A 72089-nucleotide genomic window follows, 5' to 3' on the forward strand; every position below is an offset into this window, starting at 1 on the left:
TAGTACCAATCCATACCTTATTAGGAACAGTTTTTGTAAAATCAATTTCAACTAAAACATTTGCATAATACCCATCCTCACATCTTGCAGTAGCTTCATCTAGTTTGATTGGTGTACCAATTTCCTTGCAAATCTTAAACAATATCTTCTCACTCCAAAACTCAAGTCCTAAACCAGGTAATCTAACCCATACCGTAGCTTTTGAAGTTCTTTGACTTTCAGGGCGAAAATTAGAGATCCAATTTCGTACTTGTAATACTTGATTCAGATCCTCTCATTTCCCTTTCTTAATGTATTGACGATCAAGTTCATTATCCAACTTTATTGTGAAAAACCTCTTCCTAATGGTATTATCTTGCAATCCCCTGTTAATTTCCATTATCGACGAAGAAGAATAGCAGAATCAAAAAATTTAATTTGTTGTAAAATTTAATCTTCCAATTAACGAAAACCTCCAAGGATCTAAACTTTCTTCAAATAAATCATCAGGTAATTCAATCGAAGGAATTACCTGAGAATGTTTTTCTTTATTAAAACCTAGCATATCTGATTTAAAACCATTAAACAAAGTGGATTTAGGACAAGAATCCATAAAACCGCCTGACTTAATGATTAATCATCACCAGATTCAACTTATTCAAGAAAATTTTTAAGTAGAATTTATTAGAGCATTGCTCGGTCGAACTCGCATGCGTTGCTACCTCAAGCATGTTTGTCAATTTTAGTGATCAAAACTATAAGTCTTGATTTCTTGTCTATTATAGCTAAGTCTCAGACTAGGATAGAAAGTGTAGTTGAGCTCAAGGACTTCATGGAGATTCATCATACAAGTAGAAGAACTACTCAAGAAACCAGTGGAACTTCTCAACAAAAAAGTATGTGAAGACTTGAATTTATCTATCACTCAAAAGTCTATCTACTCTATCTCCTACTCTTTGAGACAAGAAGTCGTATGCTATATATATATAGACTTGGATTATACACATTTGGTATTTCGAGCCGAGTATACATCGCCTATCTATATCTCGAAATATGTGTTGGTAACCTTTTCGCTTCGATCAAGTTTATATTTACCATGTGACGAAAGTCATGATATGTTTTGACGAGAAACGGTGTAGCAACTATATAACGTCCTCTAAGAATGTTTCAATCATTCAAATGAGAGTTTAGATTACATAACCAATGGTGGACATAAGCATTGTTGTGGAAACACATTTATGTATAAGTCCTATTCCTTGAACCAAAGTTTGCGAACTTTGTTGATCAAGCGAATCGGAAGAATGGCGTGAGCCAAGTCCGTGAAATCAGTCCGCGAACTGCTAAAGTTCTCAAACCCTAGAATTTCTGCTGGAGTTGACAAACTACTTGCATGAATCTAAATCCGCGAACTCAGTCCGCAAACCCAACCTGAGAACTTCTGCTGGAGTTTGTAAACTCTTCCCGGTAACTTAAGTCCGCGAACCTAGTCTGCGAACTTGAGAAGGTTATATATATGAAGATGATTTCTGAACTTAAACTTAAAAAGACTAAGGAATGCAGTTTCAAAACCGCGGCTATAAAAGTTCATGAACCTATTCAAGTGAATCAAATCATCTTTGTTTCAATTGTTTCTTGTGTAGCACATAAGATTTCCTTGCAATTGAAAAACTCTCTAACTAGTTCATTTGAAGTCATTTGAACTAGTTATGGTGAAGAAGAACATGGTTGATATGAAATACTCATATGGCTAACCTTTTAGTTAACTATTGTTGAACCAACAAGTGTATACGTTTGGGTACGGTTAACAAACCTAGAAGCATGCATTGTCAAGTGTGTGTAACAAGCTAAGTTTTCGATCTAACGGTTGAGAAATATTAGCTTGAATTTAAATCAGGTTTTCATCTAACAATGAATATTGAATGCTTTTTTACTAAGATAACATCGATTGCAAACCCTAATTTGAAAGACTATATAAAGGAGACATCTAGTATTGTGCAAAACTAATCCCCACACCTTACGTGTGATACTAGTTTGCGTGCTAGAGTCGATTCTCCTTTAACCTTTGGTTTTCTTCTTCTAAAACCAGATTAACGACTTAAAGACTTCATTGGGATTTTGAAGCCAGACAAATACTACTTTCATCGTAGTTGTGTGATCTGATCTTGCATCTTCTATCGTACGAGTACAATCAGATTGATTTACTTGAGATTGATATCTCTGATAGGAAATATATAAAAAGTAATTACAAATATCTTCATCTCATTGTTTGTGATTCCGCAACATCTTGTTTCGCTACCATACGATTAAGATTGTTGTGAGGTGATTGATAACTCTAGGCTGTTCTTCGGGAATATAAGAACGAATTATCAATTGGTTCCTGTTCACCTTGATTATTATCAAAAGACAAAACAAAACCTTTAAGGTTTATCTGTGGGAGACAGATTGATCATTTGATAGACTTGTTTGTGTGAGACATATTTGTTTATTGTCAAAGCCTGCGATTTTGGGTCATAGCAACTCTTAGTTGTGGGTGAGATCAACTAAGGGAATCAACTGTGCAGTATCCTGCTGGGATCAGAGGCGTACGTAGGAGCATAATTGTACCTTGGATCAGTGGGAGATTGATTGGGGTTCAACTACAGTGTAGTTCGAAGTTATCTTGGAGTAGGCTAGTGTCTGTAGCGGCTTAATACAGTGTGTGCTCAATCTGGACTAGGTCCCAGGGTTTTTCTGCATTTGTGGTTTCATCGTTAACAAAATTTCTGGTGTCTGTGTTATTTCAATTTCCGCATTTTTATTGTTTTCTCTTTATAATTTAAATGATACAGGTTGTGCGTTAGATCATCAATTAGAGTAATCCAACCTTTGGTTGTTGATTGTCATTGGTTGATCCTTGGATATTGGTCTTTGGTACCATCCAACTTATTCCTTGCATTTGATTAGAACTCGCAGTTCCTTATTGAGTAAATCAAATCAAGAGAGAGATATAAACTCGTTGATATACTTTTAATTGATTGAGTCTTGTTGATTCTCTTAAAAGTGTATTCGAGTTTGTCCATACAGATTGCTAAGCGAAATATTGGGTGGTGTTGTTATACCCCCTGCTTTTTCAATTGGTATCAGAGCAGGCAAACACGTTCAAGACCTTACAAGTCTGTGTTTGTAGCGATCTGACTCTATGGACATAAGTGCTATCTCTATTTAATGTACCACCAGTCTTCGATGGCTCTAATTACTTATGGTGGAAAATGTTATGCGATCTTTTCTTCAAGCACGTGATTTTCAATCATGGGTATATATTGTTAATGGCTATGATGCTCCCGTTGTGGCAGTTGGAGATGTAAACGTTCCCAAAAATATTGGTGAATACAGTCCTGCCGAGATACTTGCTGCAAAGAAAAATTCCGACGGTTTGAATGCAATCATACATGCCATTACCCCAAATCTTCAGCACCATGTGTCAAATTGCACTAGGTCTAAAGATGCTTGGGATATCTTAGAAACCGTATTTGAAGGTAACTCCAGTGAAAAGGAAGCTAGACTTCAAAATCTTAATTCCGATTGGGAGAACCTTCGTATGGCAGATGAAGATACATTTGATGAATTCAATCACAGAGTGTCTGAAATTGTTAATGCATCTTTTGCATTGGGTAAGACTATTCCTGAAAAGGACATTGTGATGAAAATTCTCAGATCGCTGCCATCTAGATACGAGTCTAAGAAACATGCCATCGTTGAGGGAAATAACCTTCATAATCTTTCCAGAAATACATTGGTTGGAAAGCTAAAGATCTTTGATCATGATCAAACATCCAAAATCGGAAAGGATGTTTCCTCTAAAGCACAGAAGAACACTAAATACTTGATAAAGGTAAAAATGTTTATGTCTCTGAGGATGATCGGTCTGAGGATGATTTTTCGGATGAAGATATTGAGAAATCTGTCTCCTTGATCACAAGACAGTTTAGGGATCTTCTATTGAAGAGAAGTAAACGGTTTTCAAGAGACGAACCTAAGTCATCAGATAAACCTCACAATCGCGTTCTTCTTAAAAAAAGGGATGCTGACGAGGATATGCCACAATGCATTAAGTGTAAAGGCTTTGGTCATTTTGCAAACGAGTTCCCAAATCGTAGAAAATACACTTGGGAACAAAGGTCTTGCTGTAACACTTGATGAGATGTCTGAGATCTATGATTCTGATGAAGACAGGAAATGAAGTGTCGGTCTTCTATGTGTAAACATTGATTTTCATAATTGTAGCAATATATATATATATATCAACCTTGATGGTTTCGGTGAAGAGGAGAATCCAATCAAGCTGGAAGAATCAATTGACCCATCCTTTGGAAACTCTGGTTTTAATGTTTCAGGATCTACTATGTTTCTAGCTGCGTTCACACCACAGATGCATGAATACTATCCAAGTTTGACGTGCTCGTTTTGTTCTCAGAAGGGTCATGAACTATCAAGATGTTACAAGTACAAACATCAAGTGAGGCACGCCAACAAACTTCAAAAAAGAGCAAATCGATTGGCATGGAAGATTAAACTTGCTCAAAAGACTGCTGAGATGTGTAGGATTTTATCTTCGTCTAAGAAGTTGGTTTCCAAAGACAAAATAAGACCATTGGAGAAGAAGGTATGGTCAAATCTCTTTGATAGACATAAGTCTGAGGATTCCTCTCTAGAGGAAAATGGTGGACAAATTGTTGTTCACCAAAACACAAATTGATTGTGTTTTTTGGTAAATATTGTCTCATGTGCCTGATCAAAAGAGATAAGATTGTGTACCGCTCAGGCTTTAGGAAAAGTTTTGTTTTTGGTCTGTGTTTTCCTGTCTATCAAATAAAGTAAAGAGTTATTATCGGAAATTCTACTCTTTACAGGGTTTAGAGTTGGACGTCCACGAACCTGTTTAAATGTTGTGAACCCTACATTCCTTTTTCCTCTCTGATATTCTTTATATCTTAAGACAGCTTCATGAGATTGTGAATTCCACTCACAAAAACCAGTGTTTATAATTGCTCTCTAAGCATCATGTCTTTGGATGGAAAAGATGTCAATATGATTGTTAAGCCATCAATCAAGGAAAAAGAGAAATCTCCAGTAACTCATTCCTTGAAAAGAAACAGGAGGAATACAAGAAAGCCAAGGGTTGTCCCTTCTAACTCTCACAAGTTTCCGATGTTCTTGATGAGTGAAGGAAGTAAGAAAAGAGATTAGTGAAATAAATTCTTGCGTTTTAAGATCTTTGGAAATTCAGAAGGCCTTGGCTCGACATCATCAGCCAAGACGGTTCGTTGGTATTGACTCCTTCCTCCACGAACCTTATATTCCAATGGCTGTTGACGACAAGGAGTTCGAGAATGATAAAGAATTTCTCAAAGACATTGTTGCCTAGTATGTCCTCTTTTTGGTTTAGTTGGAAGAATAACTAGTGCTTTGGATAGCAATGATTGTGACTACACATAACTATTTTTTTCATCTTCTTGTTCTTATTTTAAGTTTATTGGTTTAAATTTTAAAAACTTTTTGGAGGATGATGTGTTGTAGTATTAATATTTATGATTTATTATATTGCAATTTGTTATCGGACATTGGTGTTTACGTCCGTGAACTATGTTTGTACCATACTTTGTCAAAAGAAAAGTCGTTCGTGATCGGTATTCACGTACTGGTAAAAGAATGAATGGACTTTTGACAAATACAAAAGTTAAGCCTATATTGTCAATCTTTGATGGAATATAGGATAAAATCTTTTGTTTTCAAGGATTATGTCTATTAATTGTCATTATGCAAATAGTGATTGAAGATAGAACGAATCCTTGTGTATTCCGCAGTATTGATCATCCCTGATCCATATTTTATGTATTACTGTGAGGCTCCGCAATGCATATTATGTTGAGCACTATACAACCAAGTTGATTTATTAGCTTAGTTGGTGTTTCGTGAGATATGTTATGTCGAGCATATTGAACTAAATTAATCATCTTGTTTGGTTATTTAGTTATTGCTCCGTAAGTTTTCTTATGTCGAGCAAAACAAATGACAATTAAATTGATTACTTTTGTGATTAGTCTGGTTGTGTATTCCAATTAGATTAATTATGGGTTCTCTTGTAATTAATCTAGTTGAGTTTTTCCGTATCTCCATAAGTTCTCTTATGTTGAGAATAATCAATTGAATTGATCACCTCTTGTGTTTAATTTGATTGTGTATTCCGATTAAATTAATCATGGGTTTACTTGTGATTAATTTGATTGAGTTTTTTGGATATAGAAAATCGTTCTCATGGTTTTTGGTGTCCAATAAAATCCTTCTTTTATTTTGAAATTAAGGTCGCTCTTGTTGTTCTTTCGGGAATGACATTAAATGGGGGAGAGTTCTTTTGAACTTGTGCTTAATGGTCATATCTTGAGGGGTGTGCGGCTGTGGAATTTTAGAGGGGTTATCTTGTATCTTTAAACTCCTTGATGAATGCATTTAGCTACGACTTTATGATTTCATCTAAATTTGTTGGTATGTATTTTTTTCCTTTTGTCATGAAATGTCTCTTGGAAATTTCATTATGATCCCGTTCTTGTACCTTTGCCAATTTTATTGACAAAAAGGGGGAGAATTAATATGTAGTTCATACTACAAATACATATGGTTTTCAGATCATTATGTAAGGGGGAGTGGTTTCCATGTGAGACGGAGTATTGACTAAGGCGGAGTGATACATATCACCATAGTATTATTTTTGAAGTTGTGATACAATTGAACTTTGACGCTGTGTAATAATACTATGACACTGTATAACAATGATCGAGAACTATGTTTTCTCATTGTTATAGCTACGGATCTTCAACAACGGTGATGCTAAACTTACAACCTTTGGGATCATTGGAGTACTTGGAAGTGACGAAGATTTCGAGGAATGTTGAAGATTAGACACGTGGAATAGGAGCTACTAAAGTTTCTTTATTTTTTTTGTATTCCATATGTATTGATAGTTTTGTCACTAAAATTGACAAATGGGAAGATTGTTAGATCATTGCTCGGTGGAACTCGCATGCGTTGCTATCGCAAGCATGTTTGTCAATGTTAGTGATCAAAACTATAAGTCTTGATTTCTAGTCTATTATAGCTAAGTCTCGGACTAGGATAGAAAGTGTATTTGAGCTCAAGGACTTCATGGCGATTCATCATACAAGTAGAAGAACTAATCAAGGAACCGGTGGAACTTCTCGACAAAAAGGTATGTGAAGACTTGAACTTATCTATCACTAAAAAGTATATATACTCTATCTCCTACTCTTTGAGACAAGAAGTCGTATGCTATATATATAGAGTTGGATTATACACATTTGGTATTTAGAGCCGAGTATACCTCGCCTATCTATATCTCGAAATATGTTTTGGTAAGCATTTCGCTTCGATCAAGTTTATCTTTACCATGTGACGAAAGTCATGATATGTTTAAATCATCTTGAAAATTGTTTTGACGAGAAATGGTGTAACAACTATATAACGTCCTCTAAGAATATTTCAATGATTGAAATGAGAGTTTAGATTACATACCAATGGTGGACATAAGCATTATTGTGGAAACACATTTATGTATAAGTCATATTCCTTGAACCAAAGTTTGCGAACTTTGTTGATCAAGAGAACCGGAAGAATAGCGTGATCCAAGTCCGCGAACTCAGTCTGCTAACCGACGAAGTTCTCAAACCCGAGAATTTCTGCTGGAGTTGACAAACTATTTGCGTGAAGCTAAGTCTGGGAACCCAGTCCGCGAACTGGCGAAGTTCTCATACGCGAGAATTTCTGTTGGAGTTTGTAAACTCTGCCCGGTAACTTAAGTTCGCGAACCTAGTCTGCGAACTTCAGAAGGTTATATATCTGAAGATGATTTCTGAACTTAAACTTAAAAAGATTAAGGAATGCAGTTTGCAAACCGTGCCTATAAAAGTTCATGAACCGATTCAAGTGAATCAAATCATCTTTGCTTAAATTGTGTCTTGTGTAGTACATAAGATTTCCTTGCAATTGAACAATTCTCTAACTGGTTCATTTGAAGTCATCTGAACTAGTTATGGTGTAGAAGAACATGGTTGATATGAAATGCTCATATGGCTAACCTTTTGGTTAACTATTGTTGAACCAACAAGCGCATACGTTTGGGTATGGTTAACAAACCTAGAAGCGTGCATTGTCAAGTGTGTGTAACAAGCTAAGTTTTCGATCTAACGGTTGAGAAATATTAGCTTGAATATAAATCAGGTTTTCATCTAACGGTGAATATTGAATGCTTTGTTACTAAGCTAACATTGATTGCAAACCCTGATTTGAAAGACTATATAAAGGAGACATTTAGTATTGTGCAAAACTAATCCCCACACCTTACGTGCGATACTAGTTTGCGTGGTAGAGTCGATTTTCCTTTGACCTTTGGTTTTCTTCTTCTAAAACCAGGTTAACGGCTTAAAGACTTCGTTGGGATTGTGAAGCCAGACCGATACTACTTTTATCGTAGTTGTGTGATCTGATCTTACATCTTCTATCGTACGAGTACAATCAGATTGATTGACTTGAGATTGATATCTCCAATAGGCAAGATATAAAATGTAATCACAAATATCTTCATCTCATTGTTTGTGATTCCGCAACATCTGGTTTCGCTAACATACGATTAAGATTGTTGTGAGGTGATTGATAACTCTAGGCTGTTCTTCGGGATTATAAGACTGAATTATCAATTAGTTCCTGTTCACCTTGATTATTATCAAAAGACAGAACAAAACCTTTAGGATTTATTTGTGGGAGACAGATTGATCCTTTGATAGACTTGTTTGTGTGACACAGATTTTTTTATTGTCAAAGCCTGCGATTTTGGGTCGTAGGAACTCTTAGTTGTGGGTGAGATCATCTAAGGGAATCAAGTGCGCAGTATCCTTCTGGGATCAGTGGGAGATTGATTGGGGTTCAACTACAGTCCAGTCCGAAGTTAGCTTGGAGTAGGCTAGTGTATGTAGCGTCTTAATATAGTGTGTGTTCAATCTGGACTAGGTCGCGGGGTTTTTCTGCATTTGCGATTTCCTCATTAACAAAATTTCTGGTGTCTGTGTTATTTCAAATTCCGCATTATATTGTTTTATCTTTATAATTTAAATAATACAGGTTGTGCGTTAGATCATCAATTAGAGTAACAACCTTTGGTTGTTGATTGTCATTGATTGATCCTTGGATATTGGTCTTTGGTACCATCCAAGTTATTCCTTGCATTTGATTAGAACTCGCAGTTCCTTCTTGAGAAAATAAAATCTAGAGAGAGATATAAACTCGTTGATATACTTTTAATTGATTGAGTCTTGTTGATTCTCTTAAAAGTATATTCGAGTTTGTCCATACAGATTGCTAAGCGAAATATTGGGTGGTGTTGTTAGACCCCCGCTTTTTTCAGAATTCACCTGAATTAATGATTTGAGCACTGAAAACGAAGATTGACGAATTTTTTTTTCACCGAGTCAGTCGCCCGATTTTTTTTTCTTTGCTCGCAAAATAAAGAGTTACTAGATAGATTATGCAATAGATGCAATCAGCTTAAAACCGCAAAGCATACATACTGGAGTATCCTATCTCTAGGCTCATTTGGTTCAGAACTGCTGGAATAAGGATTACCCGTAACACTTGGAATTCTCTAAATGACTGGATTTCTAGTTGGCTTGAAGATGATGATTTAAGTGAGGATATTAAAGTAAACTTAGCATTAACAGCTTGGTTCCTATGGAAAGAAAGGTGTATCATGGTTTTTGAGAAGAAGTTTTCTTCCCCGATAGCATTATCAAGAAAACCCAGTTTTTCCTGCATAATGCTTTTACTTTTGATTGCTCTCTATTTATAGGAACCAGAATAGGAAAAGTCCGAGTAGTGACAATACTTAGGAGCCACCTGACTCTAAGTACTAATAAAGTTGCATTTTTGGTGACAGTTATATTGTCTGATTGGTGGTGACTTTCTTAGGCATGTCTCACATACATAAAACACGTATAGAAACCTCAAATTCAGGGCTCAATTCATGCAATATTTTCCTTTTTGTACACTATAGTACATGATAACACTTTGGAGGAACAAATATATTATCTTAATGGTATTGCCCTCAATACATTCAATGATATTCATGCGCTTATGTTTATTGTATTACAAACATAAATAATATTACATTCAACTACCCAGAAATTCAATCTTCATATTTATAAAAATAATACAGGGGGTTAGTCGTGGGAGAGTTCGAGAGATTTTAATGTATTTAGGTTTTCTCCTGTTAGTCCTGAGGGAGTTTGAGGGAGTCTCTCCAAATCTCCGTTAGTCGTGGGGGAGTTTAGAGGAGTCTCCTAAACTCTCTAGAAAACACCTGTTAGTCGCTGGGGAGTTTAAAAAAAGCTCTTGAACTCTCTGTTAGTCATAAAACCCTACATTACTAGGGAGTTGGTTGCTTTGGGGAGTTCGAAGGAGTTTTTAGTGTATTTTGGTCTCACAACAAATCTCTCAAAAGAGTAGAGATTTGGGAAGGAGTTTGGTGCGTAGAAAACCATAGGAGAAAGAAGAGGAAACATTTTTTTCCAGGTATGTTTTTTTTCTTCTTTGATCTCCATGATTATTTATAATAGTTTGATTTGTGTAGTATTTTGATTGTTTTTCATATCTTTGATCTCCATGATTGTTTATTTTGATTGTGTGTATAGTTTTTTTTTGTGGGTACACTCTCTCTGTCAAAACCCTAATTTGTGGTTCAAAAGATCTTGGTAAGAAATTGCATGATTTGATTATAATGATATCTTTAAATTCAACCGTTGGAATATGATGAAATTTGAGTATGTCGTAGTTTACCTTGTTATAGAAGTACAATAAAATTTTCACGCGGATCAGGTCACGTTTGCTACTGTAAAGCTTGCACAATATATAACTATGGTCTGCTGAGTTTAAATCCCGAATAGGGGACTGATTCCTATTTATCTCATTCTCCGCTTATCGGACAAAGCTGAAATTTTAGTATGATGTTTGTATATATGAAGGTTACCTACTTTAGAAATTTCATGAAGTTCTGATCACTTTAGGTACACCAAAGTGTGAGAAATCCGGAACTGAATTCTGTATGCACGTATTGAAAGTAGTCGGGTTCTGAGTAATGTATATTTTTACGGAACCATTGAAATGCTATGATTTTTGAGTGTATTGTGGAATATTGAGTTGTAAGTGTACCATAAAAATTTAAAGAGGATCAGGTAAGTATTAGTACTGCAAAGATTGGACAATCTGAAACTGTGTTTCAGTGAAACAGAATTCCTTTACAGATATCTTCATAATTTGTTATGTCATCATGCATTAATTGGCTTTCTACTTTGCATGGGTGTCATTGAGAATCACTATCACTTGTTAAGTCATCTTATTTAGACACATACTTCTCTTCTATTCTATATGCCAAAGTTCAATATAGTGGCGTACTTCATTCCGTATTGGCGTGTTTTAGCCAATTCATACGGTACTTATGTTATAATGATATCTTTAAATTCAACCGTTAGAATATGATGAAATTGGGGTATGTCGTATTTTACCTTGTTATAGAAGTACAGTAAAATTTTCACGCGGATCAGGTCACGTTTGATACTGCAAAGCTTGCACAATATATGACTATGGTCTGCTGAGTTTAAATCCCGAATAGGGGACTGATTCCTGTTTATCTCATTCTCCGCTTATCGGACAAAACTGAAATTTTAGTATGATGTTTGTATATATGAAGGTTACCTACTGTAGAAATTTTATGAAGTTCTGATCACTTTAGGTACACCAAAGTGTGAGAACTCCGGAACTGAATTCTGTATGCACGTATTAAAAGTAGTCGGGTTCTGAGTAATGTATCTTTTTACTGAACCGTTGGAATGCTATGATTTTTGAGTGTGTTGTGGAATATTGAGTTGTAAGTGTACCATAAAAATTTAAAGAGGATCAGATAAGTATTAGTACTGCAAAGATTGGACAATCTGAAACTGTGTTTCAGTGAAACAGAATTCCTTTACTCTTCATAATTTGTTATGTCATCATGCATTAATTGGCTTGCTACTTTGCATGGGTTTCATTGAGAATCACTATCAATTGTTAAGTCATCTTATTTAGACACATACTTCTCTTCTATTCTATATGCCAAAGTTCAATATAGTTTCATTCCGTATTGGCGTGTTTTAGCCAATTCATACGGTACTTTTGTTATAATGATATCTTTAAATTCAACCGTTGGAATATGATGAAATTTGAGTATGTCGTAGTTTATCTTTTTATAAAAGTACAGTAAAATTGTCACGCAGATCAGGTCACGTGTGCTACTTCAAAGCTTGCACAATATATGACTATGGTCTGCTGAGTTTAAATCCCGAATAGGGGACTGATTCCTATTTATCTCATTCTCCGCTTATCGGACAAAGCTGAGATTTTAGTATGATGTTTGTATATATGAAGGTTACCTACTGTAGAAATTTTATGAAGTTCTGATCACTTTAGGTACACCAAAGTGTGAGAACTCCGGAACTGAATTCTGTATGCACGTATTAAAAGTAGTCGGGTTCTGAGTAATGTATCTTTTTACTGAACCGTTGGAATGCTATGAGTTTTGAGTGTGTTGTGGAATATTGAGTTGTAAGTGTACCATAAAAATTTAAAGAGGATCAGATAAGTATTAGTACTGCAAAGATTGGACAATCTGAAACTGTGTTTCAGTGAAACAGAATTCCTTTACTCTTCATAATTTGTTATGTCATCATGCATTAATTGGCTTGCTACTTTGCATGGGTTTCATTGAGAATCACTATCAATTGTTAAGTCATCTTATTTAGACACATACTTCTCTTCTATTCTATATGCCAAAGTTCAATATAGTTTCATTCCGTATTGGCGTGTTTTAGCCAATTCATACGGTACTTTTGTTATAATGATATCTTTAAATTCAACCGTTGGAATATGATGAAATTTGAGTATGTCGTAGTTTATCTTTTTATAAAAGTACAGTAAAATTGTCACGCAGATCAGGTCACGTGTGCTACTTCAAAGCTTGCACAATATATGACTATGGTCTGCTGAGTTTAAATCCCGAATAGGGGACTGATTCCTATTTATCTCATTCTCCGCTTATCGGACAAAGCTGAGATTTTAGTATGATGTTTGTATATATGAAGGTTACCTACTGTAGAAATTTCATGAAGTTCTGATCACTTTAGGTACACCAAAGTGTGAGAAATCCGGAACTGAATTCTGTATGCACGTATTGAATGTAGTCGGGTTCTGAGTAATGTATATTTTTAATGAACCGTTGGAATGCTATGATTTTTGAGTGTGTTGTGGAATATTGAGTTTTAAGTGTATCATAAAAATTTCAAGAGGATCAGGTAAGTATTAGTACTGCAAAGATTAGACAATCTGAAACTGTGTTTCGGTGAAACAGAATTCCTTTACAGCTATCTTCATAATTTGTTATGTCATCATGCATTAATTGGAAGAAAGATAACCAACTATGGGATATTTTTTATGGCATGATGAAATTTCTTTGGAAGATAAGCTGAAAGTAATTGAAATGCTGGACAACAATCACAAGAAGAACTTATTCATACGCTTTACTCCTGAAGAGAGAAAGTTGTGGATTGGTTCAAAATTAAAAGCATAAATTTGTCATCTTTGCAAGTTTCTATTAGGTTTAATGGGATTTTAGAGTTACAACATTTGATCGTTTTTCTTCATAACTATTAGTATTTAATTATTCTTTTTTCCTAGTTGAGAACTTATTGTTATGGATTGATTGCTACTAATTTTTATGGGTTGACATCTTTATGGTTATTATGATTGAATTTATGAACTTTATATTCTATATGCTTATTTTCTATATACATATACTTTTATGCTTTTGAAATAATGATGATTTTAATAAAAAAAAAGTATTTTTATCATCTTTTTAGGTGAACATGTCTGATTTGGATTTATCTACTAATAGTGAAGATGAAGCCTTTGATACAGAAGAAGAAAGCAGTGATGATGAAGAGGTAAGCAACAATAATGAATTTAAACTATCCATATTTTTGAATATACTTTCAGCGGTGCATTCATGGTTGATGGATATAATCAATCAATTGCAATACATACAAAGTCAGCGTATTGAAAGACCAATGAGACGCCCAGTTACTTTGTTTGGATATAACTATATAAGGAGAGTTTTGCGTCAAGACCCAGAAGACTTTCGAAAAAGTTATAGGATGTACCCTGATATTTTTCTAAAACTATGTTGTATCATTATAAAAACTACATCATTATGTGATACAAGTTTCTATTGAAGAAATGCTTGGTACATTTTTACTCGTTGTTGGTCAAAGTTCACGATATTGCACAATACGTGACACATTTGGTCGCTCTCGGTGGACAGTTAGTAAAAACTTCAACAGGATGTTGCGAGCTTTAAATTCTATAGCTCCGAGGATGATGGCTAATCCAACAAGTGCAACTCCCTTTAAAATTCGTAAGAGTACACGATTTTATGCTTACTTTAAGGATTGCATTGGAGCTATGGACGGTACACATATCCCAGCAATGGTAGAGAAAAGAAATGCAGCCGTTTATCGGAATCGACATGGAATTACATCTCAAAATGTGTTAGCGGTTTGCAACTTCGACTTGGAGTTCATATACGTGCTCAGTGGATGGGAAGGGTCAGCTCATGATTCGAAAATACTTAACGACGCAATGACAAAAAGAAATGGACTGAAAATACCGCAAGGTAATTTTACTTTTATCTAATGTGAAGTTTTGAGTTTTTTGGTTAAGTTATATTCGGGTTCTACTTGACGAGGTTTTCTTTTTGTGTTTATTCAGGTAAATATTACTTGGGGGATGGTGGGTTTGCAAACCGACGATATTGTTTAACACCATTTCGTGGCCAACGTTATCATTTGAAAGAATTTTCTGGTACTGGTAATCATGCGAAAAAGGCTGAAGAATTATTTAACATGCGTCATGCTTCTTTGAGGAATGTAGTTGAAAGATTGTTCGGTGTTGTGAAGTCTCGTTTCTTGATCTTTAAGTCTCAACCTCCATTTCCGTATCAGGTGCAAGCGGAGATAATGACAGCTTGTGCAGGCCTACACAACTTCTTACGAAAAGAATGCCGTTCAGATGAGTTTCCGGTCGAGGAAGAGGAAGAGGAAGATAGCCATCCATCAACGCTTGTAAATGACGATGAAATTTTGACACAACAAACTCAAGAACAACAACGTCAAGAAGCTAATGCATGGAGAAAGAGTATAGCGGATGATATGTGGGAAAATGTTCGTGAACAAAGGGAGTTAGAATTGTATGGAGAACGTTAAATTGAAGGGAAAAAAAATTATCTCGTTGCACAAAATAACATACTATTGATACAGAGATATGATCATTTTCATTTATTTTTTTCTTTTAATTAAAGATCAATGTTATTTGCAAATAAGGGTTTATTGTTTCTTAAAAGAGAATGATTTAGGAGTGAACTCTCTCAAACTCCCCCAAACTCCCTCTAATAAACTCTCTCAAACTCCCTACACTCCCCCTACACTCCCTGAACTCAAAAACACAAAACTCTCTCAAACTCCCTACACTCTCTCAAACTCTCTCAAAATCCCTGAGATTTAAAATACACTCAACTCCCCCGAAATCACTCGAGGACTAACCCCCTTATAATTTTCGCGGTCAATTCAAGATTTCATAAGATTGAGCCATCATAGTCTTAGCATGTTTTTCATTCATTTATATCATGGGAGGGTTTAGTTGTTTAGCACTTTCAGTAACTGACTTTCAATTGGCTGAATAATGGCACTAGCAACCCATAGCCAATGTGTGTCGAGCAACCATGTGTAGTTAGTCCCAAAAAGACATTATTCTACTATGTGAGTCAACACAGTCTAATTTTTCATCGAATTTCTACTGCAATTTTCGATTAAATCTTTCCTTTTTGCTTCTATTTTTAACTTTTCATGTCTATTTTGAATGGATACTGATTTTAAGTTGGTTTTTGCAGGTTTTTTTTAGTTTTTTTTTATCACTTTTGATTTTAAATTTCAACCATGTATTGCTAATCTTCTCCTTAATGTGTTTACAGTTAGTATTATCCCATATGGTATTTACCATGTTTGAAGTTGTGATTCAAGCATTTGCAGCAGTTGTTATGATGCTTTTTGAAGCTACTGTGATCTCACAGATTATCAAGTTCTATTGTCTGGGTTTCTTTCTCTGCCGATTCTCCTCAGTGACTCAGTGTGTTAACAAATGCCGTGTTTGGAGGATTCTGAAAATTCAAAAAGTCTGTTACAAACAACTTTCTTTATTTTCACTCGTAATTATCGCTTCAATTTACAGCTGTGAATTTAACTCTCAGAAAACAACTTTCCTAAAAAATGAAAACAAAACTTTCATGCGATTATCTTTATCTCATGATTCGCGGTTGAATATCTATCAAAATTCAACTCAATCCCTTAATTCACTAATGTCAATTGAAAAATACATTATATTGTACCAATCAACTTTATCAATCTTTTTATAGGAAGATCAATCTTGTATCCATGGCGGAGGAAGGTGAAAAATCTGTTTCTGATCTGGCTTCAAAATTTATGCAAGCTGCTATTGATCTTGGTGATATAGACGAGGTTGTGTACCATGAAGCTGAAGATATTGAAGATAAAATAGAAAGAGATGAAGAGTTTAGTCTTGTGGGGAAAATAATCATTGAAGGAAAAATGGGGTTGAAAGTTGTGAAGAATCACATTGGTTATGTTTGGGATTTTATTTCAGAAGGGGGTCTTAAAGTTTTTGAACTTGATGATAATATCATTGAGTTTCGTTTTAAGGATCGAGATACCCAAAAGAAGGATTTTGATTCTCGTCCTTGGAGTATTAATGGTTATCTTATCAAATTGAGGTTCTATGATTCTGGTGTTCTTTATCAGGAATTAGACTGGGATAAGCAATGTTTCTGGATTCAGGTGAAGAGAATATTACCAGAGCATATGAATGTGAAGGCCATTACTAAGATTGGAAGATCCATTGTTCAGGTACTAGCAATTCATCCTGAAGATGGTATGCCACTTGAAGGAGAGCCTGTGAAAGTTTGTGTCCAAGTGGATATTAATTATCCACTGAGAAGGGGTACTATAGCTATCACAAATGCATGATCAACTAGATGGATTAAGTTTTTCTATGAAAAACATCCACACAAAATATGTCCCAACTTTCTTATTCTCAATCACACTAAAGATGCCTGCAAAGCTGCTGCAGATTATCTAGCAAAGGTTCATAAGAAACCACATTATTTTGGTGAGACTAAGAAGGGTGAAAGGAAGCAAATTGTGATATCCAAGGTAGGAGATCAAGTACCTAATTTACTCCAGAAAAATATCAGCAAAGGGAAAGCTTTTGTACCTCCAAAGGATGGACTTTTTGTGGGATCTAGTTCAACTGTTGGAGCTTCCCAGGATCATGTGGATAGTGGGGAAAGACTTGGTAAAAGGCAGAGAAATTAAAATCCATAATCACATGTTTTGGAACATGATGCTAATAGTGCTGATAATCCTGTGTCTTCACAAGTAACTCATATGATCACATAAAAGGATAATCAAACTGGGACTAAGGTATTTCTTATTTTTCCGTTTTCTCTTTTTATAAAATTTTTTTTAAGATGAAAATTATTTCTTGGAATGTGCAAGGTATTGCAAATAGTTTTACTAAACAACAATTTCAAAATTTGGTTAGGTCTCAAAATCCTGATTTCATTTTTCTTTATGAAACAAAAGTTGATGAAGCTAGAAAGATTTCTATAGCTCAGTCAGTACATTATCTCAATTACACTTGTAATAATAGAGTAGGTAAAGCTGGGGGGCTAATTCTTATGTGGAAAGATGGTATAGATGTACAAATTATAGGTTTGTGAAAATAATTTAATCCATGTAGTAATACAGTTGGATCCTAGTAAACCTAAGGATCTTATCTCTTTCATGTATGGCTCAACTTACTCTAAACCTAAGAAAACTCAGTGGAACTTCTTTGCTGATTTTAGTAATGATGTTAGACAACCTTGGATTATTTTGGGGGACCTAAATTTTCATTTAGATAAGCATAATAACATTTCTGATAGATGGGTTCAGAATAAAGCTAATGATGCAGATTTATTTGATATTGGTTATGAAGGAAGAGACTACACTTGGACTAGTAACTCTTTCGGTACTGGTAGTAGGAAAGAAAGATTAGATATGGCTTTATGCAATAATAATTGGGCTCTTTCCTTTTCTTATGCTAAATTAATTCATTTGAATTTCATTGCTTCTGATCATTGTCCTGTTCTTCTCATAACTGATCCTATTCCCAAACATCTTTGGAGACCTTTTAAGTTTTTTAGAACTTGGATAAGTCAAAATGGTTTTAAAGATCAACTTGAACACTCTTGGAATGTCGATTTTCAAGGAAGTCCTTCTTTTAAATTGAAACAAAAACAGCATAGTGCTAGAATAACTTTATCTCAATGGAATATGATGGAGTTTGGTGATATTCATAAGAATGTCAAAAATCTTCAAGATGCTCTTGACTCTACTCAAAAAGAAACCTATTCTGACACACAACATGATAGAGTGAAGTATCTTACTAATGAACTTGAAAAATGGTATAAAATTCAATCTGAATTTTACAGGGAGAAGTCTAGAGATAAAACTGGTCTGGATTTGGATAACAATACTAGATATTTTCATACCATGGTTAATAAGAGAATGCATTCTAATACTATTAATGTGCTATGTGATTCAAATGGGAATTGGTTAAAGGAAAGAAATGATATTAGTAATTTTCTTACTGCTCATTTTAGTACTGTCTCTAATACTTATAATCCTATTTACTCTGGTGGTGATTTTGATGTTATTTCTAGTGTCATTACTGAGGCTGATAATGCTGTTTTAAATATGATTCCTACTGATACTGAAATTGAGAATGTTGTTAAAAGCATGCCTTCTTGGAGCTCTCCTGGACCTGATGGTTTTCAGGCAGGTTTTTATCAAACCCAGTGGCAGATTGTTGGTAAGGATGTTATCGAAGTTGTTAAGAGGTTTTTTCAATATGGTCACATGCCTAGGAGTCTTAATAAGACTTATATTTCACTTATCCCTAACAGCGCGTTTGGTTCAAGGAATTGGATTCCTGGTAATCCAATTCCGGGGGAATGTGACCAATTCCTTGAACCAAACGGTCCAAACCAACTCCATGTAATTGAGAATTTTGATTCCTAGGAATCCAATTCCCCCCAAAATAATTGATTTCCATTGCATTGGTCTAGTAGTGCAATGGAATTGGATTCCAACGTAAAAACACAAAAAATTGGATTACCTCAACCAAACGCTAATTTTTTGGAATTGAATCCAATTCCAGGGAATTCAATTACAAGAATTGGATTACCCCATAATTGAATTCCTAGGACTCCAATTCTTCCAACCAAACAAGGTGTAAGTGTAAAAGTCCTAAAATTCCATCTGAATTTAGACCAATAGGTTTGTGCAATGTTTCTTACAAGATTATTTCTAAAATCTTAGCTAATAGAATAAAACCTTTTCTGAAAAACTTGTTTCTCCTTATCAGGCTGCCTTTGTACCAGGAAGGGAAATTCATGACAATATTATTATTGCTCATGAAATGACCCATTATATGAAGCATAAAGAAGGTTATAATGGTACTATGGCTATTAAACTGGATCTGTCCAAGGCTTTTGACAGACTTGAATGGAAATTTCTCAACAATGTTTTGCTAACATTTGACTTTAATACTGATTTCTGTAATCTGATAATGCAATGTGTTACTACTACCAGTATTAGCGTTTTGTTGAATGGGTCACCCTGTGAACAATTTGAGACAACTAGAGGTATTAGACAAGGAGATCCTATATCTCCCTATCTCTTTATACTAGCCAATGAATACCTCTCTGGATCTTTGTTAGTTGCTGAGAATCACAAAATCATAACTGGTGTCAAGGTTTCAAGGAAGGCTCCTCCCATTTCTCAGTTGCTTTTTGTTGATGACATTCTTATTTTTGAACAAGCTAATATGCAGCATGTTAATGATATCCTTAAGATTTTAGAGAATTTTGGTACTTTATCTGGTCAAATGCTTAACTTTAACAAATCTTGTGTCTATTTCAGCCACAATCTCAGTCCTGGCTACTGTGAATTTCTTGCTAGAGCTCTTAATATGTCCACTGTTTCAGATTCTGAGAAATATTTGGGTGCTCCTCTGTTATTAGGACATTCTAAGGTGAAATCTTTTGATCCCATTGTGCAATCCTTTGAAGCTAGACTTAAAAATTTTGTAAGTATCACTGAGAATCAGGCTGGTAGGTCTACTTTAATTAAATCTGTGCTGAATTCTTTACCTACATACCAAATGGGATGTTTTAAGATTCCAACTACTCTGATTGATAAGCTGGATTCTCTTCAACTGAATTTTTGGTGGGGGAATAAGACGGGTAAGGGTATTAAATTTATCTCTTGGGATAGTATTAATAAGTCCAAGGAACAAGGTAGCTTAGGATTTAGAGATCTGGAGAACTTTAATATTGCACTCATTTATAATTTAATCCGGAAAATTGTCACTGAGGAAGATGAATTATGGGTTCAGATCTTAAGTGCTATGTACTTTAAAGATTGTAGTATACTTCATTTGGACAAACTTAATGAAAGTTTCTCTTGGATATGGAGGGGTATTTATAGGTGTATTGGGATCATTAAGGATAACAATTTTTGGTCTATTGGTTGTGGTACTAAAACTAAAATTTGGTTAGACTGTTGGGTGGTTGGTTTAGATCATCCTCCTATCCCTGCTACTGGACTTGTGAATACTTTTTCTTTTGTTTATGTCTCTGATCTGTTTATGGAAAATACTAAGTCTTGGAATGTCCATTTGATTTACTACCTTTTTACTGAGGAATGTGCTAAAACAATTCTTGCTATGAATGTGCCATTTGATGGTAATGATAAACTTATCTGGTTACCAGATAGAAGAGGTCAATTCTCTGTTAAAAGTGTATACAATGTGATTACTAAAAATACAAATTTTTCTGCAGGAACAACTGTTGTCTCAGCTCAGGTTTGGAAATCTATTTGGAATGTTAAACTTCCTCATAAAGTTAAATTGTTCACATGGAAATGCATTAGGGATATAATACCAACTAGGGATAAGCTTTTTAGATATAAGAATGGAATAGATCTCCACTGCAGTTTATGTAATCATGTTGCTGAAACTAGTGATCATCTTTTTATTAACTGTCCTTATGCAAGATCTATCTGGTTAGCAGTAAATATTAATGTGAGCACTGTGATAGCACAACGTGGTACTTTTAGAAACTGGGTTATGTCCTGGTTCTCTGCAGGTGCAAACTTTGTTTTTGGTTCTGGTATTACAAGGGAAGAAATTAACAAAACACTTATGGCCACTGTTTGGACCATATGGAAAGATAGGTGTGCCAAAGTTTTTGATGATAAGAATCCTGATAGGTCTATTTAAGTGGCAAGGATTAATGATTTAACTATTTTGAATTGTTCTTCTTCAAATGGTATTGCAAATCCCCTGCAGGTTCAAAGATGGCTACCTCCTAACGATGGTTATTCGAAAATTAACTTAGATGCATCATTTCAGAAACTGCATTCTCAAGGTGGAATTGGACTAATTATTAGGAATTTTGCAGGTGCCTGCTTTGGAGTCCAAGGGGAATACATTAATGGAGGAATGAAGCAGGGAATTGAAGTGGAGGAGGTTGAGTGCAGAGCAATGTTAGCAGCTGTCACTTTAGCAAGAGAAAAAAATCTTAATAAAATAGTTTTTGAGAGTGATAGTGAGGTAGTTGTGAAGTCAATCAATGAGCAGATCTCTTATGTTCATTGGATGAACCAGCATTTTATTTTTGATATTTCGTTTTACTTGGTAGCATTAGGCACTGGAAGTGTAATTCAGTCAGAAGAGATGCTAATGATGTTGCCGATAAACTAGCTAAAAGAACTAGAGTCACTAAGACTCGGTTTGTTTTGCAGTCGGATTTTCCACCTCACATAAAAGGCTGGATTGATCGGGACAACAATGTAACACATTAATCTCTCAATAAAAGAATTTTTTGCATCAAAAAAAAATCTTGTGTAGTTAGTTAAAAGAAAAAGTAAAAAGTAGATGTTTCAAATCCCATCAAAACACAAAAACAAAAAGATAAAAAACAAAACATATAGATAAACCACATGGAAAACATGGTTTTGACTTGTACTTGCTAGCAAATTCGCCAAGTTCATCTTTTAATATCCTTTATAATTAAGAGTAATTGGTTCATTTTCAATCACTTCTGCCTTCTCGTTAATCACAAAACCATCTCTCTGTAATGGCATTCATAGCCAACGTAAAAATCAGCTTCTTTCTTGTCTTAATCTGTTTTGTAACCTTTTCTTCTTTGCATACAACAACAGAAGCGTGTCATACAACTGATAGAGTAGCTCTGCTTGATTTCAAGAGTAAAATCAGTGAAGATCCTTATGGACTATTACAAACGTGGAATCAATCCACTGATTGTTGTACCAAATGGGAAGGTATCGGTTGTGATTCCAACGGTCGTGTGGTGCGTCTTGTACGCACTGGCGGATATTTCCGATATCAAGGCGACTTTGAGTTCATGATCGGAACTATTTCTCCCTCATTAAGTGAACTCGAGTTTCTCAGCTGGTTAAACCTTGGTGGCCACAAGCATTTAACCGGAACGATCCCCCCGGAGCTTGGGAAGTTATCACACCTTACTACTCTATACCTCTATGACAACAAACTAGAGGGTTCAATTCCGGCATCATTTCAAAATCTTCACAAACTCAAATTTCTGCAACTCAACGATAATCTTCTATCAGGTACAGTTCCCGCAAATTTATTTCAACATATGTCTTCTCTTTCGCAGCTTGATTTATCCAAAAATCAGTTATCTGGCAGAATTCCATCATCAATTGGTAAACTAGTTTCACTGCAGACTCTAGATTTCAAGCAAAACAAGTTCTCAGGCAGTATACCAACTGCAATCGGTTTCCTGAAGAAATTGAGTTATTTAACCTTATCGAACAACCAGATTTCCGGTTGCATTCCAAGTTCAATTTCCGAACTAAAATCTCTTAACGTTGTTTACTTATCAAATAACAAACTTACCGGTATCCCGGCATTTCTGAGTAATACCGCGCCGCTTGAGGTTTTGATGCTTGATAACAACATGTTAACAGGCAATTTACCTGACAGTCTTGGTAATCTTACAAAACTTATTACTTTATCTGTAAAAAACAACCGTCTTACAGGTAAGATTCCTTCAATTTAAGCAATCTAGTCTATCTTCGAACTCTCGACCTCTCTACAAATGGTTTGTCTGGTTCAATTCCTCCAGCAGTAATAAACATTCGGAACCTCATGCAATTTAATGTGTCCTACAACAAGTTGACAGGGAAAATTCCTCCCCACAAGAGAAATATCCTGCTTCTTCTTTCGAGGGCAACTCTGGCTTATGTGACTCTCCACTTCCTTGTAAAACTGCTTTTGCATCTTTCTGATTGTTCCGTTTGTTTAGATAATAACAATAATCAAGAACTTAATATAAATTTGTTTTGCTTTATTACCAGATGTCTTACTAATTAATTATCTCGTGCTTAACAGTCATCATTCTCACCATGTAAATGCATATGACGATAATGATTAAATATATTATCTTCACACATTTAGTTACCCAATGTCTTACAACAAGTATCTGATGATAAAACTTAGCGAGTGTCCTGACATATCCAGCTAGTACGGCAGGAGGCTTATGATTAGGGGTGAGCAAAAAGTCTAGAACCGCGGATTTCATCCGTATCCGTCCGTAAAATTGCGGGTAAAATTCAACCCGCAAGATCTTTGGGCCGGACACAGGTGGGATTCTCAAAATCGCAAATTTTAACGGTTTGGTGGTGGTTGGACTTTGAAATCCGCATATTTAACCGCACCGTAGAAGATTAATAGAAGTATCAAGTTCTGCATCAATAACAATAGAACGGTGGTATTAATACGAATAATGTCAAAACCAACAATACCAAAAAAATTCACCACATTGATTGAAAAATTTAGATTCTAGAAAACTATTCCCCTTTAACGTATCGTGTTTCTCAGTGGGTGAATTCTTCCACAAATTGATACATTTAGTACTAATATTGAATAAACCGAGATACTAAGAAGAAGACATAAGGGATCCACAAGAGTTGTTGATACAGTAGTGTGGATCAACTATGAGAGTTGACAGAATATGGTTGGATCAACTGGTACAGTTGATATGAAGTAAATGGATCAATAAGAGTTGTTGACGCATGGTACAGTATTTAGAAGTTTACTTAGGTTGCAAGTATTACTGGTTTTAGAGTTTGTTTACGTGAGTAATTTCTAGAAGAGTCTTTGTTAGAGTTTGATTATGTAACATGTTAGGAAAGTGTTTATTACTTGCGAGTCAAGTTTGTAAACATATAAATAGGCTGTTAAGCCGTGAGTTTTAATTACATCAATTAACAGAAGTACTTGTTTGAGTTTAGTTTTGTGTTCTTTTAAGTCTTTGATATCAGATTTTCTTTATCAAGGTATTCATGAATCTTTCGTGGATAGAGTTATCTACATTAAAGATGCGAAAAGAGCATGGGATGGATTGATAAGCTATTACACAGGATCTGACAAGGCAAGAAGGTTAGATTACAAACTTTGAAAAGAAAATATGAATTACTGCAGATTGAGATAACTGAAACAATATCAGAGTTTTTCTCAAAGACAATGAATCTTGTCAATGAGATGAAAGCTAATGGTGATACCGTAGAAGATTCAGCCATTGTAAAAAAGATATTAAGAAGCTTGCTTGAGAAGTTTGAATCAAAGGTTACCGCTATAGAAGAATGCAATACGGTTGAAACCATGACTCTTAATGAGTTATTGGGTTCATTACAAGCTTATGAACAAAGATTTTAGAAAAAACAGATGCTACAAAACAAGTTGAAGAGGCACTTCAAAGTCAAGTCAGTTGGAGAAGAAATCAAGGAAAATCTAATGCTGGAGGTTCTCAAGGAGGATATAATAATGGAGGAAGATCAAATAATGGGAGTTATCGAAAGCCATTTCATAGATCAAAGATACAATGTTATAATTGTGGAGATTTTGGACACATTTCTACTGAGTGTTCAAAACCAAGAAAGACAGTTGCTAATAACTATAAAGCAAATTTCAAAGCTAATATTGCTGAAAGTCAAGAAGAAGAAGAAACAGAAGAGCAGAAGACTGAAAACATGTTACTAGCATGTCATACAGCAGAAGAACAACCTCAACTTAAGTGGTACTTGGATACAGGTTACAACAATCATATGGGTGGTAGAAAAGATTTGTTTGAAAGCTTGGATGAGTCTGTAAGATCCACATTGAAGTTTGGAAATAGTTCAACTATTCCAGTTATGGGAAAAGGAAGAATATGAATTGTTCTCAAGAATGGTTCTAAAGCTTATATCATGGATGTATTTTATGTTCCAGGTTTACATCAAAACTTGCTAAGTATGGGTCAATTATCTGAAAGAGGATATTCTATGAATATTTACAATGGTTTATGCTTCATCAAAGATAGAAGAAGAAGATTGATAGCAAGGGTGGAGATGACTAAAAACAGACTATTTCCTTTAAACATTCAACATCAAAAAGAAAGATGTTACAATAGCAATGTTCATAATGATACTTGGTTATGGCACAAGAGAATGGGACATGTGAACTTTAACAGTTTGCAAATTTTAGCAAATAAGGAGATGGTGTCAGGATTACCTTTCATTGAAATTCCAGAATCAAGATGTGAGAATTGTATCTTTGGCAAACAACATAGATATTCATTTCCAGTTAACAAAGCAAGAAGAGCTGAACAAAAGTTGGATGATTTGTGTGGTCCTATAGAAGTTACATCACATGAAGGTAATAACTATTTCATAACTTTCATTCATGACTTTAGTAGGAAAGCATGGGTATATTTGCTTAAACAAAAGAGTGATGTTTTTCATGTTTTTAGAAGTTTCAAAGCATATGCTGAGAAACAGATTGGTAAAAACATCAAGATATTAAGAATTGATAGAGAAACAAAATATATTGTTGTTGATAGTTTCATGGAAGAACATGGTATTCTACATCAACTAACAACAAGATATACACCTCAACAGAATGGTGCAGCTGAAAGAAAGAACATAACCATAATGGAGATGGCAAGAATTATAAGAAGAACAAAATATTTACCAAATTATAGGGTTATGCAGTTGATACAGCGGTATATCTACTTAACAGATTTCCTACAAATAGTTTGAATAACAAGACACCAGAAGAAGTATGGAGAGGAGTAAGACCAAGTGTATGACATCTGAGAATTTTTGGGTGTATTGCATATGCACATTTTCCAAAAGAATTGAGAAAGAATCTATATGATAAGAGTGAAAAATGTATTCTTGTTGGTTACAGTTCAGTGACTAAAGGATACAAGCTATATAACCTAGAAACTAGAAAGATAGTTATAAGTAGAGATGTGATATTTGATGAAGATTCACAATGGAATTGGAATAATGGATCAACAACCAATGTTGATCCTCATAACAATGGATCAACAAGGGATGTTGATCCACATAATATTGGATCAACAAGGAATGTTGATCCATCTACTGCTGTCAGAACAGTTCCAATTGTGGTTGAAGAAGAAGTACAAGCTCAAGACAATGTTGAAGAACAACATGAAGAAGCAAGAACTGAAGCAATAACACAACAAGAAAATACAAGACCAAGAAGAAAATATATCATACCTGCTAGGTTGAATGATTATGGTATATCAAGAGATGATGATGAAGTAGTGACTTTTGCACTATCTGAAGATTGTGATCCTGTAGCTTATGAAGAATCTTCCAAAGAACAAGGTTGGATTCAAGCCATGATTGAATAATTGGAGTCAATTGAGAAGAATAATACTTGGGAACTAACAACACTTCCACCAGGTAAGAAGCCTATTGGTGTTAAGTGGGTTTACAAAACAAAATACAAGTCAAATGGTGAAATGGAAAGACTGAAAGCAAGGTTAGTTGCTAAAGGTTATAGACAGAGACAAGGAGTTGATTATTCAGAAGTATTTGCACCAGTTGCAAGACTTGATACAATAAGAATGATCATTGCTTTAGCTGCACAAAAGCATTGGAAGATATTTCAGATGGATGTGAAGTCAACATTTTTGAATGGAGTATTGGAAGAAGAAGTTTATGTAGAGAAACCAGCTGGCTACATTATGGAGGGGAAGGAGAATCAAGTATACAAGCTAAACAAAGCTTTGCATGGTTTGAAACAAGCAACAAGAGCTTGGTATACAAGCACCAAGAGCTTGGTATACAAGAATAGATTCTTATTTTCTCAAGAAAGGTTTTACAAGATGTTCACATGAGCATACTCTATATTTGAAAGATGATACTCTTGGCAATCATATTATAATATGTTTGTATGTGGATGATCTTATATTTACTGGAAATAGTTCTAAGACGATCAACAAATTCAGGGAGGATATGGTGAAGGAGTTTGAGATGACAGATCTTGGTTTGATGTCATATTTTCTTGGTATTGAAGTACAACAAACTGAAAGAGGAATTTTTATTAATCAACAAAGGTATGATGAATGTATTTTGAAACGTTTCAAGATGGATAATTTTAATCCAATTTTAACACCAGTAGAAGAGATACTGAAGTTGTCAAAAGATGGATCAGGAGAGCTTGTGAACTCAACAGATTTTAAAGGTCTTGTTGGATGTTTAAGATACTTGACTGCTACAAGACCTGATATCATGTATGCAGTTGGGTTGGTTAGTAGGTTTATGGAATCTCCTAGACAATCACATTTACAAGCTGCAAAACGTATTCTGAAGTATGTAAAAGGAACAACAAGCATGGGAATCTTTTGTAGTGTCTCAGAAGATTCAAAGTTGGTTGGTTTCACTGATAGTGATTGGGTTGGAGATACAGAAGGTAGAAAAAGTACATCAGTTTATGGTTTTCAGTTGGGAACTGGTTTTTTCTCTTGGTCATCTAAGAAGAAACAAGTTGTTGCATTATCTACAACAGAAGCCGAGTATATAACTGCTAGCAATTGTGCTACACAGGCTGTATGGTTAAGAATGATGCTGAAATCATTATTCCAAGAACAAACAACACCAAAAAAATAGTTTGTGATAATAAGTCGACAATTTCACTAACTAAGAATCCTGTACTTCATCGGAGAAGTAAACACATTGATATTAAGTATCTTACATTAGAGAGATTGTCAGTAACAAGGAGATAGCTGTGGAGTTTGTTGAAACTGAAGAGCAAGTGGCAGATATTTTCACCAAGTCTTTGAAGTCTAACACTTTCATTTACTTGCGTGGAAAGTTGGGGATGATTAACAAAGAGTATCTTGGTTTAAGGGAGGATGTTGAATAATAAACCAAGATACTATTAAGAATACATAAGGGATCAACAAGAGTTGTTGATACAGTAGTATGGATCAACTATGCGAGTTGACAGAGTATGGTTGGATCAACTGGTACATTTGATATGAAGTAAATGGATCAACAAGAGTTGTTGACGCATGGTACTTTATTTAGAAGTTTACTTAGGTTGCAAGTATTCTGGTTTTAGAGTTTGTTTACGTGAGTATTTTCTAGAAGAGTCTTTGTCAGAGTTTGATTATGTTAGGAAAGTGTTTATGACTTGAGAATCAAGTTTGTAAACATATAAATAGGTTGTTAAGTCGTGAGTTTTAATTACATCAATTAAGAGAAGTACTTGTTTGAGTTTAGTTTTGTGTTCTTTTAAGTCTTTGATATCAGAGTTTCTAAAATGAATGTTTTGAGCTTACTCCTGTTAGTTGTAAATTTTAACTGTGTTGAAGCACCAAATTAAACCAAGTCCCAAGTAAACCAAATATGATACATAAACAAGTTGCATGAAAATACTGACCAGAGTTTGGGCCTTCTTTGTCATCAGTGACAATATATTGATGACCTTTCGGTTCAAACCAATCTCTGATCCCAAAACCATTTTCCACACAACCTAGAAAGTTTGGATTCATGGAAGGACAACAATAACTGTTTTCTTCGGCTATTGCTCCTTCTGAACAAAAAGTAAACAGTAAAGTACCAGTGGTAACTTTGGCTAAATCCGCGATTTATCCGCATTCGGCCCGCACATCCGCCGGTGATTGGGCCGGACACGGTTGGATTTTCTAAAACCGCAGCTTTGACGGTTTGGAGACGAGTGACACCTAATCCGCAACTGTCCCTCCGTTGCACACTCCTTCTTATGACAATATCTTGAATCCTTAGCATTCAAAGTTTTTCACATAATCCTATATTGAGGCTGAGATCGGCTGGGCTTTGGGGTTCATTAGATTCTAAAACCCGTCATGAAATAGTAATCCCTAAAACCCCTTATCCTAATATTTTTTTAATACCTAATGTTTCCTCAATTTGAGTAGTGCTAATTATAGTGATTAACTATTTTAATCACTATTAGTGAATGGATTAGACTAACCAAATGATTAATCTTTTGAAATTCAAAACTTATTTTTCTTTTTTTCCTTGATTTCGAAGAAGGAAAAGAACGAGGACGATTTTGATGAATTTTTTTTGAAATATTTTAAAGAAAAATGATGAAATTCTTGGTAAAAATATCGAGGAAGAACCGTATAATCAACTCTTAATAGCAATTTTATCAATTCAAATCCGTTTGACATTAGGGAATATTTATGAGTTTGTTGACGTTACGGCTGGGATAATTGGTCTATTTGCAGCAGTTTTAGAAACCTCATTTGCGGGACTCAATTCAAGTAATATTTTCCTTTTCGTACACTACAGTACATGCTAACACTCTAGAGCAATAAATATATTATGGGAAAAATATTATCTTAAGGGCACAGCCGGTGTATAGCAACGGTGTGCTGTTGCACATCTTGCCCAACTGGCCCCGAAGCCCAAAATTGTTAATATATTGGGTTTTTAAGCCCATTTTATAGTAATTGCACCCCCTAAATTTTTTTGCATCCCCAGAATTGCAAGAGCGGAGTCAAGAATTATGGGATGGGGTGCAAAATTTGCGATGGAAAGCACAAAATTCTTTTAGGGGATACAAAAAAAACAAAATTAGGCTTACATATATGAATTCTTTTTCTAATTAAACTAAAATAGGCTTTGGAACCAGCTGGGTAGGCAATTCCTTGCAATGGGCCGGCTCCGCCCATGCTTAGTTGGATCTGGAGCTCCGCCCCTCTTGATCGAGCCCTAAATAGTCACATTCAATGAGATGCATGAGCTGGTGTTTGTTGTATTACAGACATCAAGAATATTGCGTTCAACTACCCAGAAATTCAGTCTTCATATATATTTAATTAATAATTTTCGAGATCAATTCAAGATATCATAACATCATGGGAGGGTTTCACTTTTTAACACTTTCAGTAGATGACTTTCAATTGGCTATTAATGGCACTAGCAATGCACAGCCAATGTGTGTCGAACAACCATGTATAGTTAGTTAATAGAAAAAGTAAAAAGTAGATGTTACAATCCCATCAAAACAACAAAAAGAGAAAAAAAAACATATAGATAAACCACATGGAAAACATGGTTTTGACTTATACTTGCTACCAAATTCGCCAAGTGCATTTTTTAATATCCTTTATAATTAAGAGTAATTGGTTGATTTTCAATCACTTCTGCCTCTGTTAATCTCAAAACCATTTCTCTCTAATGGCAATCGTAGCCAACATAAACACAAGCAGTTCCCTTCTTGTCTTGATCTGTTTTTTTACGTTTCCTTATTTGCATACAATAACAACAGAAGCATGTCATACAACTGATAGAGCAGCTCTGCTTGATTTCAAGAGTAAAGAAATTTGGGTAATAAAGGTTTGAATTTCTCGCACAACAGTGACGAGCTTATCTTCATTGAACTATATTTATAGTAGTTACATTACAGGAAGTTACAAAGATCCGTATACATAGCTAGTCAAGCAAATAAGTATGAAGACTTAGTAAATATAGAGTTGTTATGCTATAAAGAAGGAAGACATATTCTAGATATACACGTATTTACAACAGCCAAGACTAGGTGCAGGATGTGATACTATACAACATTTTAATACCCTCCTCAAGTTGGAGAGGGAGAGCATGAACGGACGCCCAACTTGCCAACCAGTCGACCAAATTGTTGTGCTCCTAGTGGCTTGGTGAAAACGTCAGCGAGTTGATCAGAAGATGGGAGATACTTTGGCAAAATCAACCCGTTCAGTAACTTCTCACGAACAAAGTAGCAATCAATTTCTATGTGTTTCGTCCGTTCGTGGAAAACAGGATTTTGAGCAATGTGAATTGCAACTTGATTATCACAGGAGATGGTGATAGGTAAAGGACAAGGAATATAAAAGTCCTTGAAAATATAACGTAACCATTGAAGTTCAGCCGTAAGATTGGCCATGTCACGATATTCATCTTCAGCGGAAGAGCGAGCAATAGTGGGTTGTTTCTTTGATTTCCATGAAATAGGACTAGAACCTATGGAAACAAAATAGCCTGTAGTAGATCGTCTAGTAAGTGGACATCCCGCCCAATCCGAATCAGTGTATCCATATAATGAGAGTACACTGGAAGAAGAGAGAAAAATACCATGTCCAGTTGTACATTTGAGATAATGAAGGACACAGTGAGAAGCATCAAGATGAGTTGTACGTGGATGCTGCATAAATTGGCTTAACTAATTGACCGCGTATGTTATGTCAGGACGAGTGACAGTGAGGTATAAAAGGTGATCAATTAGACGACGAAAAGAGCTTGGATCGGTTAAAACTTTTCCATCTGTAGGAAGCAATTTAATATGCGTGTCCATGAGAAAAGATGAAACACGAGCTCCAGTGAGACCTGAGTCCTTTAGAATATCTAGGACATATTTACGATGGAAGAGAAAAATACCTTTAGGAGATCGAGAGACTTCAATTCCTAAGAAATATTGTAAGCGACCAAGATACTTAATAGAAAAATGAGAGGCAAGACGTGATTTAAGGGAACAAATGAAGGTATCATCTGTGCCAGTGATGATGATATCGTTTACATAGACGAGAACGAAAATAGAGGTAGAACCTCGATGATATGTGAAGAGAGAATTATCACATAGAGATTTTGTAAAGCCTTCAACTAACAAAACCGAAGAAAGTTTGGCAAACCATTTCCTAGAGGGTCATAGAGAGATTTATTAAGGCGAAAAACTTTAGACTCACATTTGCGAGCTAAACCAGGAGGTATTGTCATGTAAATTTATTCATCCAAATCGCCTTGAAGAAATGCATTGTTGACATCTAACTGATGGAGAGACCAACCTTTGATTGCTGCAATGGACAATAAAACAAGAACGGTGACAAGCTTAGCTACAGGTGCAAAACTATCACAATAATCAATACCTTCTTGTTGAGTATAACCCTTTGAAATAAGTCGAGCCTTGTAACGTTCAATGGTTCCATCAGAATTAAACTTAATTTTGAATACCTACTTGCATCCAATTGTCGTCTTACCAGGTGGTAAATCAACCTCAATCCAAGTATTATTTGCTTGCAAAGAAAGAATTTCCTTGGCCATAGCTGCTCGCCACTTAGGACATTTAATGGCTTGAGAAAATGATTTTGGCTCATCTGTGAGAACAACAACATCCAAAAAAGCTTTGTGAGTTGGGTTAAATGTATCAAATGATAGATAATCAGTCATGGGATAGACTGATGTAGAGTTACATGTGGTGGCAGCACAATGATAATCTTTCAAGTATCCAGGAGGATTCCGGGAACGAGATGGCCTAGGAGCCACATTAGTGGCTGGAATCTCAGTTGAATGAGATGGAATTACATCATATGTAGGATGTATTGAGGACGGTACATTGAAAACAGATACTGGCGTTTCAGTAGTAGTTGGTGAAACTTTCGCAGAAGACTCTTCAGAGATGGAGTGACCACGTGGAGAAGCTGGCAAGTCAGATATGCCGGGACCCCGTGGAGCTGGTGACTCAGCAAAAAAATTCTGAGTGGAGGTACCACGTGAAGCAGGAGATACTAAATGTGAGGAAAGTGCTGAGTCAGCGAAATCCTGAGTAGCAGGATTGACATGCTGTGAAATTGATGCCTGGGATTTGTCAGACCGAAACAAAGGTTGGGAAACTGACGCCTGGGAATTGTCAGACGTAAACAAAGATGGAGATGGAGATGAGAAAATAGGATCAAAATCAATGTACTCATACTGTGGAACAGGTACAGAGAAAGACTAACAACATCACGAAAAGGGAAAGTACTTTCATGAAACACAATATCTATGGAATTATAGATGGATTTTGATTCCAGATCATAAATAGAGTATCCCTTTTGACCATAAGGATAACCAATGAAGATGCCAGGCTTGGCATGTTGATCGAATTTGTGAGAAATTCTAGTATTTCTTGCAAAACAAAGGCATCCAAATACACGCAAGGATGAGTAATCTGGATGTTTATGCAATAGCATTTCATGAGTCTTATGAGATAACACGGGAGTTGGTAACTTGTTGATAATATAAGTATCAGCAATTATACATTCACCCCAAAAACGAAGTGGAAGATTAGCCTGAAAACGCAATGCTCTAGCTAAATTGAGCAAATGCCGATGTTTCCTTTGAACAATGCCATTTTGTTGCGGAGTATACACACAACTAGTTTGATGTAAGATTCCATGTTGGTGAAACCATGATTGAAGTTCATTGGATTTGAACTCGGATCCATTATCAGACCGGAAAGTCTGGAGTTGAGGAATGATCAACGAATTAATACCGGATGAGATGGTAGAGATCTTTCGACCAAATTGTTTGATAACAAATTTGAAAAAATAATGAAGATATTTTAAATTTTCTGACTTGGCTTTCATAAAAAAAAACCCAAGTGAAGCACGAATAATCATCTTCAATTGTCAAAAAATATTTAGCACCAGTCATAGAGGGAGTTGAAAAAGGTCCCCATATGTCAGCATGAATCAATTAGAATGGATTTTTAGACAAAGAAATACTTTTATTAAATCTAAGACGAGTCTGTTTAGCCCGAGGGCATACATCACAGTCATGACTACATGAAGAACTAATGAAAGGGAAATTACGAGATAAAAACTTAAAGCAATCCACACTCGGATGCCCTAGACGACAGTGCCATTTATCAAAAGGCTTATTTGCAGCTAAAGATAAAGAAAATGGTTGAAAACAAAAGTGATATAGGCCTGCCACTTGCTTACTCCATCCAATCACTTTGGTGGTTTAACGATCCTGAAACACACAAGATTCGTGTGAGAACTGAATACAACAATTAGATGTGCTGGTTAGTTTGATAACGGAGATTAAGTTGAACTTAAAACTCGGAATATGAAATACATTTAACAATTGAATTTTAGGAGATAAATTCACAGTGCCAATGTGTGTCACAGAGGTATGTGTACCATCTGGTAGCTAGACAGTGAGTGGTTTATTAACCATGAGATGAGATAAAAAAAGAGAAAGTGAAGAACAAATATGATGAGTTGCCCCACTGTCAATAATCCAAATATCATTAGAACAGGATAGAGACATACCAGCAAAATTGGCATATGGTGCCACATCAGTGCCATCGTTATCAGCTTCAAGAAGAGTTAAGAGGCGTGCATATTGAGCAGCGCTTATAGCCGGTGCAGCAGTCGGAGGTTGAGTGATAGCAGCAATCACATGAGGCTCTGAATCTCTTGGCTTGGGCAAGTCTTTTGGGTACCCATTAGGATTCCAACAAGTCTGCTTAGTGTGACCGTGTTTGTTGCAGTGGTCACAAAAAGGCCTCTGGCATTTATTGTTTCCAGGGTTTTGAAAAGATCTCGCCTGACGAGAATTGTAACTGCGAGATATATTCAGGGCAGCAGAATCCACAGCAGGAATGGAAGAAGAATTGAGTCCCTGCTGTTCTTCTTCCTGTCTTACATGATTATAGATTTTCGCAGGTGATGGCATTGGTTCCATAAGAAGAATCTGACTACGCAAGGCTGAAAAAAGATCATGTAAACCCTGCAAAAATTCAATGGAACGATCTTGATTGTGGTGATTCACATAGTTCTTACCTGCTCCGCATATGCAAGGCTCAATTGGTCGGAAAGCATCCAATTGATCCCAGAGTGATTTCAACCGAGTATAATACATGGCAACACTCAGGTTATCTTGTTTCAACAGAGCAATGGATTGTTTTAAAGCGTATAGCTTTGATGCATTGTGATGAGAAAATCTAGATTTGATATCTAACCACTGTTCATGTGCAGACGAGAAGTTCTGAGTGCTTGAACGGATTTCAGGATCCACTGAATTAGATATCCATCTACCTACTAAGTCATCACATCTCGTCCAGTGAGCGAGATCTGTTGCATTAGTAGGCTTTTTCACTGTTCCATCAATATATCCTGTTTTGCCTTTTGCACTTAGTGCCTTCATCATACCTCGACCCCAGGTGCAGTAGTTGTCACTTGTGAGCAAGGGAGAATAGATGAGTGATGTCAGATTATCAGAAGGGTGCACGTAGTAGGGACTGGTAGGGGATAAACCAGTATCCTTCTCTGGAATGACATTTGAAGGTTGAATTGGATCGCCTCCGTTAGTCATGATGATGATGTTGCAGATTTTTTTTTTTTAACCTAGCTCTAGATTACCATAAAGAAATTTGGGTAACAAAGGTTTGAATTTCTCGCACAACAATGACGAGTTTATCTTCATTGAACTATATTTATAGTAGTTACATTACAAGAAGTTACAAAGATCCGTATACATAGCTAGTCAAGCAAATAAGTAGGAAGACTTAGCAAATATAGAGTTGTTAAACTATAAAGAAGGAAGACATATTCTAGATATACACGTATTTACAACAGCCAAGACTAGGTGCAGGATGTGATACTATACAACATCTTAATAAAGAGTAAAATCAGTGAAGATCCTTATGGACTGTTACAAACGTGGAATCAATCAACTGATTGTTCTACCGAATGGGAAGGTGTGAGGTTGTGATTCCAACGGTCGTGTGGTACGTCTTGTACGCACTGGCGGATATTTCCGGTATCAAGGAGACTTCGAGTTCATGATCGGAACTATTTCTCCATCATTAGGTGAACTCGAGTTTCTCAGCTGGTTATACCTTGGTGCCCACAAGCATTTAACAGGCACGATCCCTCTGGAGCTTGGGAAGTTATCACACCTTACTACTCTATACCTCTATGACAACAAACTAGAGGGTTCAATTCCGGCATCATTTCAAAATCTTCACAACTTCAATTTCCTTTACCTCAATGATAATTTTCTATCGCGTACGGTTCCTACAAATGTTTTTCAACATATGTCTTCTCTTTCGCAACTTGTTTTATCCAGAAATCAGCTATTTGGTCGAATTCCATCATCATTTGATAAACTAGTTTCATTGCAGACTCTTGATCTACAGCAAAACTACTTCTCAGGTGGTATACCAAGTACAATTGGATTTCTTAAGAAACTGGCTTTCTTAAGAAACTGACTTTCTTAACCATATCTGACAACCAGATTTCTGTTTCCATTCCAAGCTCAATTTCCGGGCTAAAATCTCTTAAGGTTGTTTATTTATAAAATAACAAACTTACTACCGGCATTGATCGGTAATACTGTGCCGCTCAAGGTTTTGGCACTTGACAACAACATGTTAACAGGAAAGTTACCACAGTCTTGGTAATCTAACAAATATTTGGGCGGACCGACCGGAGAGTCCGAATGGCCCATAGGGAGGGAGTACCTTTTACGATCATTTTCTTTTGTCAAATGAAGCATAATACAAATGTCCAATCTAATAAAAAGATTGGATTTGGTTTTGGTGATAGTCTTTGGGAGATGGAAAACCCAAAATGTCCCCCTTCTAGTTTAATTATTATAACTCCTTATGTATCATATTTTTCAGGGGTATAATTGACAACTAAACTTTAATATAACATATTAAAAAATTTGTGCCTTGGAATTTTACAAATTTTACGTCATTGGAAAGGTTTCAAAAAAATCTACACAACAAGTACAATCAACATTATAAAATTTAGAATTTTTATGAAAAATTCGACAGTGTTTATACTTTTAAAATTTAATGCATAGCCATTATGTATGCATAGAAAAGATGCATAATACATGGGAAAAATTGATGCAAACCACCACAAAGGACGTATAGAAAATGGGATAAATTGATGCAAACCACCACAAAAGATGCATAAAAAATGGGAACATTTATGTAAACTACCATAAATTAGATGCATATCAATTTTAGTTTTATAACACAATTACGCATAACAGTGTTTCGTTTTTCTTCGGTCGGTCCTCCCCACCGTGGCAGCGGTGATCTAGTATTCGTTTATCTACACAAAACAACCGTCTTACGGATAAGATTCCTTCGAGAGCAATAAACTTTGCCAAACCCGTGCGATTTAATGTGTCCAACAACAAGCTGACGGGGAAAATTCCTCCCCATAAGAGAACATATCGTGCTTCTTCTTTCGAGGGCAACTCTGGTTTATGTGACTCTCCACTTGCTCCTTGTAAAACTGCTTTTGCATCTTTCTGATTGTTATGTTTGTTTAGCTGATAATAATAATGAAGAATGTATTATGTTTTGCTTCATTTATTTTCCCTTTCTCTTTTGCAAACTTGAGCCACGCGTCATGACCAGATGTTTTGTGTTTAAAAGTCATATTTTTCATCATGTAAATGTATATGGAGATAGTAAACACTCCCTCCGTACCACATGTATAGGAGGATGTGGCAATTTTTTTGGATTAAGAAAAGTACATTGAATTTATAATTTTCGATGTTTTTTCATGTTTTATCCTTCGTCCTGTTGATAACACAATTATCTATGCACCATAAATAAAGGTATATGTGGAAATATACATTTTAGAAATAGTATTCCGCCTATCTAATGAGCAAGGTAGTCAATATTGGTTGTACAGACCGATATTAAAGGTTTTTATAAGATATCGGAAAAAAAAAAACCTTTACGTACTGAAAATATCGGCGATACGAAGGAGAAACGATAAAAATGCATGTATCGTCCTGTACGCACCGATATATCGGTTTCACTTGTACACTGATAATATAGGTTTCACGTGTACCCTGATATATCACTAATGTATTTTTTCTTTTGCTTATGATTTCTTGAACTAAAAGTTCAAGAAAGTAACTCCACTAATTTAGCTAGCTTCATATATGATTATGGTGGATGTAATTACCGTAAATGTGATGTCGATGGGCTAACAGACATTCAATGTTTGGTTTCATTGTTGATAGTATGAGGCTCTAATCAACCACCTCTTATTTTGTAAGTTTGAAGTATGTTTACTACAGTTATTATTTTCTATTATGGTTATATCAATATATTTTTTGTTTGATGTATCGCATATAAAAATAGATATTATCATTTGTATAGGTGTATAGGACCTGACCGATACGATACTGATACACGATATTAACTACCTTGCTAATGAGACAAGAAAAATTCAAAATTCCCCCTGTAAAATTGGTAAGGGCTACAGAGGGAGTATATCATCTTCACACATTTTATTATCCAATGTCTACTAGTTAGCAATTCGAGGTACGGGAAATGTTCGGAACATGATACGTATGAGTATTATACGGATTCATAAAAGTCAAATTCGGTGAATGAGACGTGATTTGACAGTAATAAGAAACGACATACCTACGTGTATAATTCGTTTTAGAGATATGAATTCGTCATATTCCCTACGTCCCTATTTTACAGGCGGAGTTTAGAAATTTTTTAGTCACACTAGATAGGCGGAGTTCTAATTCCAATGATATTTTTTCCACATATACCCTTATTTATAATGCATGGGTATCATAACAAGTAAGTTAATGTCTCTTGTCTTGGGAATCAAATAAAGGGTAGAATAAGAGAAGTGATGGATATTTATGAAATCCATATTTTTCTTAAAAGAATTGGCAAATTCCACATATATATTGGGGACGGAGGGGAGTACAAAATTCGGCATATATTAACCTATTAAAAAATTATTTTTAATATAGTCTCTCTTTAAATATTATAATTTAATAAATGAAATGAACTATATATATGATATTTGCATTACAATCAGCAAATAACATGTATATTGGTGGTATTGGAATCAGATTGGTGTATGTAAAATTTTAAAAGTCAACAATTTAATAAAAATGATAATTTCGTGATGATGTGGAAAAGTATTATACTGGTGGTATGATTCAGTAGTTCGTAAATGCACGTATAATTCGTTTTAACTTTTAAACTGAAAATTCGCGAATTTAAGTCGGGGTTCCAGCTATACGTCTGATACATACGGATACGGACGGATTCGCGAACTTACTAACTAGGACTACATCTACAACAAGTGCGGTATCTGAGAAAACTTAGCGAGTGACACTAACATATCTAGCTAGTACGGCGGGAGACTTATTATAGTACTCCCTCTGTTTCAAAAAGACAGTTCGGTTTGACTTTGTCAAGATTAAGGAGACCGTGGTAGTTTACATTCCTACCCTTAATTTTCAATAAAAATGTTAGTAATAAAACTACCAAAAATTCTTATGGGATTGTAAATAGGAAATAACAAAAAAGAAAAAAGGGGAAAAATATTTGTAACCCTATTCATTAATTTTCCATATTAAAAACCCACCAATAAGATTCTATATATATATAGCCCATAACTAACAATAATAACATTTGGCTACAAAAGTAACCTTAAACTTAAATGAGGAAACTAATTCTTTTTTTTTTAATAGGAAAGAAGATACATTAAATAAATTAAATTAAATTAGATTTACATAAAAGGAATATTTTATGAGATCTCCAAACTCGTGAACGGAGATTCGATCCGCTGATCTTCTATTTGAGAGTTAGACTCCTGGCTAACTAGACTAACCCCTGATGGTTGAAAAAACTAATTCCATTTCTCCAATTTTTATTTAAAAATGCTATTCCCTTAAAAAGAACGCCTTTATATCTGTTTGACTATCGACGTAAATCACGCCATAAAATAACGTTATATTCCAACCATGTTATCTCGTTTTGTTTGTTTTTCATTCAAATACCAATAAAAATTCTGAAAGACAGTTTATCACCCATTATTTCCGGTGAAAATTAGATTATCAGTTTATCACCCATTGTTCCCGGTGAAAATTCATCTTTTCTCTAGAACTTGCACAATCCAGTTATCACAAAACCAGTTATCACCCTTGACTTAACGACGCACATTGGTTCTTATGCCTTTGGAAATGAATGATAATTTGATTTTTCAGCCGGGATAATTGGAGATTTCACATTATAACAATGAAAAAAATTAAAATTTTCACCTTAGAAATGGATGATAATTTGGTTTTCCCTTGGATATTAGGGTGATAGTTGAAGTTTTCACGTGAAACAAAAGTGAAGTTTGATCTTTCACATCCGACATACTTTAACATGTAATATTCTGGAGTCTTAAAGATGTTAATTCAGTGAGGAAAATGTAAATGAAAAACTAGCGGTACATATGAGTACAGAATCATCATTTTTTATTATCACGCATATTATCAACATTAAGCTGGTCGCTTCATATATGAAAAATGAAACACCGTAACTCACCGGTGAAATGAATCTTAAATGAAATTTCCACGAAGTAGTGTTAGTCGTGGTCCTAAACTATTAATAATTGCAATAAAGTACTAGCCACAAAAATGAAAACCCAGAGAATGCATGAAAAGGAAATCATCTAAAAATTTACATGGTATCATATCCCGTCTCAAGTTGCGGCCAGCATCAGAAACCCAGAACATCATTGTATCATTTTCCTGATCTATTCGTCCTCTCTGTCGTCTAACGCTTGAAAATGCACAATTTTGTTGATTGTGGGATTGTGGGAAGATGGTAGATGGAGAAAGAAGGATGACCTCTGAAGTGGGTTTGATGATCCTAAAATAGGGTGTTTTACTGAGTTCTCGGAGTTCCTTTGTTTGGGGAAGGGACGGTGATATTGGGTAATGAATCCTCTTCAAAGTTAATAATGACTTCAACACTCGTCTCTATCACCTGGTAAAAAATGAAAAATGAAAAATATCAGCTCAATCCTAAAAAGATTCATCCGTGAAAATTATAGAATTCACGGGCATGTGATAACAATAATTATCACATGTGATAACTGCAATTATCAGTGGCTTCAAAGTAACGCTGAGCGTAATAACCAGATGTTATCCTTGATCAAAACACAAACCCTAAAACGCATAAAAAAAACAAACGCCAATGCTAATATGATCACAACTTAACCGATTCATCAAACTCATATAATCACGAAAAAATTGTTTACCTGGTTATCAAGTTTTCCTCCAACTCGTTGCCAAACCCAAACGCTTAACTAAAGAGGTGAAGAAAATATAAGAGGTGAATAGTTTGACGATATTTAAAAGGAAAGAGAAAAGGAGAAACTGCCACCCAAAAAAAATGCCCACAAAATACGCCAATGACTAATTAATTTATTGACTGACTATAACTGAAATTACTTGTTCTTTTATTTCGCTTAATTTTGAGAAGGTTAATTTAGTCTAGCATAAAATATGAAAATTTAGATTCAAACTAAAACGATTAATCTTAACCGTATATCTTGTATTTTGGGCTACACATATATACAATCTTATCGAAGGATTTCTGGAAGAAAGAGACCCAAACTTGGGTTCCTCAGAAATTTCACTACCCTTGATTTACATTGCCTAATTTTTGTAGTCCATCGTGTTTGGTAAAAACAGAGATGAAAAGATTATAGAGAAAAGATGATGTTTGGAAAAAAAAAAGACGAAAAGATTATAGAGATAAAAGATTGTATACTTATGGAATATAACTTTTATAAGTAATTTAATTTGGAACCATATATATTGTCTTCAAAAAGGAATGAAGGATGTTTGTTACTTAATTATAAAGATTTTATTAATATTTTAGATTGGGTCTCATTAGAAAAGAATTTATAAGTATAAAAAACTTAAGGATATGTTAGAGAGTTCATTGGAAAAATATGACTATAAACAGAAGCTGGACACATTTTTAAAACAGACCAAAATGGAATAGAGGACGGTTTTTTTGAAACAGAGGGAGTATCTTGAATCCTTGATCTTAAGAAGGTTGGTATTTTGTGATCCATGACTCCATGTGCAACCAGTATATTGTCTTATTATCTATCAATGCATTCAATGTTTTTCACAGGCTAATGTTTGTTATATTAGGGACATAAACATCATGTCCAACTATCCAGGGAGTCATGCGTAAGTCAGGGAGACTTTTGAAAACAGCATGCAGTCATCTGCAAAAAACAAATGAGATATCGAGGGATTATTTTTCCTCAATTTGAATCCCTGAATCATTTTGTCATTTTCACCTTTCAACAGAAGTTGAGATAAAGTTTTCATGCAAATGATAAAAATATAAGGAGATAGGCAATCTCCCTTCCTAATCTCTCTAGTAGGGAAAAAACTCTCTCTAGGAGATCCATTAACTAAAACAGAATAGGACACCGTACTAATACATTGAAATATCATCTGACACTAATCCTCAGAGAAACCAAGCTTTTTAAAAACAAATAAAATAAAATACCATTCAAGTCGATCAAAAGCTTTTGAGAGATCTAACTTGATAGCCATAAAACCATTTTTATTATTTTTTTTCTTCCTAGTTTTAAAAGAATGCAAGATTTCATGACTAATTATGATATTATCTTGAATCTGCCTGTTAGCAATAAAGGAAAATTGAAATGGGGAAATAAGGGAATCAAGAAGAGGTTTTAGTCGATTTGTTAAATTTTTTGAAATAATTTTATAAACAGTATTAGTTAAACTAATAGGTCTAAAGTCATTCGGAGAGGTAGGGTTATTAACCTTAGGGATCAGAGCAATGAAAGCATGGTTTAACTGCTTAGGAAGAAACTTATTTTGAAAGAAGGACTTAACATTATTTATAACTCCAACTGAAACTTCATCCCAATTACTTCTGGAAAAAACCCCTGGAAAACCATCAGGACCCGACGATTTCCAAGGATCCATATTGTTAACAGTAGAATGAATTTCTTCAATAATAGGAATTGCTACTAAGTCAACATTCTTCTGTAATAATAGGCTGGATATCTTTGAGAACTCCTTCAATATCAGCATTACTTGGCATTGAAGAAGTATAAATACCTTTAAAATGATTCATAAGAAGATAAACGATTTGTTCTCTGCTTTCCAACCAGTTACCTTGACTGTCTTTTAAAGTATGTATAGTGTTATACATATTCCTGAGTTTAAATGAATTATGAAAAAAGTTTGTATTTTTATCATAGTGAGTAAAGTAGTCAATTCTTGATTTTTGTTTATAAAAGGGGTTTTCAATTTCATACCAGTAATCCAGCTGCTTCAAGTAATTTAAAATATAAGAACCTATTGAGTGAGTGTATGGTATAGATTGAAGCTTCTCAATTTCTGTATTTAATTTACCTATGTAGTAGTTTTAATATGACCAAAAAAATTTAAGTTCCATTTATTAAGATCCTGCTTAAGATTCTTAAGCTTACCAGCAACAATATAACTCGGCGAACCAATAACTCTTTTGTCCCAGGAATTAATAAGAACACTTTTAAAATCAGGACTAAGTTGCCAACATTTAAAGAATTTATACGGAATATAAAGACCTTGCTCTTGATGAAAACACTTTAGTAAGATAGGACTGTGATCAGAGAAAACCTTTCCTAGATTTTTAACTCTAGTATGAGGTAGAGCTGAGACCCATTTATCATTCATAAACTCCCTATCTAGTTTTTCAAAGATCAACTCATTAGGATTTTTGAACCTTCGATTACACCATGTGAATGGATTACCAAAGGAGAAAATTTCATTCACTTCTAATTGAGTTAAACTATTTCTAACGAAATCGGTGGAAAAGAATTATCAGGATTACCACCCTGCTTCTCCGATGCATGTAATATAAAGTTAAAATCACCTAATAATACTCAAGGCCTATTACTATCTTCACACATTTGATGTAAATAATTCCACTGATTCCTCACACCCAAAACATTCAGAGAACCATAAATTAAAGAGACCAAACAATTCTTGATTACCGGAGTTATGTCGCAAACAATATGAATCATGTTAAAGGCATTACCGACAACTTCAATATTTGAGTTTGCAAAATAATTTAAATTTAAACCCCCAGATTTACCAACAGCAGGAACCACATACTAAAAATCAAAAGGAAGATGATGATTAAACTTATTGACAGTTTCTTGATCTACCATAGTTTCTAATAGATAAATTGCATTAGGTTTAAATTTTCTATAAATGTTCAACAAATGTAGACATTTTTTGTCTGAAAATCATCCATTCATGTTCCAACAGAGAAATTTCATGGTTCTAAACTAAAGTAAAAAGTACAGCAAGTATAGTTTTAAAAAAATGAAAGCTTCCTAGATAAAAAAAAGTCCAAGAAAACTTATAAGGTTATGAGCAGAGGTAGGCTCAACATCCATAGAGTCAACTGGGTCCACCATCATGAGATTAACTTCATTTTCAAATTCTTCTTCTGTGATCAAAGGATCAAGAGGTAAAACTACAATAGGCATAGGTTCATATACAACTTCCTTATCAAGACAGCTATCTTGAATACTGCTTGACCCTAAAAACTCCGAAGACTGATTAAAAATCATATCGGACGAATAACTCAGTTCATAGGAAGAGTTAAATATCCAAACTCCAAAGACCTTAAATCTTCTGGTACATATCCAAATATAAAACTTGCAATAATAAAAAGCAAGACTGAGATTATCAGTTTCCAAAGCCAAACCCTTAAAATTCCTCCAACAGAACAAGCAAAAAGAAGTACCTATAGGTCTAAAAAGTAGGCAATCATTCTCTTAAGCATAATTTAAGAGGATTAAAAACTCTTAATAACTCAACCAATATAGCAGTCTAAGTTCAGAAGAAGTGAAACAAAATTATCCCATAAACAAATCCCTACCAGTAGTAGGATCTCAATAATGCTAAGAATAGCATCTTCAATAACAATATTCAGAGAGATATCAATCAAACCAAAAAAATAGCTTTGATAGGAACGATGAACCATACCAGAAACCCTCTATATTAATTTAATCAGTTATCAGATTTCATAATCACATGATGGTGAAGGCCCGTACCCTATGAAGCCGCCTACCTCAATTCATAACCTAATCGTAAAAGAAAGAAAAAAAGTTAGGAAATAACTTAAAATAAGATTAACAACACTCTAGAAATTTAAAACGAAATCAATAAACCAAGTAGCAGAATTAACAGAGAAAAAGAGAAGGAAGAAAGGGATTGGAATGATTTGAGTAGACCATGAGAAACTAGGGTTTAGAAATAAAAATAGAAGAAAAGAAATTAGGCTAACTATTAAATCGATCAGAACATTGAAAAGATCAGGATTAGGATAAAAAACAGATATTCTTGTTAGGCCTCAAGTCAAGTAATTAATTTTGAAAAATCGGGTTTTTTCACTAGTAATAAGATGCATCATAAACATGTTAAGTTACTTTCAAAAATCATGGGGATACAATTTTTGAGTACCTCTGAAAAGTACCTTGGGACTCCTTTATTTTCTAAAAGGGATAAGACATAATCTTTCCAATTTCTTATTGATAAGTTCTATGCTAGATTAAGTAACTGAATGAAAACTAATCTGAATGGTGCTGGTAGAACAATTGTTACAAAGCATATTCTTTCTAGCTTAGCTGTCTATCATATGTCGTGCTTCCCTTTTCCTAAAAAGATTACATCAAAAATTGATTCAATTTAGAGAACATTTTGGTGGTCGAAGAAAAACCCAAGCCCAAGGCGGGCTGCTTATTTTAGTTCTTAGAGTGATATTGGTAAGTCAAAATTAAGTGGGGGTCTTGGAATTAGAAACTCTTATGCAACTAACAGGGTTTTTATTGCTAAACTTGGTTGGAGAATTTGTAAAAATCCAGATCATTTGGTTTCTAGGTTTTTAAAAGATAGGTACTTTCCTAATCAAAATTTGTTGGAAATAGATAAAGCTACAGATAGTTCTTCTTGAATCTGGAAAGGTGTAGTTAAAGGTTTGGTTTTCTTAAAATCTAATGTTGTGAATAAGATTAATGATGGTAAGTATATAAGAATCTGGACTTCAAATTGGTTACCTTTAAGTAATTCACCACCGGTTTCGATTAGTCCAAATTTTAATGATTACACCCTGGTTAGTGAACTTATTGATACTCAGAATAACACTTGGAATATTGGTCTTTTAACTTCTTTGTTTTCTCTGAAAGATGTTACTAAGATTAGATCTCTAAGGATTAATATCAATGAAACTGATAATATTATGTGGGCTCATACTAGGAATGGTAATTTTACTATTAAGACTGCTTACAAAGTTTATATGAATGAGTCTAGTTCAGCTGAAGAAGCTTCTTTTTGGAAGAAAGTTTGGTCTTTAGATTGTCTTCCAAAGATCAAATTCTTTATGTGGAAAGTTTTTGCTCAGATGCTACCAGTAAATTCTATTCTTATGATTTATAATCCTGTTGTGGACAACTGCTGCCCTTTACGCAAAAATGATGTTGAATCGGTTATGTACCTATTTTTTCTTTGTCCTGTTGCGTCACATATTTGGTTTGCCCTATCTATGAAACATTTGGTTATTACTGATTATGATTGGATTGAGGATATTTTTCTGAGATGGTTTGATAAAGCTTTAGGTGTCTCTCCTTATGCTTTTAATTGGCCAAGCATTGGAGATATTGTTATGTGGTTTGTCTGGAAATTCAGATGTGATGTAGTTTTTAGAAGTACTCCGATAAACCTGGTGTTGATGGCGGTTTTTAGCTTAGGGTTAAAATCTTAAAACCTTGGTATGACGTGACGTCACTCTGTAAGAAAACGGATCTATAAACACCAATATCTCCGCTAGCACATTTATTGAGTCATTCAATATGTCTACATGAAATCTACCCAGACTAACGAATGAGACAACCGTCCAAATACGCTATAAATTTAGGCACCTTGCCAGTACAAGACTCACTGGATACCTTTATATATATAGTATGTTCCGCGGTAGAACCCTTAGTATGGGCTCGCATCATCTTCGCTCATGCCAGCTACCTGTGCCAAAGGCACGCCAGCCACGCCACCGTGCCAAAGGCATGTCAGCCACGCCACTGTGCCAAAGGCATGCCAGCCGTGCCAGCCACGCCACCGTGCCAAAGGCATGCCAGCCGTTCCAGCCACGCCACCGTGCCAAAGTCATGCCAGCCATGCCACCGTGCTAAAGGCATGCCAACCATGCCAGCCACGCCACCGTGCCAAAGGCATGCCAGCCACGCCACCGCGCCAAAGGCATGCCAACCATGCCAGACACGCCACCATGCCAAAGGCATGCCAGCCACACCACTGTGCCAAAGGTATGCACCGGACATGCCAGCCATACTGTGCACGGGCCACTGTGCCAAAGGTATGCACCGGCCACGCCACTGTGCCAATGGTATGCACCGGCTATGCCATGCCAACCATGCCAAAGGTATGCACCGGCCATGCTAGCCACGCCACCGTGCCAAAAGCATGCCAACCATGCATGCCACACCACTGTGCCAAAGGTATGCACCGGCCATGCCAGCCATGCCACCGTGCCAAAGGTATGCACCGGCCATGCCAGCCACGCCACTGTGCCAAAGGTATGCGTCATCCATGCCAGCCACGCCATCGTGCCAAAGGCATGCCAACCATGCCATCCATGCCACCGTGCCAAAAGCATGCACCAGCCATGCCAGCCACACCACTGTGCCAAAGGCATGCCAACCATGCCAACGTGCCAAAGGCATGCACCAGCCATGCCAGCCACACCACCGTGCCAAAGGCATGCCAACTATCCAAGTCACGCCACCGTGCCAAAGGCATGCCATCCACACCATTATGCCAAAGGCATGCCAACCATGTCAGCCACACCACTGTTCTAAAGGGATGTCAGCGGCTCCGTCCAAGCCACACCACGCCAGCGGCTCCGTCCAAGCCACACCACGCCAGCGGATCCACGCCGCACCATGCCAGCGGCTCTGTCCAAGCCGCACCACGCCAGCGGCTCCATCCAAGCCGCACATTACCAGCGGCTCCAAGCCGAGCCAACGACTCCACACGATGCTTGCGGATCCATTTCACGCCAAAGGCATGCCTGCCATGCCACCATGCCGTTGGATGCGAAACGGAAAGTAGCGACGATCTAAGGCTACCCTTCCTCTTGAGATGCAGATCTCAGCCGTACAAGTTCGCCATTAAACGTGTGGCAACTTTTGGTCGCAATGCCAAATTCCACGGTTTACGCCAAAACCCTAATTTGGTCGCGCCTAAAGTATGCACGAGCCATGCAGGCCATGTCATCATGCCGCTGGTCACCAAACGAAAGGTAGCCACGATCGACGGCTACCCATCCTCCTGAGATGCAGATCTCAGCCGTACAAGTTCGCCACCAAATTTGTGGGAACTTTTGGTCGCAATGCCAAATTCCACGGTTTATGTCGAAACCCTAATTTGGTCGCGCCTAAAGTATGCACGAGCCATGCCGGCCATGGCACCATGCCTCTGGCTGCAAAACGGAAGGTAGACACGATCAACGGCTACCCTTTCTCCTGAGATGCAGATCTCAGCCGTACAAGCTTTCCACCAAACCAAACGACTTGTGGCAACCTCTTGGCTATGATGCCAATTCTTTGGTCACGGCGTCAAACCCTAATTTGGCCACGCCAAATCCATGCCTTCCATGCCACCATGTCGCTAGCTACCAAACAGAAGGTAGCCACGATCAACGACTACCCTTCCTCCCGAGATGCAGATCTCATCCGCACAAGCTTGCCACCAAACCAAACGACTTGTGGCAACCTCTTAGCTACGATGCCAACTTTTTGGTCACGGTGCCAAACCCTAATTTGACCACGCCAAAGCCATGCCGATCGTCCCACCATGCCGCTGGCTGCCAAACCGAAGGTAGCCACGATCAACGGCTACCTTTCCTCCTGAGGTGCAGATCTAAGCCGTACAAGTTCGCCACCGTGCCACCAATCCCTAATTTGTCTACGGTGCCAATTCTTGGCCACGTCACACTCTTGGCTACGATGCAAATTTTTTGGTCACGACACCAAACCCTAATGGGCCACGCCAAGAGCATGCGCAAGCCATGCCGCGACCACTCCGCTGGCTGCCAACAGAGGGTAGCCATGATCAACGGCTACCCTTCCTCTTGAGATGCAAGTCTCGGCCGTCGAAGGTCTCCACCGAATCGGCAAACCTCTCAATCTTAACTTTCCATACGCTAGAAACATGCTACACGTTTTCCATGAAAACACTCGAGACATCAAAACGTGTCACAAACTGGGGGATGCTCATCAGGGTATTGGTCTGGCGTTTTATAGCGTGCGTCCTGCAATACGCCCGTTACAAGAAAGTGTCATAAACGTGAGGCGGTTAGTAATGGAAAGAAATAAGTGGTGAAACGTATCCTTATTATGGAAACATCAATTCCAGGCGTTACCCGTTACCACTTTCTTCCACCACTCAATCGCTTCCCCTTCTTACAAAGCCAGGGTACATTTTATTACGACTTGTATAAAGAGGTTTCACCTATTTCCACCAAACAACAAGTTTTGGTGAGGAGAACACTACAACACTCAGAAATGACCTAGTAGATTTCCATCTTGGTTATCCAGCTTTACCTTCTGATACAAGTCGTAAAACAACCACACTTTTCAGAATCAACTATTCTGGCTTCAACACTCTCTTCGCTTCCCTCCCTAAAACTAAACCTTCTCCTTCACTTTTATGACCGAAGCAAGTTTGGAACGGCCATTTCTTGGTTTAGGTCGGATTCGTACAGATTGATCTCTCGAATCTAAAGTTCTCTCGTGCACTACATTGTTTAGGGTTTAGACTCGTTTCTCACACACACACGAAATTACCGAAATCAACAGAAATTGTTTTCACCCTCAAACAATTGGCGACCACAGTGGGATATTAATCTCTCGGTTACAATATCAATTTCCAATTCCCGATTTCATTCTTCAACCTGGATCCCGAGATGGTAGAAGCAAACGATCCACTCGGAGATCAACGACTCATTCATCAGACGGCTCAGTTACCAGTTATCACACGACAAGGGGTGACTGGGGACGTCTAAGATGGTGGGAGCAAACAATCCGCTCGGGGATCAATGGCTCAGTCACCAAACGACTCAGTTACCAGTTGTCACACGACAAGGGGTGACTGGGGACTTCTAAGATGGTGGCAGCAAACGATCCGCTCGGGGATCAATGGCTCAGTCAACAAACAGCTCAGTTACCAGTTATCACACGAAAAAGAGTGACCAGGGACTTCTCTCGGTCAGGACGGCATCGCCCATAAAAACTCGTACTCAGAGCCATTTTGTTGGGAGACCCTAAAGGAGAGAGCCTCTTCGACGTTTCTCTCCAGGAGCCGCTTCAACGTTCTCTCCAGAAGTTGCTCCGCTTCAACGTCCTCCAGCAGCGGATCCGCTTCAACGTTCGCTCCAGAAGCCGCTCCGCTTCAGCGTTCTCTCCATAAGATTCTCTAGGATCCGAAGACGAAGTTTCAGCTTTTTGCTCCATAAAGTTTCAACGTCCTCTCCAAGATCCGAAGCCGCTTCAACGCCTCTGTCCTGCCAAGGTTCGTGCCAGTGGCCGCCGCTCCCTCCTTCCAAAGATCGTGTTGTAGTCACCGCTCCTTCTTTAGAAGGATCGCGTTGTAGCCACCACTCCTTCTTTCCAAGTATTGTGTCGTAGCCGCCGCCATCCCTTGCCGAGGATCGTTCCGTAGCCGCCACTCCTTCCTGCCAAGGGTCGTGCCGCCACACTCCCCATGTCAAGGATCATGATCGTATCCATCCAATCTTCGTATTCGTGGCCACATTTTTGATCCATCCCTCCAAGGCTCGTGGTCATGGAAAGTTTGCTCGCTTATGCATCCAGCCAACCTACTTTGTTCCCACGACAATGTAGTCTCTTCTGATCACATCTGCTGCCAAGAACTGTTGCCGTTCGTCTGTTGATACCAGCTGAAGCTTCACCGTAGCAACAATCACTACAAAGATGGAAACATGTAAACCATACTTTGGGACTGAGGATCTACACGGAATCACTTGACCGTCAAGTCTTAGAAGACACGGTCAACCAAAAGGTCATAGCCACGACAAGGTCATCTACTCTTCAAGGGTGTAGCGTAAGAATATCATCACCTCTCTGTCTAGAAGATGCCTGCAACACTTTACGAGGCCGCAGTGGATCCCAAGCCTTCTCAGAGGAAACAATTTCAGAAACTAAAGAAAAGTGCGACTGGGGACTGCTCATCGCAGTCCACCCCGACGACCATCAAATACTCATGAGATAACTCCATAGACGCGGCTGGAATATTTTCTTGAAGAAACAGAGGTATCCACGATAAACAACATAACTCTCTCATTTTTACCTCTTCGCTATCAAGAATATTTCGTCCATGTGATATTCTGGGCATCCCAGCGACACATCCAGAAGAGTACAATAAGCTTATATCAAATCCCGTGAATGTGGATTCAAGGCGATGCAACGAAAATAGGCTACATGTGGAGACTACCAGCATGGGACGCTTTCGCTCCCCTCAACCAGGTTATTTCTGATTTCAACATCATCACTATCGAAGTTTTACAAGCCCCAGGAATTTCTCAACATGAAGCCGTACATGTGCATTGAAGACTCCAAAAGCACGCCACAAAGATACATTCACATATTCATCCATGCCATCGGATCTAACAGAAGTATAACGGGGGACTGCTCACCACATCCCTCCTGAATTCTTCTTGAGTTTTACTATCGGATAGTTTTCACCTCCTAAACGAGCTCAAAACCTATATATTCTCGAGTAGGGAGATAGGAAATTCTTTTCCGATCAGAATGGAGGGGCGGACCATCAAAGTCCAAGTTCGTACGAGAATTGTACGACGATTTTAGTAAGGAGCGCTAATTAGGGTTTCAGCATGCCAAGCCCTAATTTAAACAAAGTTACTAGGAGCCATCACCACCGTTTGGTAGCCGAAATTCCAGCGCCATCACCAACGTTTGGTAGCCGAAATTCTGAAACCATTTTCCATCATTCTGCGGACTGAAACCAGTTTCCACCATTCTGCGGACTGAAGCCAGTTTCCTCCATTCCAAGCCAAGCAATGCTGGCGGCTCCATGTCACGCCAAGCCTATGATAGCGACCATGTTCCACGCCAAGCAATGCCGACGGCTCCATGTCACGTTAAGCCTATGATAACGGCTCCATTCCAAGCCAACGCTAGCGGCTTACTCCAAGCCAGGCCGACGCCAGCGGCTCCATTTCACGGCCAAGCCAAGCCAACGGCTCCACACCAAGCCTACACCATTGGCTCCACGTCCAAGATGACGCCAATAACGCCACGGCCAAGCCGACGCCAACAACTTCGTGTCCCAAGAGGAGCCAACAGTTCGCGTCCTAACCAGCTGCACCATAGGCCATTCCTTAGCCAACCAAAGCAGCGCCATCCACCTTTCCATGGCCATCCAGAGCACAGTATCGCGGGCCAAATTGCATCGCCGCCTCTGTCGACCAGTAGCCGTAGATGCAGCATTGATGACAACATCCCATAACCAAGCCAAATTTACGCGAAGCTGGCAACACCAGAGTCACGGGTTCTCTTTACCTCCCGAAAAAGGTTAGCCGGATCTTCCTGACCATCGTTTCATGACTTTCCGTTTCGATTTTTCCCTTGTCTGTCACCATCTCATGCTTACCTCGCAACAAGGCCCCTGCTCCGAGCTAAGCAGGGGACTTAATGTTGATGGTGGTTTTTATCTTAGGGTTAAAATCGTAAAACCTTGGTCTGGCGTGATGTCACTCTGTAAGAAAACGGATCTATAAACACCAATATCTCTGCTAACACATTTATTGAGTCATTCAATATGTCTACATGAAATCTACCCAGACTCACGAATGCGACAACCGTCACAAATACGCTATAAATTTCGGCACCTTGCCGGTACAAGACTCACTGGGTACCTTTATATATATACTACGTTCCGCGGCAGAACCCTTAGTATTGGTTGGCATCATCTTAGCTCATGCCAGCTAGCCATGTCAAAGGCATGCCATCCATGCCACCGTGCCAAAGGCATGCCAGCCACGCCACCGTGCCAAAGGCATTCCAGCTATGCCATCCACACTACCGCGCCAAAGGCATGCCAGCCACGCCACCGTGCCAAAGTCATGCCAACCATCCATGCCATCCACGCCACTGTTCCAAAGGCATGCCAGCCACGCCACCGTGCCAAAGGCATGCCAACCATGCCAGCCACGCCACCGTGCCAAAGGTATGCACCGTCCATGCCATCCACGCCACTGTGCCAAAGGTATGCACCGGCCATGCCAGCCACGCCACCGTGCCAAAGGCATGCCAACAATACCAGCCACGCCACTGTGCCAAAGGTATGCACCGGCCATGCCAGCCACGCCACCGTGCCAAAGGTATGCGCCAGCCACGCCACCGTGTCAAAGGCATGCCAACCATGCCATCCACGCCACTGTGCCAAAGATATGCACCGGCCATGCCATCCACGCCACCGTTCCAAAGGTATGCACCGTCCATGCCAGCCACTCCATCGTGCCAAAGGTATGCACCGGCTATGCCAGCCACGCCACCGTGCCAAAGGCGTGCACCAGCCATGCCAGACACACCACCGTGCCAAAGGCATGCCAACCACGCCACCGTTCCAAAGGCATGCACCAGCCATGCCAGCCACACCACCATGCCAAAATCATGCCAACCATGCCAGCCACGCCACCGTGCCAAAGGCATGCCAGCCATGTCAGCCACACCACTGTGCCAAAGGCATGCTAACAATGCCAGCCACACCACTATTCCAAAGGCATGCCAGCGGCTCCCTCCGAACCGCACCACGCCAGCGGCTCCTTCCAAGCCGAGCCAACAACTCTGCATGATGCTTGCGGTTCCATTTCACGCCAAAGCCATGCCGGCTATGCCACCATGCCGCTGGCTGCCAAACGGAAGGTAGCCACGATCAACGGCTACCCTTCCCCCTGAGATGCAGATCTCAGCCGTACAAGTTCGCCACCAAACTTGTGGCAACTTTTGGTCGCAATGCCAAATTCCACGGTTTATGCTGAAACCCTAATTTGGCCGCGCCTAAAGTATGCACGAGCTATGATGGCCATGCCAACATGTCGCTGGATGCCAAACGGAAGGTAGCCACGATCAACGACTATCCTTCCTCCCGAGATGCAGATCTCAGCCGCACAAGCTTTCCACCAAACCAAACGACTTGTGGAAACCTCTTGGCTACGATGCCAATTCTTTGATCACGGTGTCAAACCCTAATTTGGCCACGCCAAAGCCATGCCACCATGCCGCTGGCTGCCAAACGGAAGGTATCCACGATCAACGGCTACCCTTCCTCCCGAGATACATATCTCAGCCGCACAAGCTTGCTATCAAACCAAACGACTTGTGGCAACCTCTTGGCTACGATGCCAATACATTGGTCACAGTTCCAAACCCTAATTTGGCCACGCCAAAGCCATGCCGGCCATGCCACCATGCCTCTGGTTGCCAAACGGAAGCCATGATCAACGGCTACCCTTCTTCCCGAGATGCAGATCTCAGCCACATAAGCTTTCCACCAAACCAAACGACTTGTGGCAACCTCTTGGCTACGATGCCAACTCTTTGGTCACGGTGCCAAACCCTAATTTGGTCACGCCAAAGCCATGATGGTCGTGCCACCATGCAGCTGGCTGCCAAACGGAAGGTAGCCACGATCAACGACTATCTTTCCTCCTGAGGTGCATATCTCGGCCGTACAAGTTCGCCACCGTGCCACCAAACCCTAATTTGGCTACGCTGCCAATTCTTGGCCACGTCACACTCTTGGCTACGATGCCAATTCTTTGGTCACGGCACCAAAACCTAATTGGCCATGCCCAGAGCATGCGCAAGCCATGTCGCGGCCACTCCGCTGGCTGCCAACATAGGGTAGCCATGATCAACGGCTACCCTTCCTCTTGAGATGCAAATCTCGGCCGTCGAAGGTCGCCACTGAATCGTCAAACCTCTTAATCTTAACTTTCCATACGCTAGCAACATGCTACACGTTTTCCATGAAAACACTCGAGACATCAAAACATGTCACAAACTGTGCGATGCTCATCAGGGTATTGGCCTGGCGGTTTACAGCGTGCGGCGTGCAATACGCCCGTTACAAGAAAGTGTCATAGAGGTGAGGCGGTTAGTAATGGAAAGAAATAAGTGGTGAAACATATCCTCATTATGGAAACATCAATTCCATGCGTTACCCGTTACCACTTTCTTCCACCACTCAATCGCTTCCACTTCTTACGAAGCCAGGGTATATATTATTACGACTTGTATAAATAGGTTTCACCTATTTCCACCAAACAACAAGTTTTGGTGAGGAGAACACTACAACACTCAGAAATCACCTGGTAGCTTTCCATCTTGGCTATCCAGTTTTACCTTCTTATACAAGTCATAAAACAACCACACCTTTCAGAATCAACTATTCTGGCTTCAACACTCTCTTCGCTTCCCTCCCTAAGACCAACTCTTCTCCTTCACTTTTATGATCGAAGCAAGGCTGGAACGGCCATTTCTTGGTTTAGGCCGAATTTGTACAGATTGGTCTCTCGAGTCTAAAGTACTCCCGTGCAGTACATTGTTTAGGGTTTAGACTCGTTTCTCACCCACACACGAAATTACCGAAATCAGCAGAAACAGTTTTCACCCTCAAACACCTGGATAGAGTTATTATGGATGCTAGAAGATTAAGTAACACTTATATTGCTCTTCCTTTGATTAAAAATTCTAGTAGATTGGATGTTAAAACTCCAATTCAGACCATTGATTATATTATGTTTGTTGATGTCTCGTTCAAGGATCTTAATATGGGGATTGAAATTATTCTCTGTGACAATGCAGGAAGAGTAAAACACTCTAGATCATACTTTGGATTAATTACAGGTGTTGTTGGTGTTGAGGCAACGACCCTAATTTTGGCTATCTCTTAGGCAGTGGAGATTAATCTTTCTAAAGTCCTGTTTGTGAGTTATTTCCTTCAATTAGTGGATTTTGTGAATGAAGGCAAGGGTGAAGTCGATTGGCGCTGCTGTGATCTTTTAGAAGACTGTCGGATTTACCTTTCTAGTTGTACTAGTTTCAATGTTGTATATATTAAGCGTCTTAAAAATAAACTTACTGACCAGCTTGCACGTCGGGCTAGAAAGTTCTGTCTGAAAACTGTTTGGGCTTCTTTTCCTCCTTTTTTGGACAGCCTGTTGAGGAAAGAACCTTTGGATGATGTTTGTAATTTCCTTTTAAGTTAATGCAGTGGTGTGTTTCTCAGAAGAAAAAAAAAAAAAAAAAAAAAAAAAAAAAAAAAAAAAAAAAAAAAAAAACCAGAGAGTCAACATATATACGACCCTAAATACATCAAAAAATTAAAATGGACCAGACCAGTGAACCTACCATGAATCCGTAGTTTCAATTGACTAGCTTGAGAGTCCTGAAACGCTAATGGTCACCTCATTTGAGCAAAAGACGAAGTACATTCACGGTGGAAGTAACTCTCATCTGTCCACTTTTTTCATATAACGTAATATCTTCTCTCTCTTTTTCCAGATTTTGGTGGACAATTTGATTACTCAAGTAAGCAAACATGTTAATCCGGAGACTTGTATACAGTGACTTATATAATGAAAATTTATAGCAAGGAATTTAGTACAGGTGAGTGGTTTTGAATGTTGCATTTTGGATACCGTTATGTCGTCTGACTTTCTTAGTTGTTCCAGATGTATCACACTCATATAACATGAGTAGACACCTCTCTCTGTGGGGGTCATGCAATATCTTCCTTTTCGTACACTGCAGTAACCAACGGCTACAAGCCTATAACCCAATTTCTTAAACCCCAACACTGTAAAAATTTGTAATTTGTAGATATTAGATGTCTCAATTTTGCTAGTTGTTGGTTATAGATCATGCACAGCGCACTCTCATAAGCCTCATTAGCAAACAACCGCACTTCCGAATTCTCTTCCTCAATCATGTAAACCTAATCCCTTTTTAAGATTAGTTGACATTATTATCATCAATCCTAGCTAATGACAAATCAAAACAGCCATTACATATCCCTCCTATAGTACTTAATTTAAAAGAGGAGGAAAAGATACATGAACCATTAAGAGACATGAGTGGGATCGTCTACTATGGGACACCGACACCATCTCCTCCGGTTTTAGCGAATGTTTGATTCCTATAGGGTCCCCTCTAACAGATATATCTATCTCGTGCTAGAGCATCCACAACCACGACTTTTTCTAGTGTACGCGATTCATATCCTTCATTTTTCATTTTTGTGTTTTTTAGTTATGCTATTGGAGTGTTTTCGGGAGATATTTGGATGGATTTTTTTTTTGCAAGTGTCTGCCAATCGCTTTTGCCGCTGGCTGCATCTTTTAATATTCTTGTGAAATTTAGGAGTGCTATTATCAAATTCATTTTGAGACAAATTGCACGCTGCTGTTTCTGATTCCAAGTAAGTACGTGAATACTTTAGTCTGCTATCATTTTTCTGTAAAATGTTTGTCCCTCAAATAAGGAAGATTCATGTAATGAGGCTATTAACAAATTTTGGAGGACCACTCATTGCATTAACATCCTGAAACGTGAATCGGCAGTGAAATATCTGAATATGGTACTTCAGCCGTATAATGAGGCTGCTGGGCGGTGGCGGTGCAAATACAGAAGACATCATGAATGGCCTCACATTCATCACATGCTAACTTCCCCGGTCTTCATCCCGACCAATAATAAGTCGCTCAAAAATCTAAGATTAAGGAATGATCAATGCCAATCCTCTTTCTAAATTCGAGTTCCATGTGAAGTGACATTTCCCTGCAACGTGTCGATCATTTTTCGGTACGGCAATTAAAATATTTTTTGAGCTTCTGTTAAATTATTTCCTTTTCCCCTGAATTTAGTGATTTATATGCTGAGAGGTAGACAATGCCAACAAGCCTTAACTCGTCAGCGACGCTTTAAAAAAGAGATGAGTAGACACCCGAATATGACACTTCCCCGAATGGGGAATTTAACACACACATCTATTATATCCAAATCCAACCAAAAATGTTAGAATTTTGCACAACTTGGACATGACAAATAAAACAAGGTCACTGAATCAATTATCATCCAGTATCCAGAACTGACCAATTACCATATTGATGAAATAAAGGCGCGCTGATAAGGACCCATAGTGACGAGTAAAAAGAAGGGTTTTTTTTGACTATATACCTCTTAATAATTTTAATTATAAATATGCTTCTTCTTTAAACAGAATTACAAATATGTTCCTTTGACAAGCTTTTCCATCTAAAATTCAAAAATAAAAAAAATGGTGCCACGTCAAATGTATTTGCATCCAAAAGTAGACAAACCTACCATTGACATCTAACTCTAGGTAGTTAACCACACTAGCTTACGTGGCATCTTGTATACGCGGCAACATGTCCATGTCATCTCTGCAACTGCCACCTGGAAGATTACGATGACGTGGCAAGTTGTACACATCATCACTGTCACCCAAATATGACCGTTGAACGGTCATATTCTGTTTGGTCTGCTATAAAACCATCATCCATTTATCTGCAACAAATAAAATTCCTCTTAAAAATCTAAACAATCATCTACAATGGATGGAATTATGCAAAAGTTCAATATGAGAAGCATGGTGGAGGTAACTAGCAGTAGCAGTTCTAACAGTGTTTGTTCCATGTGTGAAATAGATAATCATCCACCAATTCAGTGTCCATGGATCTACTCTAGGTGCAAGAATGTACCTTGCAATGGTGTTAGGAGAATGCTGCTGTCTCAAATAGGCCTGTCAATATATGTCCGATATCCGAAATCCATTTCCGAGTATTCGGGATCCTATAGGATTTTATCCGTTTTATCGGATATCGGATATCGAATACATATATTTATCGGATATTTCTTCCTTAACCTATTGGAATCGGATTAGGCTCTATCCGTTTGGTTAATATCCGATATCCGATAGAACATGGATTTATTTATGATTTACCCTAACCATATTTATGATTTATTTGTGATTTACCCTAATATCCGATATCCGATACAAATATCCGATATCCGATATGAAATGTTTGAAAAATTGAACTTAAATTTCAATTATGAACATGTTTTAAAGGGTTTTTAACATTTTTTTCATAACCGGATATTATCGGATAAATATCCGATATTCGATAGCTTAGCCTATCGGAATCGATATCTGATTTTGATATCTTATAGGATATTATCGGATATCGAATATCCGATAGTGCTTAACCTGTCGGATATTGGATTTCTGAATATCCGACGGATATTCTTCCATTGACAGGCCTAGTCTCAAACTCCTGAGCATCTTGGTGATAAGTTCTTCAACTGCTCCATCTGCAATTATTTTGAATGGTTTGTAGATGCAATAGATTATGTTAAATCTTTGGATGTTCAGCTTCGTGCCAATAAGTGTTGCTTTTCTTGTGGTGACATAAATCACCAGTTCAATTCCTGTCCATTCCAAAATCAACCTTGTAAGAAGAATTGCAGTGGAAAATACATGCTAAAAGTTTGTAGAAATAAACACAACCACAATTTATGTTACCTGCAATGCAATCAAGGGCTTTAACTGCTTCAACAACAAATACCAATTCTCAAAATCTGACCACTTGTATTGCTAATGGTACAACTTGGTTCTGTGCATCTAAACTAGTAGCAACCATAAGAACACCTCTCAGCTTTCCAGTAAGGTGACATGCATCAACACCAACCACTTTTCTGCAACCATTTTTCCACCCATGAATTGGAGCATGAAATGCAATCATCATTGACTCAAAGCAATTATTCGTCCTGAAACATTACATGTACATTATACAAACATTACATAATAACCATTATACAAACATTACATAAAAAACAACAAAGATTATAATTAACAATTTACCTTCCAACACTGTAATTTGATGCATAACCAGGATTAGTACTTGCTACCATGTTTACAAAGGATGGAACCATTTTATAAGAGTCTTCATAGCTACCATGCATTTTTTCCAAGGACATAGTCCTAGCTTTCCAAGCAGCATGGTATGGCAGAGAAGTGTTTTTTAGAAGTGTAGAATTCATCTGCAATGGGCTACGCCCCGTCTCATGACGATGTATTTTTGATTTGGTGTGGCGGGAAAAAATACATTAAATAAGTGGAAAATATGTGTAGATTTTATTTATTATGTTCTTTAATTTTACAGAAAATATGTGTGAAATACGTGGATTATTTTCCCCTTTCTATATTAATTTGGAAAGGAGAGTCCTAATTAATATACCGCAATTTCTAAATTGAATTTGGACTTCATAAAGCTCAAAACACAGTAAATTAGATTTTTCTTTTAAGTTTCTAATTTTTAAACCAATCAAAAATAGTACAAAATACTACAAAATATTAAAGCAACGTCTCTTCGATGCTTTGCGGGAAACTGTTATCTCCTTTTTTTTTTCCCTTCATATCTATGGCTTCTTAATAAATAGTTATGTGTATGATGAAAATTGATAATTTTTCCTATTTTTTCATAATAAAATGATAATGAAAATTGAGAGCTGCCTGTATCCTTTGTTATACCATCCAACCAAATTATATATTTCTTCTTAAGAAAGTCATGATAAAAATTGATAGTTGTCCATATATGCATTTTTGTTATAATATCAGATCAAGCCCATATCCTCTTCCTAACATAATGATGATGAAAATTGATAGTTGCGTATCTTTGTCTTTTCTTCCATCAAGCTCTCTCTTTTTCCTAACAAAAATTAGTAATCGCACGTACTTTTTTATTATGCTCGCTGACCAAATTCTTTTTCTTCCTAATAAAATGATCACTACAATAGATAGTTGCCCCCTTGATTATTCCTCCAACCGAGCTCTTCTAATTTCATTAAGAGAAATTTCATCATTTTTCCAAACTTTGTTTGTTCGTCTTTCAATATCCCACAGTATAAAATTATTCGTCTATGAATAATACGATGCTATGCCCGTTTGAATGGGTCAGTTGAATTTACGAAAAATGGAAAATGAGCACAGTAAAAAGTTGTATGCACACAAAGAAAAAAAGAAGAAGAAGTTAAGCATACAATTACAAACACGAATGATGCTCTATACTTGCTTTCACATCCGCCCCTTCCAAGACATGTGGCATGTACATAAACATTTCCATGTACAATATAAATGTTAGTTTTGTTTTCATATATACCCCATAGTTCCATAAACGTGCTTAACTTGTTCTTGTTTACCTCCAACCGTGAAATTCCATACTAATGGTAAGACTAAGAGAAACGTGGATTTATTTTTGGAAAGGAGACCACAACCTACAAACGAAAACAGAAAAGGAACAGAAAATAAAAGAAAATAAAAATTACAGAGCAACAAACTCACTACTTCCTCAAGGGGGAAAACTCTTACAAGCTACACCTATCTGTAGTACGTTTTTCCCATGGCATCCTCCCTAATGATTTTCTTCAACTCTTCAGAAAACGAGTTTGGATGAACCACAACAAAATTCCATGCAGGTCTAGAACTAGCAAGCAAATCAGCCGCACCATTAACTTCTCTATAGTTATGAGAGTGGGAACATTTTTCAAACTGCATTCGGAGTCTTTTAATAGACTCCCACACATGGTGACAAGTCCAGGGAGGTTTGCTGCCGTCTTCTTTAAGGTAACTTAGGGATGTCTTGGAATCAGACTTAAGAGAGATTCTGGAATGGCCATTGAGAATAGCAAGTTTAAGACCCGCTTCAATGCCTTGAAGCTCATGCAAAGTAATGGAGGAGGGACCTGAACTACCTTCCACTGCAGAGAGAGCAGTTCCATGCTCATCTCGAATTATTGCCCCAAAACCAGCACCATCATCACTTAAGGATCCATCGGTATTGACTGCCACATCCCCTACCTCTGGTTTTTGCCAGCTTATAGCTTTTTGGACAGGTAAAAAGAACTCAGTGTGACACCTTATTTTAGCTGTCAAGCTACGGGACTAATTGTTGTCAGGCACATAGACTTTGCACGTGGCCAAACGGAGCCTGACATCTTCGATCATCTTTAAAAATAAGAGGCCAGCAGGCATGCTCTTTTGAGAAAAGGTCCTCCTATTTCTTTCACACCAAACATGATATATGAAAGCATTAAACATGAGCCTCTTGATTGTACCTATAGAGTTTCCACCCTTTATGTGATCCACACACCAGTCAATCTGCTTGTCCCAGTCTTGAGCAATAACGTCTCTAAGTCCCAAAAGTCTTAGAATGTGCCTCCGAATGAAAACGGGGTAGCTGCAGCTAAAAAACAGATGGTAGTCATCCTCAAGCATGATATTACAAAGGATGCACACAGGATCGACCTCCATTCCCCACGAGAGAAGCTTGAATTTGGTCTTCAAGCCACGTTGAAGACTGACCCAAACAATAAAACAGTGCCTTGGGATGCAATGTGGAAACCAAATCAATTTGTGCCACTTCTTTTTAACTTCTTTATGCCTCAAAGCATTGTAAGTATCCTTGAGGAAAAATTCCCCCGTGTTGCCAGCCTCCACACAACCATGTCACAAATTAAGTGATCTGTTTGAATACTCTCTACCTCCGTCACAAAATTCCCCAGCGCATTTTTCAGATTTGGAGATAAGTTCCAGGTCCCCTCAACCAGACAACTGCTGACCCTAGCGTCAAGATGATGGTCCGAGTCAAACTGCATTTGTGGAGGAAACATGCCCATAAGGCTACCATGGCCCAACCAATTATCTTTCCACAGTTTTGTGTTGTCCCCATTGCCTATAAGGTGGAGTACAAACTTTGTAGCTATAGGTCTGTGATCCAGGATACGTCTCCAACACCAAGAAGAATCCGTAGGGGCTTTCAAATACCAGAAATCTTGAGCCTTGATTAAATTATCTTGTACCCATCTCACCCATATGGTGTTCTTGCTGCTCATTATGTCCCATATATGCCTTAGGTTTGCCGCAATATTGGTGGTGGAAATACACTTAATGCCCAAGCCTCCTTCCGACATAGGATGGAAAAAATTTGTCCACTTGACAGAGGGTTGTTTGTAGATCAGCTCTATGCCTGCCCATAGGAATTTTCTGAAGATGTTATTAAGTTCATTAATGGTTCTCCTAGGGAGGACAAAACACGAGGTCCAGAAGATAAGCATGCTACTGAGAACTGCTTGAATCAGAAGGACCATACCAGCATACGCAAGATCCCTTGCCTTCCAAGATTGAATCCTGGACTTTACTTTATCAACTAAGGGAATGCAATCTTGATGAGAAAGTCTGGTGGAGAGGAGAGGAAGGCCCAGATACCTCATTGGGAGAGTGCCGACTTCAAACCCCGGGACATATTTGATGCTATAAGAGGTAATATCATCGACCGAGGAGAGGAAGATGTTGCTCTTTCTATGGTTCACCACAAGTCCTGTTCTATTGGAGAAGGAAGTGAGAGCAGTTGCTAAAGAATTTGCAGACCTGGCATCGCCCTTCATGAAAACAAGAAGGTCATCTGCAAAACAAAGGTGAGTAATGACATGGATTTTACATTTTGGGTGCAGAGAGAACTGCCTGGAGGCCACTTGTTTAAGCATGATCGAGTTAAAAACCTCCATGAGGAGTACAAAAAGGTAAGGGGATAGCGGGCACCCCTGCCTTATGCCTCTTCTGCCATGAATATAACCATATGCACTACCATTGACCATGATGGAGAATTTTTGGGTAGTAATACACATTTTAATCCACCAGATGAACTTTTCAGGGAAATTGAATTTAGTGAGCATAGTAAGGATAACATCTCATCTGATGCAGTCATAGGCCTTTCTGAGGTCAATTTTAATCGCACATATGGTAGCTCCGTTATTTCTGTGGTAATTCCTGAGCAGCTCATGCGCAAGCATGATGTTATCCTGAATGCTTCTGCCTGATATAAAAGATGATTGGCACGGACTGACCAGCTTCCTCGCCACATTTTTAAGCCTAACGGTAAGGATCTTGGCAATGCACTTGTACATAACGTTGCAACACGCTATGGGTCTGAAATCATTCAAGGTAGTCGCATTAGTAACCTTAGGAGCTAGGGAAATAAGAGTAGCATTTACCTCTCCCAGAAGTTTTGCACTCGAAAAACAACTCTTAATAGCCTTGATGAAGTCTCCACCAATGATCCTCCAGCAGCTTTTGAAGAAATGAGCAGAGAACCCGTCCGGGCCTGGGGCTTTGTCAGAGTCGATAGTGGAAAGAGCATGAATGATTTCATTATCGGTGACTGAATCAACCATTTTTCTGCCCTCTTCCTCAGTGACGATATTAACTAATTACATTTGGTCCCAAGCATTCTCATCATAAAGAGTATCATTTGCATGGCCAAATAGCTCCGTATAGTAAGCCACATACTCAGCTGATATCTCGGCATCACTGTTTAGTCTGTTACCTTCGTCATCATACAACACCAGAATACGGTTCCTAGACCTCCTCTCCTTTATAGAGTTGTGGAAAAACTTGGTGTTGTTGTCCCCTAACTCCAGCCATTGGACTCTCGATTGTTGCTTCCTCATCGATTCTTCTTGTCTGGCTTTCTTGGTGTAATTTTTTAATTGCCGTCCTCTCGTTGTTGATTGAAGCTTGACACAAAGGAGCTAACTGTAGGTTACTCTGTGTCGTGTCTAACTGAGCTTTAGCTGCGACAACTTGGTCTCCGAAATTAGAGAAATTATTCTTCTTCCATAAGATCAGATTATCTTTTACATTTTTTAGCCTGGTAACAAAAATAAACATTGGAGTACCTTGCACTGGGATATTCCAAGCTTCCTCAACAACCTTCAAGAAATCGTCTTATTCTGTACAAGTGATGAAGAATCTATAAGCTCTTGGGCCATTTCCACGATCAGCAAAAACACTCATTATCATAGGTGAATGGACAGAAATTCCACTATTGCAGAAATCAGTAACTGAGTCGGGGAAAACCTCTAGCCAAGCCATATTGATGATAGATCTGTCAAGCTTACAGTTTATTCGAGACTCAGCATCCTGTCTGTTCGACCAAGTATAAAAACATCCCACATAAGGGCAATCAAAGATTTGGGAGTCTTGTAAGCATCCCTGCAAGGCTGTCATACTGGTGGTGGAAACCGGATTGCCACCTTCTTTCTCATGAGCGTACAAACAAGGATTGAAATCACCCATAAGGCACCAAGGAAGTGTATTTGACTCTGAAAAACACTTGATATTGGACCAAAGATCTTCCCTCTGCGTTTCTGAGTTGTGAGCATACACAAAAGTAGCAATGAACCATGGACCATTTTGTATAGAAACACTTACAGTAATGTGTTGCGCTGAGCTGGAGATGTAATTAGCTTTCACTACACTCCCATCCCAAATCACCCAAATCCTTCCCAACTCGTGATGCGAGTGTTATCAAAATGCTTCCACGAAGGAGCTATGCTAGCCAGGATTCTGTCATTATTTTGTTCTTGGACTCTAGTTTCAACCACACCACAAATCTTGATATTATTCTTATAAATGAAGTTTTTTAACTCCACATGCTTCATAGGGTCATTAAACCCCCCGATATTCCAACAACCCATATTAATTGTCATTGGAAAGTCTGGCGGGTGACTTTCTCACCCGACCGGTTTCTTTAGGTCGGTAGTTCTAACACCCATGTGCACTCCACTTGCTTTGCCTGACGCATCATGAATGGCATTTAATTTCTGCACAACATTTCCCTCATAGAGTTGTCTTGGCCTTTTTCTACTACTATCTCTTCATCTACACCCTCGCTTTCCTCATCTTCCAACAACCGGGAGAATGAGTTGTTAACTGTAGCCATCATAGACGTCTGCGTAAGCTGCAAAGGAGGGGGAGGAGGGGGACCTTCAAACCCAAGAGGGATGTCAGGGTCGGTGTCATCCACCTGCATGTGAGAGGTCACTGCTGTCTCAATCCTCAGTGGCTCACTACTCATTCTCATGTTCTTTATCTTGTGGGACACAAGAATCCATTCACATTGCTCTACTGGGGGTGGCAATACCATATCATTACTCTTATGCTTACCATGTATACTCCTCTGTTTCACCATAGGTGGGTTACTTGTGCTACCTCCTTTTGCTTGATGTTCTGTTTTCTTTGGGCATTTTGATTCATTGTGACAAAACGTCGAACACTTGGAGCACTGTGGAGGTTTCCAGGAATACTCTACACCAACACTAAACTTCCTCCCATCATCAGTCACTACAGGTATCGAGCTCTCAAATCCGACTTTGGGTTAACTTCTACACATACTCGAGCATATGCCATTCGAGTTCTAGCAGCAGTTGGACCATCAACCAAGAGGGGTTTGCCTATCACACTCATAATGATACTCAACCCTTTTGGATTGAACAGATGTAGTGGCACTCCTCTCAGAATCATCCATACAGGAACTGCTTCAATATTTTCTAATTCTTGCTCAATATAAGGTTTCCAAGCCCTAACAAAGAAGGGGACATTCGACATGAACACAGGGCCATGCTCAAGTGCAGTAATTCTGTCCTCTTCAAGGGAGAATTTCATGATGTAAGGTCTAGCTCCATGGACAGTCATCTCAAGGCTACCTTTTATCTTCCATGCTTTCTCAACAGTCCTCTTAACCAACCCATAAGGCAATCTGTGACCAATAAATCCGCCTACAACAAGTCCTTCATATTCATTCACCAGTTCACTAAAATCATCCTTTTTGATCGAAGCAGACAAATTACCATCTACCATCACCGGGATACATAAGCCAGATCCTCAGAGGAGCTTGGAAGAACTGATCTTGATCTACTAGCCACTCCGTTCCAGCTCAAATTTGGAGATTCAACTCTCTTAGGGTTAGCAGACGAAAGTGAAGGGGGAACAACGGAACTCTGACCAGGAAGAAGGGGGAAGGAAGCACCAGAAAGCTCAATACCTGGATCAGGAGGGAGAATTGTAGCCATGGCTACCGGAAAAGGAAGCTCAGCACTCTCCTGATTTTTCTGCAACCCTAATCGCCTAAAAGCAGAGTCAACGTCACCCGTCCAGGGTCAATCGGTTTGTATAGATTCCTTGTTGAGTAATGGGTTCAGAAACGTGGATCTTGGATAAGTATGACGATTAAAGGTCTGAACTTTAGCTAAAGAAAAATTTGTAATTCTTTCACCCCTCTTTATAATTTGGATCTCAAGAAGTGTTATAAGCTGCCTTGAAGTTTTCCTTCGTGCTATGGGAAAGCTAATTAATTTTAGAAATCCTATATCCGATGTCAAGAAAGGTAAGAACCTTCTTTCCGTGTTTGTCCATCAATTTTTGATGTCTATATTTAGAGTTTAAAACACGGCAAGGAAAAACTTTCCTTCTTATTTTATTTTCCCTAATCTTTTTAACCAATCATTCGCTTTTCAAGTGTCCTCACCAAAACTCTTGTTTCACAAAACTCAAAAAAGCCTTATTTCAGCCAATAAGAAGAGAGGGTTTCCTCGCTGTTTAACGTGAGAGCTTTTTTTGTCTATCCCTTTAAGTCTTTAGACATCACATGGGGACATGATTTTGACTTTGAAGTATACGGACCGGGAAATTCATCAAGTCCATATTTAGACTTGCTTTATATCTATTTCCTTGTATTACCTTTTTTTTGATCGATAATGAAGATTATATTAGATCAAATGGGGAGTACAAAAGGGTTATACCCATCCAAAGAGGGAGGAAAGAAATAGAAAAAAAGAAGAGAAAAAAGAGATTTTGAAAACAAACAAGGATCTCTAAAAAAACTCTAAAACTAAGGTGGTTTGAAATAAGCCCTAAACCAATTTTCAACAACAGAATCAAAAGAGACGTCTTCGAAATCCTTAAAGCTTAGAGCCCGTTGAAACAAAGCGTATTTTATCATGCAAACTGTATGAGCAGTATTGTGTTCCTTCGATGTAAAAACACGAGCATTTCTTTCCTTCCACGTACACCACAAGATGGCAACAACAATCAAATTCCAGAGCTTCTTCTTCTGATCATCTAAATGAGAAATTCGCCAAGATAAAAGGGCACTCGAGATATCATCTGGCATAACAAACTACAGCTTCATCTCCTTCGTAAATGTGGCCCATGACTCACTCACATAATTGCAATGAAAAAATAAATGTTTCGCAGTTTCATCATTAGCACAAAAAACACAAGTTTCGGAGTGTTAATACCATTTCGAATGAGGGAATCTCCGGTTGGTAAACGATGATAAAACAGACACCTGATGAAAAATGCCACCTTAGAAGAATACTTCTGCCGTCAAATGAAATTGAAATCAGCTGTGTTAACAATATCCAATCTGTCAAAATTATCCACCCACTTCTCAGAACTTGATTTAACAATAAAATGCTTCTTTGGGGACAAATACCATTGTAACACATATTCCTGTTGGCTTTGAATGGTAAAATCTGCAATACAATTAGAGATAAATTCAAGTTCGCCTCGAGCCACAGTAAAAAGTCTTCCAGGTACCCGCATCTTATCAATAATTTCAGTATCCAAGCCACAAAATTTTTTTGCCACAGACGTAGATTTAGACCTTACAATAACATATAAGTTTGGAAATAAAATGTTCAACGGCTCATTTAAAATCCAAACATCCTCCAAAAATCTTGTTTTTGCCCCATTGTTAACTTTAAATCTGATATTCTTGATGAAAAGCTCTTTACTTTGTATTATCCCCTTCCATACAGAAGTACCGAAGTTTCCTTTAGGAAAATTAGACAACCAAAGTACATCATTTGCACCATATTTCTCATGGAAAATCTTTCTCCACAAAGCATCATAATTCTCATTGGCGTATCTCCACAACCATTTAACTAGTAAAGTGTGATTTAGACATTTCAACTTCTTAATCCCAAGGCCGCCATGTTGTTTTTTCTGCATAATTTATCCCACTTTACTAAGTGCATTTTTCTCTTCCCATTAATATCATTCCAAAGGAAATTCTTCATTGTTGTTTCAAGCTTTAACACAACAGATTTCGGCATTTCAAACAAATACATATAATACACCGGCAGAATAGATAAAGCACTTTTGATGAGGATAATCTTACCATCCCTTGTTAACAAAGGTCTCTTCCATCCAGTTAGCTTGACGGTAAACGTATCAACAATCTTGTACCGCTTATGAATTCCTTTATACTTGTCACAAAGCGGTAGACCGAGATAAGATTTAGGCAAAGTAGAATTGTAGCAACCCAAAAGAAAAGGAAAAGCAGACATATCCCCATCGTAAACAACACCATACATATGACTCTTAGAAAAATTAATACGAAGACCAGTAAGTGGCTCGAAACAAAGAAGCATCATTCTTAGAAACTTAACTTGCTCAATATAAGCATTTAAGAATATTAATATGTCTTCAGCGAATTACAGATGACTTACCATTGTTCCATTGGCAGAAACTCGAAAACCATTGAGATATCCGTCCTCTTGTGCTTTACACATCATTGCGGAGAAAGCTTCACCTAAAATAAGAAACAAAAAGGGTGACAATGGATCACCCTGTCCAATGCCCTTATTACTCTTGAAATATCCCTCCGAGCTACCATTTATAAGAACTGAAAACCTCACATGTTCAACACAACATTGCACCCATCTTCCCCGCTTCGAACCATAGCTCATCTTCTCTAAAGCATTGTCTAAAAATTTCCAATTAACGTGGTCAAATGCCTTTTCAAAATCAATTTTGCACAACAAACCAGGAACCTTACTCTTCAATATGGAATCGATCAACTCGTTAGCTATAAGAATACCATCCAAGATCTTCCTTTTCTTTATAGATGCAGATTTTTGTTGAGATATTACACGAGGCAATGAAACCTTGAATCTCTCTGCCAACACCTTAGAAAGAATTTTATATACGCCATTAACTAGACTAATAGGTCACAAATCCTTGACTTCTTCCATCGAATCCTTCATAAGAATGAGCTATAAATGTATTTGTAAACCGCCAATCAAGAAAACCTTTACTTTGAAGCTCAGCAACCACCTTCATAATATCAAGTCTAATAATACTCCAAGTTTGTTGGTAAAAAACTATTGGGTAACCATCAGGTCCAGGGGCCTTAGTTTACCTAAATTTCCTTATATTACTACTAGGTAACGTTGCTCCTGGAAGAGCTTAAATTATTTACCTAAATTTCATTTTCAATCTCCAAGGACTTATCACTTCTTATTTAAATTTAGCGACAAACGATGATGTGTACTTAAGACACAAGGTAATGAAGAAAGTCTTATTTAGACTTTCTCCTTTACCCCACTTAGCCATGTCATCTTTTATAATATCCTTTACTTTTGCGTTGGAAATAAAAATTGGTTGGGGAAGGTCTTATATCCTATATATCGTGCTTCACCCCTTGCATTGGAAATGCTCTGATGTAAGTATTATTTATCGGTGGGACGATATTCAATAATCTCACTCGAGTTCAATTTGGAATGTCGCCTAGCTATAGAGACGATGGTATGAACTGTTTTACTTTTATCCTTTTCAAAATAAAAAATAGTCTAGGTAAAGGAGCAAAACCCACCGTGAGTTAGAGAGGTAATAGACTATACAAAATCCTATTTGTCCTTTTCTTTTTCCATTTTAGTTGCATACAATAAACTGTTTGTTTTTTTTTATTTCACTTTAGTTTCATATGGCATATTGTTTGCCTTTTTGTTTTTTTATTATTTTAGTTTCATACGACAAATTGTTTGCCGTTTTTTTCATTTCAATTTCTTACAACAAATTGTTTACCAATATTTTTTTTTATTTCAGTTTCATCAAAGAAAAAAGGCTTTCACTCACTCAATCGGTTGAAAGAAAGGTTGATTGAGTTTGGCATGAAAGAGTGTCCCTCTATCCATAGTAGAACCAAATTTGATCAGGTCTTTCATTTTGAAAGAGATTCTCAACCCCATAATCGTTGCTCCAAAAAAATTGTCATTGTTAAAGCTATATTTAGTTTGGATTTTTGGTATTTTGAGTTTCTGGCCGAACACGCTTAACTGTTTAGCTTTTTTCCAACTCTGAAGCCAATTGTGCTGAAAAGGCCTTGGTCTTGGGGAAAGATAAACCATTACCTACCTACCTAATCGTTGTATTAGGATACCACCACCTTAAATTGACCCATCCTCGGCTCCGGAATATATTCAGTCTCAGATATATGACGTTTCCTGCCCCTTATAAGACCAGTAACGGGACCAATCCGTCCAACATACACTTTCAACCTCGAAAGTTCAACCCATCATCAGCTCTACACTATTTTTAATGACCCAACCCTTTAATGACATTTTTTCTACTTAGAAACTGCGATAATCTGGCAGCGTGGGGTTTTAAACGGGCACCGTCGCGGTCATCCAGCAGCAACTTCCTAGGAAGTCACCATCCCTAAATTATTCCTGCCCGATCACGCTTAATTGCAGAGGTATCTGCCAACTCTAAAGCCAGATGTGCTAAAAATCCCTCGGTTTAAGAAATAAAAAATCATCACTTATATATTTACGAACCGTACTTGCCGAGTCGTGGTATTACCGTGACATCACCTTAAATTGGAGTCGTCTTCGGATCTTGAATATATTCTAGAGAGATCTCCGACTTTCCCTGTCCCCTCATGAGACAAGCACCGGGCCCAACTCTTCAGCGTCCCTCCTCACCCTCGGCAGGTGACCCGTTGTCGGCTCAGATACCATGTATAATGACCGGACCCTCTGTCGA

General features: G+C 37.7%; 5 protein-coding genes and 1 long non-coding RNA gene across 6 annotated transcripts; 1 reads left to right on the top strand and 5 right to left on the bottom strand.

Annotated features, from left to right (window-relative positions):
• Positions 1–22329: 22329 nt before the first annotated feature.
• Positions 22330–23725, top strand: LOC113286009 (DNA damage-repair/toleration protein DRT100-like). The gene has a single exon (XM_026534734.1). The coding sequence runs from the start codon at positions 22421–22423 to the stop codon at positions 23384–23386; it is 966 nt and encodes a 321-aa protein (XP_026390519.1). The 5' UTR covers positions 22330–22420; the 3' UTR covers positions 23387–23725.
• Positions 23726–34294: 10569 nt separating this feature from the next.
• On the bottom strand, positions 34295–35159 carry LOC113286412. The gene is made up of 2 exons (XM_026535038.1): positions 34724–35159; positions 34295–34421 (listed from the first exon to the last, which is right to left on the bottom strand). The coding sequence occupies exons 1-2, from the start codon at positions 35136–35138 to the stop codon at positions 34387–34389; spliced, it is 450 nt and encodes a 149-aa protein (XP_026390823.1). The 5' UTR covers positions 35139–35159; the 3' UTR covers positions 34295–34386.
• Positions 35160–35172: 13 nt separating this feature from the next.
• Positions 35173–35768, bottom strand: LOC113291266. Its single transcript, XM_026540818.1, has 2 exons — positions 35237–35768; positions 35173–35183 (listed from the first exon to the last, which is right to left on the bottom strand). The coding sequence occupies exons 1-2, from the start codon at positions 35766–35768 to the stop codon at positions 35173–35175; spliced, it is 543 nt and encodes a 180-aa protein (XP_026396603.1).
• Positions 35769–40685: 4917 nt separating this feature from the next.
• On the bottom strand, positions 40686–41613 carry LOC113286010. Its single transcript, XR_003329056.1, has 2 exons — positions 41495–41613; positions 40686–41220 (listed from the first exon to the last, which is right to left on the bottom strand). It is a non-coding gene; the product is annotated as an uncharacterized LOC113286010 (long non-coding RNA).
• Positions 41614–61799: 20186 nt separating this feature from the next.
• Positions 61800–62732, bottom strand: LOC113291267. The gene is made up of 2 exons (XM_026540819.1): positions 62537–62732; positions 61800–62302 (listed from the first exon to the last, which is right to left on the bottom strand). Exons 1-2 carry the CDS (start codon positions 62730–62732, stop codon positions 61800–61802), a joined length of 699 nt encoding a protein of 232 aa, XP_026396604.1.
• A 4385-nt stretch (positions 62733–67117) lies between these two features.
• LOC113291268 lies at positions 67118–70663 on the bottom strand. The gene is made up of 5 exons (XM_026540820.1): positions 70646–70663; positions 69773–70231; positions 69285–69676; positions 68755–69189; positions 67118–67385 (listed from the first exon to the last, which is right to left on the bottom strand). The coding sequence occupies exons 1-5, from the start codon at positions 70661–70663 to the stop codon at positions 67118–67120; spliced, it is 1572 nt and encodes a 523-aa protein (XP_026396605.1).
• Positions 70664–72089: the final 1426 nt, after the last annotated feature.

The sequence above is a fragment of the Papaver somniferum genome, chromosome 6, assembly GCF_003573695.1.
Source record: "Papaver somniferum cultivar HN1 chromosome 6, ASM357369v1, whole genome shotgun sequence".
Classification (NCBI taxonomy): Eukaryota; Viridiplantae; Streptophyta; class Magnoliopsida; order Ranunculales; family Papaveraceae; genus Papaver; species Papaver somniferum.

Bases quoted from the DNA above. Each gene is read 5' to 3' on its own strand.
- LOC113286009 (XM_026534734.1), top strand. From the start codon at position 22,421: ATGGCATTCATAGCCAACGTAAAAATCAGCTTCTTTCTTGTCTTAATC.
- LOC113291267 (XM_026540819.1), bottom strand. From the start codon at position 62,732: ATGGAGGTCGATCCTGTGTGCATCCTTTGTAATATCATGCTTGAGGAT. The intron at 62,303-62,536 runs GTACAATCAAGA...CTGTCCAAAAAG, and splicing joins AAAGGGTGGAAACTCTATAG to CTATAAGCTGGCAAAAACCA.
- LOC113291268 (XM_026540820.1), bottom strand. The intron at 69,677-69,772 runs GTAAGTCATCTG...CTTTGTTTCGAG, and splicing joins TTTCTGCCAATGGAACAATG to CCACTTACTGGTCTTCGTAT. The intron at 69,190-69,284 runs GTGGGATAAATT...ATGGTTGTGGAG, and splicing joins AGAAAAATGCACTTAGTAAA to ATACGCCAATGAGAATTATG.
- LOC113286412 (XM_026535038.1), bottom strand. From the start codon at position 35,138: ATGGAACCAATGCCATCACCTGCGAAAATCTATAATCATGTAAGACAG. The intron at 34,422-34,723 runs GTATGTCTCTAT...TGTGTGTTTCAG, and splicing joins ACCATATGCCAATTTTGCTG to GATCGTTAAACCACCAAAGT.
- LOC113291266 (XM_026540818.1), bottom strand. From the start codon at position 35,768: ATGACTAACGGAGGCGATCCAATTCAACCTTCAAATGTCATTCCAGAG.